The sequence below is a fragment of the Gavia stellata genome, chromosome 2 (genome assembly GCF_030936135.1).
Source record: "Gavia stellata isolate bGavSte3 chromosome 2, bGavSte3.hap2, whole genome shotgun sequence".
Classification (NCBI taxonomy): Eukaryota; Metazoa; Chordata; class Aves; order Gaviiformes; family Gaviidae; genus Gavia; species Gavia stellata.
Window position 1 is genome coordinate 11,589,853 of NC_082595.1, and position 72,089 is coordinate 11,661,941.

General features: G+C 41.6%; 2 protein-coding genes and 1 long non-coding RNA gene across 6 annotated transcripts; 1 reads left to right on the forward strand and 2 right to left on the reverse strand.

Annotated features, from left to right (window-relative positions):
• The first annotated feature begins 89 nt into the window (after positions 1 to 89).
• Positions 90 to 4,490, forward strand: LOC132319350 (uncharacterized). Its single transcript, XR_009484505.1, has 2 exons — positions 90 to 318; positions 3,913 to 4,490. It is a non-coding gene; the product is annotated as an uncharacterized LOC132319350 (long non-coding RNA).
• Positions 4,491 to 14,072: 9,582 nt separating this feature from the next.
• On the reverse strand, positions 14,073 to 20,981 carry MRPS10 (mitochondrial ribosomal protein S10). Its single transcript, XM_059835571.1, has 7 exons — positions 20,946 to 20,981; positions 18,000 to 18,058; positions 17,821 to 17,893; positions 16,470 to 16,609; positions 15,882 to 15,990; positions 14,685 to 14,774; positions 14,073 to 14,419 (listed from the first exon to the last, which is right to left on the reverse strand). Exons 1-7 carry the CDS (start codon positions 20,979 to 20,981, stop codon positions 14,333 to 14,335), a joined length of 594 nt encoding a protein of 197 aa, XP_059691554.1. The 3' UTR covers positions 14,073 to 14,332.
• Positions 20,982 to 24,834: 3,853 nt separating this feature from the next.
• TRERF1 (transcriptional regulating factor 1) lies at positions 24,835 to 45,005 on the reverse strand. Of its 4 annotated transcripts, none has more exons than XM_059834292.1 (14): positions 43,623 to 45,005; positions 42,971 to 43,017; positions 42,058 to 42,208; positions 40,928 to 41,116; positions 37,039 to 37,408; positions 36,384 to 36,444; positions 35,479 to 35,618; positions 34,657 to 34,760; positions 33,380 to 33,455; positions 28,419 to 28,507; positions 27,449 to 27,562; positions 26,510 to 26,698; positions 25,812 to 26,020; positions 24,835 to 25,156 (listed from the first exon to the last, which is right to left on the reverse strand). In XM_059834292.1, the coding sequence occupies exons 1-14, from the start codon at positions 45,003 to 45,005 to the stop codon at positions 24,835 to 24,837; spliced, it is 3,444 nt and encodes a 1,147-aa protein (XP_059690275.1). The 4 variants fall into 4 exon arrangements, with proteins under 4 accessions (XP_059690275.1, XP_059690267.1, XP_059690260.1 ...); XM_059834284.1 differs by having other exon boundaries at positions 25,812 to 26,076; positions 26,506 to 26,698; XM_059834277.1 differs by having other exon boundaries at positions 40,868 to 41,116.
• Between the last annotated feature and the right edge of the window lie 27,084 nt (positions 45,006 to 72,089).

The following is a 72,089-nucleotide window of genomic DNA, read 5'->3' on the forward strand; positions in this document are numbered from 1 at the left end:
TCTGAGCTTTAGTCACAAGAAGAAAATTTTTTTAATTCTTGCAGCATTATAGATTAATGCAATGTTACTTCTGATCTCTGTTTAGATACAGAAGCAGTAATAATCTAAATCCAATCTAACCTACCCAAGAGACTGATCCTCTGCAAATGGCATATTCATGTGGACACTACTTGAGCACCTTCCCGAACTGACCTATGATCTGCAGTGCTTTCCTAAAAGCTACTCGTTTCCTGGGAAAACCTCTGCGATAAGGCTAGGGGAGGAGGAAGAAGAGGCCCAACAGAAGTCCTTAATGTTCAGACTGCTTTAATCTAAAAGGTAAAATCAAAAGCTCCAAATGAAATCATGCTAAATTCTGGATCTTCTAACATCTTACTGCTGAATCTTACTGAATGCTGCTGTAAGGGTGACATTTAATGCTTTAGTGTGCACAAAGATACACAATTCCCCAGAAACCACCTTACATTATGTCAACTAAGAAACTAAATTAAAACTCAACTCTTTGCTTTAAAGTTCTTTATATTCTTTATATCCCCTGTTTCTGTATGACCTAGCAGAAACTCCTCTGACCTTTGGCAAGGAGGGGCTCCACAGTCCACTGATGCTTTCCCCCCTGTAAAGTATGCACAATAGATTCCAGTTTGTCTCCTGGAGAAAAGAGTACCCGAACTAAGTGAAAGCAAGATAATTCCGAATGGGATGGAGGCATGGAATACTTTTGGGGGAAATGGTTTAGCAGCTGGTGACTGTAGCTTCTAGGTAGTCTGTCTTGTCTTGTGGGCATCCATGGATTTGGCTGAAGCAAGTAAGCATTTTAACTGCACTTCAGTTACACAGAAGCCTCTGGGAGTTCCTCCTGTGTGTTGTTAATACCACTGTCTGCCCGTTCAGTAAAACCAGGCAAGTTGACCGACTTTGCAGATAAACCCTTCTGGTGTGGAGGAAGTTCTCTTAATCCAGATCATTCTACTGACCCGGTTTACCGAGTAGCCCCACAGCAGATAGACGTGAGCGGTAATCAGCTGTGGCCCAGCAATAGAAATGTCCTTAGTAGGCTCTGTCAAAGCCAACACATTGTGTAACAACACTGACTGAAATAAAGTTATTTCTGACTACCAGTTTTTTTTGTGGAGTTGGCAGCCATGCTCTGTAAGAGGAAGAATATTGTCAATCAATCCTACCTCTGTCAGAAGTGTGGAAAAGGAGGTTTATTTGTATGTTGCAGTAATTGCTGCTTATTGACTTCTACAGTTTGGCATTGGGAGGCAGCAGGAAGTGCAGGAATCTTTCTTCAGAGCTGAACCATGAGGGCTCAGGAGCTTTTTGGGGACTGAACTTGGGCACAACTGCTAAGGTAGTAAACAACTGGAAGCCTGTGCATTCATATATATTTGTTAAAACAGAAACCAAAAGGGGAAATTACAGGAAGTTGGTGGTAGTGGTAGTAAGGATATAGCTTGGATTTAAGTGTTGTTTGTACACTCTTTCAAAAATTCTGGCTATATTTCACACTACTTAGCTGAGTTTCGTTCTGCTTTTTAACGTTGCCTTATGAATTAAAAATGCATTAATCTTGTTCTTTTGTGATGCTCTGAATGCCAGCACTTGATTCTCTGATCATTTATTCATACTTATTTTGACAGTAACGGGGAAGTTTTTCTACCAGTTTACAAGATTTGGACCTGTAGCTTAGTATCTACTGTCACCCCATTTTCCTTCATCCTGACTTCAATTTAAGCCTTGAAACTGATTATACTTCTGGGACTGCTGCCCCCTTTCTGCTCAACTCCTTCCCCTCTCCTCCCCACACCTTGTGTGAGCAGGATCCTACTTGGGTAGCATTTGGTGTTCAGGATTAAACTGTTTGTGAACTACTTAAAACATTGTGGTGCCATTCACAAGCATGTCTTAGAAGACGTGGTCCCCAGGAGATGAACACCTCAGCTTCTCTGTGGTGAGGCACAGGCAGCAAAGCAGTACTGACCTTGATATCCCATGGGACTAGAACACATGTAGCCACCCAGTGTGGTATGATAATCCTTTTCTTAAAGTAGATCTCTCTTTCTCAGAGAACATATAGCAACAACTGATTTTTTTAATGTTTCCAACTTCCAGGCCAGATGCAACACATTTTTCCCAAGGCAGTCAAGAGGAGGAGAATGTAATGGAAGTCCTTTCTGTTTCGTATCAGGGGCCGTACAAGTAACAGCTACAGGTCAACCTCTGCATGTGTTGAAGCATTTCTTCCACGTTAGACAACTGCAGGCACGCCAACATAGGAGCTCAGTAACGTACCTGGCAGGCTTGGGCAGGGCTCAGCGCTGTGACACAGGCTTGCATAGATGGGCCCGTCTTAAGGCCGTGTTTTCCCCCCGAGATGCTGGAGTGGCACGGGAAGAACGCCATCCGAGGGGCACCGGCAGAGCCACCTCCGGCCCGCGGGCCCGAGCGCCCAGCCGACCCGAGCCCCTCGTGTCAGCGGTGAGCGCAGTACCCAGGGCTGGCTGGCGCTTCAGCAGCGGGAACGCGCTGTAACCCGGGCAGGCAGCTCAGCCGTCGGGCGCCGGTGGCCTTTCCGGGCCACTTCCCTTCCCTTCCCTCGCAGCGGGGGGCAGGCGGGTGGGTGCGCGCAGATCATCCCCGCGGGTGGGAGCAGCGGGCGCGGGGACCCTCGCTTCTGCCGGTGTCGGTGGGGGAGCGCCCGCCACCCGCGCTTGGCTGTCGGCCCGGGGCTTTACAGCCTGAACGAGCAGGGGGGAAAGGGAAACGCTGGGGGGGAGTGCTGAACCTGGTTCCCGGAGGCTCTCTCCACAGCTTTTCCACAACTCCGTTCTAAATGAAACGCAACTGCTAATCACTCCCTCCACTTACAAATTCTAAACCAAGTTGCTAGCTGAACTTGCATTTCTGAAGAAGTGAAATCAGTTAACTTACACTGGAGCTTCTAGCTGCTAGCATGGACCATACCACCAGCAATGTTCTTTTTACAGATTTCCTATGCACCAGCGTCTTTGATTCCGGCAATAATACTGGAAAGAAAATCAAGGCAAAAAGCTTGAATTACTTGTCATCTGTTCTGCTGACCTAATTCTGTCAGCAGCCACGATTAAACCCCGTCAGCAGAAGTCTGCTGATGCTACCTGTGCATCTTCAGCACTTTCATCTTCATGACACGTTCCAGAGATACGCGGTTTATAAAAGCCGCTTCCTTGATTTTAGAGAACTCTGCTAATCTGAACATAACGGATTCCTCGTTGCTAGCTCACTGCCCTCATTCTTTTGTCTCATTTCATTTATCAGTAAAGCACTCACTTTATGCTTTTTTTCATCCCTGGTTTTCTACTTTTGCCTTTTCCCTTGTGAGATACCATTTTTTCATTTTAGTGTGTGTTTTTAATTAGAATAAATGTATTGATCACACTCTTCCTATCCAAATGCACAAATGAAGAGCTAAACTTGCAATCATTTTGCCATACGTTACTTAGGCAGTGTAAGTTACACCATGGACTGTAGCACATAGCTTATAAAGTTGAATGCTGATTTATTTACTGTATGCTGTTTTGTGGCATATAATAAAAAGAAAGATACTGGCTTGAAGCAATGTGAAGGGTAAGAGAGGAGTTCATTTCTTCCTTCATCTGAGTCTATCCTTGCTTAATCTTCTCTGTTGCCTCCTGCTATGCATCAGCCCTGGTAACATTTCCTGGTAACAGCTGGCACCTATGCAAAGGCAAGTACCTTGATGTTGCCTTGATGTGCTATTTGCATAAATGTAGAGAATAACAAGAAATAATTACCAGTGAAAATAAAAAAGCAGAGCCATGACCAAATATAGTGTTTGGCAGCTGCTGACTTGAAACATAAAATTAAATTTTTATCACAACCCCCTCTAAACTTTCTGCTTGTTCACAGGCTACTTAACAAAACTGAAAGTTCTCTGCACAAGAACGTGAATGAGTACCTCTGGAGTGGCCATGTCAGCACGCCAGTTCAGCTGCAGGACTTGCAGGATGTGGCACGACTTTTTTGGTGAAAGAATGATGCTATTCTCTTCTAAAGAGTAACACAATCACCCTTTGAAGCTAATTGGAGTTGATGTGCTGGCCTACTGAAAGAGCAGAGCATGGCCATATTTAAGGCGAGAGATTTTTAAAACTTCTTTATCCCTCTTTCTCTAGCATTAATGAGCAACAAAAAGTTACTCGGGCAAGTATTTTTTACTTATGTATGCAAGTTGCTTGTTTGTTTATTCTTACACAAAACTAATTTAGCTAAGAACAGAACTGCTGGGTGCTTTTGTATTAAACATCTGTTCTCAAATAGCCATATTTAATCTAATATTCTTATTTTGCTGATGGAAACTAAGTTTAGAAACTGCTTTGCTGCTGTTTTTTGTTTGGGTTTTTTTTGCCAGTGTGAGCTGTATTTTGAGTGATGGTATTAAAAATCAAGCTGCAATTCTTTTCACAATAAAATGGCTGGTAAGTTTACTGACACTGTAATTCCTTAAACTGTAGTTACTATAATGTATTGTTACTGTAAAACCCACTGCAATGAACTTAGTATTCTTTAAAGAACTACCAAGCTTACGCACTGATATAGAATATGGAGAATAAGATAGCATCTTCAATGTCATGTCTCTTAAAATTTTCATCTGGTTTGGAGGGGGGAGCATTTTAGAAAGATCCAAGGTACACTAGCCATATAAGCTGCCTGAATCCATGTGTTGTCTATAGCAACATTAGCTTAACACACACACACCCCATTTATGTAGAAGCATATATAATACAGTAGATATAGCTTAACTGACAGCTTGGTAGACGTGCATTCCAGCTTGTATGCCAGAAATGGAAAACTGAATGTGAAAGAAGGGGATGAAGACATAGCCCTAAACCTTCTGTGGACACCCAGAAAAAGGGATATGTTCTTTTCAGCATTTCAAACTAGTTCTGCAGTACATCCGTGCCCAGTTTGTTGAAAATGGTTTGGAGAGAGTATAGAAGGCCAGGTTTTCCAACCCTTGATACCCTGCATTGGGACAAGTTATTGTTTGAAAGTGAAGTAAAGGTAGAGATTTGAATGAGATGCTGGAGAAAAGAGGAAGGAAATCTGTATTATGACTTTCTCTGCTTTTGGGTGGATGCCAACGTCAGTTTAAAATTGATCCTGTTTAAAATACTAGAATTCTTTTTTATCCCAAGTAGTTACTGAACTAATCTATGTTTTTATTTTTTTATGTTCCCTCTTGGATAATACAGAATGATTGTTTTGGTCTGAAAGTTTCATCACTGCATTTGATTTTTCATGGCAAACTAAACCTTCCGCTATTGACTTTCTTAGCAGCATGACCACCATACTCTGAAGTGGCTCTAGCCAGTTCTAGGTATCTGAAGTTGCTGTACATGTTTGGAGTCTTGTTGGTGTTAGTTATGATGTCACTGTGTCTCCATAATGTAGCTATTTTAACTTTCTCTGAGCAAAAGGTGAAACTTTTCTACTCTAATGGCTTAGGGAAAAAGCCCTCTGCATATTTTCATCAGTAACTAACATAAAAAAACCCCTATTATTTTGAACTGGAAACATATTCTAATACTGAAGTAAAGAAGAGTTAATATTTACATGGCAAGAGGGAATGAAAGATGAGCGGTAATAATGTGCTGATGTATGAAAGACCTTGCATCAGCAGATGTGATACACTGATTACGTGCTTTTTGATACTATCAAGTGGCATTTTATTTAAGTAGAAATAAGAAACCGTGTACTTTTTATCAATCATGTTTCTTGTAACTCAATAAATAGCATTTCCAAAGAAAGGTACTTTTTGTTAGGAGAACTAGGAATTTTAGATTTAACAGTGAGACAGTAACTTCTTTTTCAGAGGTACGCAAAATGCCGAATCCCACAATGCTGTCCTCTTACAGTACAAAAATATGTATAAAACAGTTACAGAGGAGAAACATTACATGTGCTGTGTGCACCCACCTAAACAAATGAATTACTTGTATTAAAAGGGTTTTTTTAATATTCTTAGTGTTTCCTATTTCTTCTCTGATTCCTGTATCTTAAAGAAACTGGGTCAGTTGAGGTACTGAGTACATATGGGCATACAGGGGTACACCCATTCCCTGGTGCACTGATACACTGTCATACACTCAACCTCTGAGTGCCTTAGTGATTTATCATGGTTGGCTTATGAATGAATGTCAGAAATGTAACTTTCACTTTTCACCACACAAATGGACAAGAATACTGGTTTTTTTGTGGAAAAAATACCCATTAACTTGAGCAAGCTAGTCAGAGGGAAACCTGAGGGTGAAATGTTTAAATAGTGGTGTACTAGGTTTGTGTGGCAAGGTTTTGGTAGCAGGGGGGCTGCAGGGGGGCTACAGGGCTGGCTTCTGTGAGAAGGTGCTAGAAGCTTCCCCTATGTCCAGTTCCCCAATAGAGCCAATGCCAGCCGGCTCCAAGACAAACCTGCTGCTGCCCAAGGCCGAGCCCATCAGCGATGGTGGTCGCACCTCTGGGATAACAGATTTAAGAAGGGGGGAAAAAAAACCCGGCGCAACTGCAGCTGAAGAGAGGAGTGAGAATATGTGAGAGGAACAACTCTGCAGACACCAAGGTCAGTGAAGAAGGAGGGGGAGGAGGTGCTCCAGGCACCGGAGCAGAGATTCCCCTGCAGCCCGTGGTGAAGACCGTGGTGAGGCAGGCTGTCCCCCTGCAGCCCATGGAGGTCCATGGCAGAGCAGATGTCCACCTGCAGCCTGTGGAGGACCCCACACTGGAGCAGGTGGATGCCCGAAGGAGGCTGTGACCCTGTGGGAAGCCTGCACTGGAGCAAGAGCAAGCTCCTGGCAGGACCTGTGGACCCATGGAGAGAGAAGAGCCCATGCTTGAGACACTGGCGGGGGGACCCACGCTGGAGCAGTCTGTTCCTGAAGGACTGCACCCTATGGAAAGCACCCATGCTGGAGCAGTTAATGAAGAACTGTAGCCCATGGGAAGGACTCCCAATGGAGAACTTCGTGGAGAACTGTCTCCTGTGGGAAGGACCACACACTGGAGCAAGAAAAGAGTGTGAGGAGGAAGGAGAGGCAGAAACATGTGATGAACTGACTGCAACCCCCATACTCCTGTGCCACTCAGGTGGAGAAGGTAGAGAAAATTGAGAGTGAAGCTGAGCCCATAAAGAAGGGAGGGGTGGGGGGAAGGTGGTTTTAAGATTTTATTTCTCATTTTCCTACTCTGATTTGATTGGTAATAAATTAAAATAATTTCCCCAAGTTGACTCTGTTTTGCCCGTGATGGTAATGGTGAGGGCTGTCTCTGTCCTTATCTCAACCCATGATCCTTTCATTATATTTTCTCTCCCCTGTCCAGCTGAGGAAGGGGAGTGATAGAACGGCTTTGGAGGGCACCTGGCATCCAGCCAGCATCAACTCACCACAAGGAGCAAGAAATGTCCCCAACTTTTATGATAGGAAAGATATTTTTAAAAGCCAGTTTTGCTATTTTTGTGGCTGCAAAAAACGTGGACACTAGAGGAAGGGTGGCATTTCGTAATGGTGCTTGCTAGGAAAAGCCACGATCAGCATGTGAGATTCTATTCCCAAATTACTAATTTGAAGGGACAAATACTAGACTCTGCCTGTTTTAGCGCAGTTTGATCTAAGACAACAGCAGACTTGAAGCTGTTTTAACTACCGCTTTAGATTAGACACAGAGCAAAACCTTCTCATGTCACAACTTCCTGGGTAAATGACTTTCCCTTGGACTTGCTGTATTTCCAGTGCTCCCTGGAATAACAGATAGATAGTAATTAATTTCCTGGCACATGAAATGCAGAGACTGGCAGGAAAGGCTTCTAAAGCAAGAAGCTTGCTGTATAGTCATATTAAAGCTAACATGACAATTAAGCTGTGGTGGTGGTATGATTAAGACTACCTGTAGAAACCAAAATTGAAGTAACATTCCAGGCATGGCTGATAAACCCTGCCATGTATAAGAAAGGGAAATAGATGCTCTAGAGCGTGTTGATGAAATACTGAGAATAAATTTGGACTGCATCTTTAAATATCTTACTAAATGATACAGAAATTACTGTTCACAAATATTTTTTGTACTGAAAGATATGGTCATATGGCAAATGAACCCTGGGTATCTTGGAAACGCAGGGTAATTTAGACTGTTCTTAAAATATCTTTAATCCGTAAGTAACAGGATTCTGCCACAACTGCCTTTGAGCGGAGCCTTCCTGACAATTTTTAAATGGTTAAATGGCTCAAAGAAAAGTAACTTAAGTGAATGCTTTGGATTTAGTTTTAGATTATTCTACAAACCTGAAAATTTTACAAACAGCTGTTATATATTATTTACATAATATATTGGTCTGTGTATTTTTTGACACCTAAAGTAGGCTGGCAGCTGTCAGTCACAAGGTATTTGTGGAAGGAAATACACCTCCAGCTTACCTAGCTGGAGGTGTAACCAAAGATTTTAAAGATTGAATGGACTCGAAAACTTGTCTATCTTCAGTGCCAATATTTAGCACAGCTCCTATTTAGATTGAGACAGTCTAACCACCGATGGAATTAAGAAGTTTCACTGTCGTATCTGGCAACTGCTTTCATGATACTTTTCTTAGTATTTGCTACCACCCTGTGAGTTTCTGTTAACAGCTTTATATGGCATCTATTTTTTACGACCCTTGGGAAAGTATTTTCTCATACTGGCAGATAATGCTAGACATCTACCTGTACAAGCTTGAGGATAGTCATAAAGCAGTCTTCTAACAGTGAGGAACTGTGCTCAGAAAAGCACCATTTTCTTTCTGTTAATACAGACAACAAAAAAAAGGGACAACAAAAAAAAGCTTCTATAAATACATTAACAACAAAAAGAGGGCCAAGGAGAATCTCCATCCTCTACTGGATGCGGCGGGGAACATTGTCACGAAGGATGAGGAAAAGGCTGAGGTACTTAATGCCTTCTTTGCCTCAGTCTTTAACAGCCACACCGGGTATCCTCAGGGTATCCGTCCCCCTGAGCTGGATGACAGGGATGGAGGGCAAAATAGGCTCCCCATGATCCAGGAGGAAGCAGTTAACGACCTGCTATGCCACCTGGACACTCATAAGTCTATGGGGCCTGATGGCATCCACCCAAGGGTGCTGAGGGAGCTGGCGGAGGAGCTTGCCAAGCCGCTCTCCATCATTTATCAACAGTCCTGGTCAACGGGGGAGGTCCCGGATGACTGGAGGCTTGCCAACGTGACGCCCATCTACAAGAAGGGTCGGAAGGATGATCCGGGGAACTACAGGCCTGTCAGCCTGACCTCGGTGCCGGGGAAGGTTATGGAGAGGCTCATCTTGAGGGCGCTCACGGGACACGTGCAGGATACCCAAGGGATCAGGCCAAGCCAGCACGGGTTCATGAAAGGCAGGTCCTGCTTGACCAACCTGATCTCCTTCTATGACCAGGTGACCCGCCTAGTGGATGAGGGGAAGGCTGTTGATGTTGTCTACCTGGACTTCAGCAAAGCCTTTGACACTGTTCCCCACAGTATTCTCCTAGAGAAGCTGGCGGCCTGTGGTTTAGACAGGTACACTCTTCGCTGGGTAAAAAACTGGCTGGACGGCCGAGCCCAGAGGGTTGTGGTGAATGGGGTGAAATCCAGCTGGCGGCCGGTCACAAGCGGAGTCCCCCAGGGCTCAGTTTTGGGACCGGTCTTGTTTAATGTCTTCATTGATGATCTGGATGAGGGGATAGAGTGCTCCCTCAGCAAGTTTGCAGACGACACCAAGTTGGGAGGGAGTGTTGATCTGCTTGAGGGTAGGAAGGCTCTGCAGAGGGATCTGGACAGGCTGGATCGATGGGCTGAGGCCAACCGGATGAAGTTCAATAAGGCCAAGTGCCGGGTTCTACACTTTGGCCACAACAACCCCAGGCAACGCTACAGGCTTGGGGACGAGTGGCTGGAAAGTTCCCCTGCAGAAAAGGACCTGGGGGTGTTGATCGACAGCCGGCTGAATATGAGCCAGCAGTGTGCCCAGGTGGCCAAGAAGGCCAACGGCATCCTGGCTTGTATCAGAAATGGTGTGGCCAGCAGGAGCAGGGAGGTGATTGTGCCCCTGTACTCGGCTCTGGTGAGGCCGTACCTTGAATACTGTGTTCAGTTTTGGGCCCCTCACTACAAGAAGGACATTGAGGTGCTGGAGCGTGTCCAGAGAAGGGCGACGAAGCTGGTGAGGGGTCTGGAACACAAGTCTTATGAGGAGCGGCTGAGGGAGCTGGGGTTGTTTAGCCTGGAGAAGAGGAGGCTGAGGGGAGACCTTATCGCTCTCTACAACTACCTGAAAGGGGGTTGCAGAGAGGTGGGTGTTGGTCTCTTCTCCCAAGTGACTAGTGACAGGACTAGAGGAAATGGCCTCAAGTTGCGACAGGGGAGGTTCAGGCTAGACATTAGGAAAAAGTTCTTTACTGAGAGAGTGGTGAAACACTGGAATAGGCTGCCCAGGGAGGTGGTAGAGTCACCCTCCCTGGAGGTATTCAAGGAGCGTGTGGATGTGGCATTGTGGGATGTAGCTTGATGGACATGGTGCTGTGTGGTGTTGGGTGGGTTGTGGCTTGTTATTGTTGTTGTGTGGCGTGGGTTTTGTGTGTTTTTTTTTTTTTGTGGGTTTTTTGGTGTTGTGTTTTGTTTTGTTTTGTTTTTTGCTGTTTTGGTTTTGTTTTTTTTTTTTTCCAGGTTGGACTCGATGATCTTACAGGTCTTTTCCAACCGTACTGATTCTGTGATTCTGTGAAATAATTTGGGTTGTCTGCCTTAGCCTTTAAATAAGGGGAAACTTTACCAAATATTTGCTCATCGGTCTGTGTTCTTGACTTTTCAGTTCTTTTCTATTAAAGATGTTCTGAAGTGCTCAGTGAGAGTATACCAGCAGGCTAGAACTGAATACAGCTACATGCAAAGGGGTAGAAGGAGCTTGATAGGATTCCAGACTAGAGGTGTCTATCCTTGAATGCCACACAAAGATTACAGGGAAACCTGAATTGGGGGGAGGGAAAGCAAAGGTAATTAGGTTGAAAGTTTATTGTTGCCTAAGTTCATATATAGTAAAACTCCATCTAGAAAGACAGAGCACTAGCTTAACAAAGCATTCTAAAATCTCCTCTGAACGACTGACTTGGGTTAACCTTGTCTGCTAGACGGGACTAATGAACTATCAGCCAGGGGTGAGAGCAGCAGTATTAAGAATCTGTGTCCTGATTATAGGGTGAGACTGCAGGCTACTGGATATTGAAAGTCAAGCTTTGCTACTGCATGCTGTCAAGTCTTTCAATCCATCTTTCCTTTACAAAAAAGGCAGTGATCTTGAACTGATCCTAAGGATTTGATTTAGTTCAGTTCCATGTCTGAAAACCTCTCCCTCTTTCCTTAAGGGGGAAGTGCTAGTTTACACATACAGTGATACTGACAGTGGTTTGACTCTTGCAGATTCAAACTGGAGTTCTAGGTAGGTAGGAACAGTTTGCTGTGATGCAGAGAACCCCCCATGTGGCATGTTGCCTTTATTTCAGGGCATGAAATTGGCGATTCTGGCAACTTTGCTGTATGAATGCAAAAATGGGCACTTCAGAGAGGTATCATTTAAGCTTTGGATGTCTTACTTGTAAGACCACAATACAGCATGCTCAAATACTGATGTTTATAAATGGTATGAAGCATGGCATTTTTATTAACTTCCTCTAAAATTCAACTAAAAATTTTCTGATTGAAAATGAGATGGTCAGTAGATAGAAAGATGACTTGAGACAAGATCTAAAGCAATGATTGGAGTGTTGCTGTTGGCACTTGCTAAGAAAGGTGGCAGAAAGCAAAACTGCAGAGACATGTGGTAAAAGAATGGGAAAAAAAGTAAAGAATGGAAATAGTTTATCCAACAAAATAGTTTACCCGAAGTTTTGTTAAGTGAGGATCAGGAACATGCTGTGAAAGTCAGAAGCCACATTAGTGGATGGAAAAAGATGATCAGAGTGTATTGCACAATTCCGGTGTTATGCAAATACGTAACTAGAGATAAAGACAAGGATGCTGTTATGCCTTAGGAAACCCCTAAACGTGAAGGGGAGGATAGAGGAAGCAGGGAAGGATCACAATTTTAAAAGGGATCAAGTTTCATACAGGGAAAAATACAGATGAGAAGTGTAGCCTACTGAGGTTAGTAGACAGCAGTGCTAGTAAATATTGGTCTGTAACAGTCAGACTCTGCATAGGTCATTCTGCTTTTCTGGGGTGGAGATGATCTGTGATGGCAGTTAGCTATGGCTCTGTCAACATAGTTAAGGTCCAGAGATCACTTTGTATGTTGGGGAAAGCCAGTGTACATTTAATGAGGCTTGAAGCAAGAAATTCGCTTAATATACCTTTCTCAAGATCAAGTATCCCTTCTGCCAGGGGGTTGCTTACATGGGTTAATACTTTCTGCATCTGTCTCCTAAGTCCGTTCCTATTTAGGTCTGATAACTACAAACTCTGAGCCAACTGAAAAGCCATGCTGACTGGCCATTTAGCCAAAAACTGCAGGCTGAGAGTGGAACACCAAAAGACAATGAAAGACAACCCCTTCATCTTACCATGCATCAAACCAAGATGTGGAAAGACTTAGGATTGAGCACAGTCACATTTTGATACTACATACAGCTTGAAGTTGGCAGGTGGCTTATGCAAAACTAAGGCATGGAAGCATGGCAAATTTGAAGAAAATGTAATACAGACTTGAAAGAAGCTGTTCCTCTGAAGCATCAGCTTTATTTAACCAGGTCAGCTCACAGTTTCTTCCTTCACGTTATATAGCGTCTGACATGACTTTTAAGAAATGCTATTATGACTGAATACTAGGAATGAGAGAAAGGAAGAATAGCTTGAAATTGAGGAAAGCAAACACCTTGAAGGGAGAACTAGGCAGTGTATCTTCCCATAAGGGCTTTGATTAACTTCCCCCTTTTTTTTTTTTGAGACATATTGTAGAAGATGCACAGGCAGCGTCCTTTCTATCATGAGCGATACCAGCTATATTGACTGTCTTGAAATATCTCTCCTAAAACAGCTTTGGGCCTCCCTACAGCTAGAAAATGCAGACAGTCTTCAAGCACAAGCTTGGTTTCCTGTCTTTCAGCTCTTCCCCATTAAGATTGTCCATTTCTGTCTGATAATAAACACTGGGCTTCTCTTCTTTTGTGATTGTATAAAGCTTTGAGTGCTCTTGATAAGTATGATCCAGCCTCTCTGGTTGTCTTGTCCCGTGACCCAGCTGGCTATTCTGTAAATTCGTTTCATAGCAGTCAAATCAAAGCCACTCCCACAGATTCCTGCAGCTATGTCCTTCTTGCTAACCTAGTAAAGGTAGAAGTGCTTAATGCAATCTGAAGGTAAAGTCAATGATGGTTTTGCACCTAGTATTATCTCCTTTGATTCACTGTGAACTAACCTTCAAAGCAGTTGAGCACTCTTTTGCTATTTGTATTGTTTTTCCCTCTAAGCATAAACAGTGTCCCGCTAGACTGAGTTTACAGAATAACCAACCCAGCCAGTTTAGAAAAAGGCTATGCCTTTCCCTGTAGTGAACTGAATCACTTAATGCATTGTTTGTCCTAACCACAATGTCATTTTCTAGTATCCATTTGCTTTGCAACATGGTTCTACAAGCACTTCATTTAAGTTAGAGACATAAGCCTGTGGAAGTCTCACATTTGTACTGCAATCACTGTATTCTTCTGTTAGCAAGCAGTTACTAAGACTGGAAATGAGGCTATTGGAACCATAAGAGCCTAGAGAAGTCCAAGATTGTGGTTTTTGACTTACTACAAGTTAATATGTAAGCTGTATGTACACCTGGGATTCAGTTACTTCAAAGGAGCTATAGCAAAAAATGTGTAACAATCTGGCATCCATAACATTAAACATTACACAAATGTGAAGTGGATTTTGCAAGTATTTCAGAATTCAGAAGCCATTTAGTATCAAAAAGAGATTGAGAATTTTCAAATATATACACACACTTACAAATATATATAAATAAAAATAAATTTTACTTTTCTACCAACATATAGATGACCACAGTTCTTGATCACAGAGTACAGTCAAACTTCTTCACTTTATAGGTGTTCAGTCGACACATACTGGAGTTATGATCAAGAGTAACTCGATGAAACAACAGTTTATGTAATTAACTTTATAAGAAAACTTTTATTTAACAGTAGACTGTCTCAGTAAATTAGGTTGATAAGAGCAACTGATTTCAGCACTAATGAAGCCAAGTACCTGGTGAGTTCATGACTTAACTTCAGTTTCTTCTACTTGAGGTAGTGTATCCCAAACTGGTTCCTGAATGTGTTCGGGTATTTTCTCTATTTTAGTCTAAAAGGAAAGTAAAGCAATCATTTATCATGCCAACTAGTTAACATCTAACTACCTTGCTTTATTTAGTCTGGTTTGAGATATTTATCAGATTAAAAATGCCACCTAGTGGCGTTTTCAAGCAATACAGCCTCTTATTTGGAAAAGTGTTCCTTCCAAACTACACGTTATTTCCTCTGCTGACTTTCTAAAGACTTCAGTAGTTATTGGTACTTGCACTAGGACTTAATCTCATAACAGTTAATAATGTGAGATGGAAACTTACCTTTTTTACTTCCATGGCAACCCCTTCGGGTAAGTTTCGTTGAACATACTCCAAGTAAACTGCAGCAGTACTGCCTGTTAGGTATTTCAACTAAAACAGAAGTAATGTTTTTTTAATGAACTACTATTATTAATACTTCAAAAAGAATACAAAAAAAATTTAGTTTGCCCTAGCTTCTCTAGTTCTTGCTATGGATCAAACATCTTACAGGAAGGCAGCTTCCGTAATATTGAACGGAGGCAGTTGAGCTGTACGCAACTCGCACGCAAGGATAAAACAGTTATTTCACTCCACAGAACTGTGCATACTGCCTGTGATAACGTGCATGGATTATGATGGAAGTGGCAGATCTTAACACTGCAAGTATCAGATGAAATTAATTACAGGTTATGCAAGAATGACCAGCTTTTGCATACTCTCAAAGTTCAAGCTTATTATAAATCCTGCAACTCCAGAATTCCATTGAATTCTTGATTTTCTAGCTTTTCCTGGATGGCAAAAATAGTGCTTATGGTCTGTGAGCAGCCATTTGTACTGCACTAATGTCTGAGGACTTAAAGCAAAGTCCCATTTTGCTAAGCACTGTGCAAATATACAGTAAGACACCCAGGAGCCACAAAATGCTGGCAGTAAACCTTTCTTCTAAGAAAGTCAACCACAGTTGCATTCTAAACCATACAGAAGTCATCAGCCACAGAGCTCGTGGTTTGTATATACTTCCTTTCTTGTATTTCCCCCACGCAGTTTTAGTTTGCCACATGACGTTGCATAGGGCAAAAGTATGTGTGTTCAAAAACATCAAACTCACAAACAGAACCCTGAGTGACTGGTAATAGCAATGATTTAACTGTATCTTCTTCCCTTCCTAAGAAAGCTCCTGTCTCACTGATTCTTGGAAACCAAAAGCATAAAACATATAAAGATAACCCTCAATTCTACTGTATTTTTTACTCATTCCTTCAGCTGTTAAGATAATGGTCAAAATCAGCCTTTTAATCCAAAAATTATGTAGGGTGTACATTCAGAATAACTTGTGTTACCTCTGATGTACCTAGGTGAGCTGTTTTCTGCTATTCCCTGCACTCTCCTCCCCAACCCAAGTAAACAGGAAGTTTGTGTTCACTCCTGAACTAACATCTATTACCATCTTTGAATTGTGCACCTAGAACATACTTTTTTTTTCTTCATCTTTCTTACCTCCAAACACATATAATGTGTTCTCATTTCATACTGAACTCTGTGCTTCTTGTAAATGTGTACAGATTTTAAAAGCGTCAATCGTTCTATCTTCTTTGGAGGTTTATGTCTGAACAAAGCACAAAAAGAAAATTTCATTTTATGGGAAGGATGCTAATACAAATTATCTGAAAGATTATGCTAAAATCCCTGTTCTTATTTGACATTTAGAAGATCTACAAGGAAGTATTAAACACTGGTAGAGTTTATTATTAACCCACATGGGCATGCTTAATACCCAGGTATTAACCAGCATTAGCTCAGGGAAGCTAGAGCACCGACAACTGGTTTTAAGAATACTGTCAATATCCTTCAAGCAGTTAAAATGCACTTCTTCTATGACAGTGCTGAGTGTAGAACTGCTGCTGCTTTCTCATTGCTGTGCTTACTTTTAAGAAGTGTTAGATTTATAATCTGAGAAAAAATGTTAGATTACACCTGTTGTTTCTTCCAAAAAAAAGAAAATGCTTCTAAGCACAGAACATGAATTACAGTAGATAACATAAGAAGCATCTGACACCACATCACCACTACAGATCAGTTACTTACACTTTTTCAACAGAGATGCCAAGTTCTTTAGCTGCAAGCACTGCAAAATATTCATAGCTGTCCAACACAGCTTTATCATGGCCTTTAACTAAAAGGGACAATCTCTTATACAGTGTTTCTGGCTCATCTGAAATAGACACCTGCATTTTTAAAGAAAGGACAAGAGTTACTACTCCATATTCTCCTTAATTAATGCATGCACTGCACTATTTTCTTAGCCTGTGTGCCCCATTTGTAGAAGAGGAAAAAAAAAACCCCACACACTGTTAGCTGCTTATTTTAGTTTATCTGCAAGAGGCTGACAGTATTACCTTGATTGACAGTTCTCACTTCTATCAGGGAAGGCAAAAGTGTGAAGAAATACCTAACTTCTGAACATTTAGGTAAAATTTCTCGATCAGAAAAGGGAATGCCAGATAAATATAAGGAGGACAACACTAGCAATGGCAAGAATGAAACTCATTGTTAAAGCAAGTCTGGAGAAGCAATGTTTGTATTTTAAACAGTGGTGTGAGAATACCTGTAATTCTCAGACTTCGCTTGGGTATGGACAGTAATTAGAGCATTATGGACAGTAACCAGAATTCTCAGTCGACTAAATCAGTTATAAGGCTACTTTAAACACAGTAGGCTACCCCAGGCATATTATCTCTTCTGTTTGTCCAGGTACAAGTTTATGATTTTCAGTTACAAATTTATGACTTTCAGTTAGAGCTTCAATTTCTGATGGCCTGGGCTCACTGATCATCTGAAAAGCTTTGATGTGTCCAGGAAGCACGGACTTTCCCACAGGTTTACTCCCAGACAGTTTAGCGCAATAAATCCAGCATGTACCAGACATGGCAAGAAGGCTGGGTATGCACTGTGGATCTAATACTGCCTATAAGATTTTGGGTTGCTTGCATGTATTATATAGATTGAACACGTGTTTCTGAAGTCCTAGTCAAAATCAAAGTATCTGGATTCTAAGGGCAAGATATCCACTGCAGGCCTTCATGAAATTCCCACCTCATCAGCCCCGCGCTCTCAGCTTCCAAGCCAGAAACAAAGGCCTTAGGCTGGCCATGCTGCTACAGGTGCTGAACTGAATGTGGCCAAAAGGCTGGTATTTTGTAGAGTTACAGCTGCACAGAGAAGGAGGAAAGTGACTAAGAGGCAACTGTGAGCTACAGAAATCTTGCTAAAAAAAAAAAATCTCATACCAATAATCCAAACTGTTTCTCTCTCTACAGCAAATTTGACATCATTAAGACAGAACTTAAAAAAGCTGCAATAAAGGAACTAAAATTTTTCTGTACACCCTCTTTATTACTAAGACAATATACAAAATACTGTTCTATAAAACACTTACCAAAGGATTAGTCTTAGGCTTCTGTGTATCAACATGGGATCCAGCCAGCCGTATTCCCATCAAGTTGGAGTTGCTATAAATGTGGTAATGGGGAAAGCATGAAATAAGTTGTTAAAGGTGGACGTTTTTTTAGAGAGTGTAGAGGAGAAGTGGAAAGAAGGAGGGCCTTTTATACTTACGGGAAAAAACGCTGCTTTTGCGTAATTCTGCTTGCATAATTGATAGGAAAAGCTGATCCCTGTACAAAACAAATAGGTTATGGGTTTTTTTCCCCCCAAACCAGAAAGTAGCCAGTTAGTACAGGTTTATTAAAGGTCACTTTTTTGTACACCAGAGCATAACGCATTCTTAGGTATTGATCTGCCAAACTAGAAAGTTTGCTCTACTGGAAAATGCAAGAAAATAGGAGCATGAAAACGTATTTTAGTATACAATAGCACCTAAAAAAAGGAACACATTAAGGGAACAATATAACAATATGCACTTATTAACAATGCACCTGAATAGCAATCACAAAGCATTTTTTAGCAGAAAAATGTATTTTGTATGGCATGAGATACCATTTCTGTATATAAGTTATTTTCTCTTTAGTTTTACTTTATAGTACAATATATATTAGTTTTGTCAAGTGACAAGCCTAAGTAGGACTTGCTGTTGTAAAAGCAATTGAAAACAGTATCCTATAAATGCAAAAATTCAACCTCTGAATTTAACCGGAAATTTCCCATTTTTTCAGGAAAAACTTCCTTGTGATTCTGAACACTTGTTCTTTTGAAGAGAACATTTAAATAGAAATAATTCTAACAAATAATGAACAGTATTTAAAAGATAATACGATTTTTCTGTGTTAAAAAGGGAATACAACTGTTAATCAAGATGTAACATTACTGTCTTTCCTACTAGAATAATCGCTCCCTTCTGAACATTATGTGGCTTCTAGCTTCCTTCCACTAATTCTCAGTTTGGCAAAGTTACAGACTATTTGAGGGAGGGAAAAAAAAAAAGGAACCAGAACTCTCACTTGCTTAAGAGAAACTCAGGGCTGCAGCAGAATGCTGAAGCAACATTAGCTACTTATCCAGCCCCTCAATACTCTTATTTAACAGGTGCTGGAGTCATAGCTTTAGGAGTGGAGTCATAGCTTTAAGAGAGAATACAGATGCCCCAACACATCAGTTATGTAGGTGACTGTATAACCAAAACATCAGAAAACAGAGTTGACACTTTCCCAAGTAATCTTAGTTTGCCCACGGATATGCATAACTAACTATATGATGCTATTAGGTCTCTAACCTTCTCCAGTATGCATTATATATTAATTACAGATCAGCAGTGAATGAAGCTGTTTTCTGCCTCATTCACTATTTATTACAAATTCTTTATTACAAATTCTGCATCCAGTAAGGAAGATGACTGCAAGAAGAGGCAGTAGAGTTTCCTGTTTACAAAGCTGACTGTTGTTTGGAGAGCACGCCTGAATGTCTCTCATTAAGCAAGCCTTTCAAATCCAGATGTTCACAGATCAGCACTGCTGTTACATTCTTAAGTGCGTGACACAATAAGCAACCTTAGGAGCACTGAATATTTGCCACTGTAGTTCAAAGTTCATGTTGGGAACTACTTGAGCCTTAATACCTAAAAATAAAGAAATACATCTCATAAAATTATCTTGATCTTTGCACCTCAATTCTCCATCATTGAAGTCAGAATACTGCCTCCCTCTCATTCAGCGCCAATATGAAGTACACTAACATCATCGCCTGACATCACTTCAGGAAGCAGACAGGCCCATAAGCATAAAATTCAGTGCAGGGCTTTAACTGTCTGTGCAAGTAAACAGCACAGAACCTGACCCCTGATGACAAACATAAGACTAGTGACTGGAATTGTAACTAAAAGTTGTATCTGGTTTTGGGGTTTTGTGAGTATGCAGTCTCTGCTATATATTCTTTTATTCTAACTGCTTGACCTTGTAATATGGATTTATTCTCTGCACGTAAAGATGTACACTTACAGCATATTGTGTTATCTGGTTTTGAATACAAAAATTTCAGTTGTTGTGTAATAAAGATTAATAAACAAAACACGATGAAACAGTAGAGTTCTATCCCACATACTAAGCTCTGCAGCTTTTACAATATTCTATAATTGTGCATATTATTCCCGCCACATGCCATCTCCTTTTGTTACTAATTATGCAGGTACACATTGACTCAAAAGTTTTGTAAAATAAAATTAAAGGTGCTCTGTGGAACTTCTGACAAAACGATACGCTGAGTACCCCAGGTAGCAAAGAGGGCATTCAGCAGGCAGTAAAGTATATTTTAACAGCTTCAGGTAGGCGGAAAAGACACTCGGACTGCAACATAACAGAATTCAACTTCCTGAGTGAACCAAGACCTTTCACAAAACAAAATTACTTCTCTCCTAATGCAAAATAGCCTTCATTTTGTTTGGCTGAGGGATTCTGAAGTACTCAGGAGAAGAGAGATGTCTGGAATGTGAGTAAGTCCAGAACACAGCACATACAAAAAAGAATTTAGGGCTTCAGAAAATGAATAGGAAATCCCCAACATCAAATTTTCTCAACTTGAGAGAAAGCAATCACTCTTTAGCAGTCACACCCAGCAGAAAACATAGGCAGTGTAAAAAGTTTTCCTATTTTTTTACGTTATAACTTCAAAATTTGAAACTTTAAGACTAGAAACAAGCTTGGCACATGATCTCCAAATCCAGGTCACCTACTCTTCATCACCCCTTACACCCAGAGTAACCGCCGCAAAAACAGAACTCCAGAAAACAGTTCTGAGGACCTGCTACGCCGATGACGGCGGGGAGAGACACAGCCCCACACTGTAAAGCCCCAACCCTCCCACAGCCAAAAGGAAGCCACTTGGGATCTCCCCAGCCCGCGGGAGCCCACCGAGGAGGGCAGGCCGGCTCCAATACAGCTGGCACCGGGGACGTAATCCCGGGGTTTGCACAGCGCCGAGCACCGGCCCTCAGCCGTGAGGCTGAGCCTGGGCGGGGGGCACTGCTCCAGCTCCCTTTTCCCTCCGCCGAAGGAAAGGAAGAGGAGGAGGAGAATAGAGCTCGCCCGTCCCCTCTCCCGCCACACACCCCACCTGACAGAGCCGCCGCCATAGCCACGCCGCCGCCATCTTGCCTCCGCCCCCCGACCCGCCGACCATAGCGCGCGGCCCGGAAGGAGAAGAGCGGCCTCATCTACCACCGCCTCCCCGCCCCCGCCGAAGGCCCAGGCGACCGAAGAGCGCCCCTGCCGCTATGGCGGAGCAAACACTCCCGCTGAGGGAGAGGCACTGCGGCACCGTTGGGCAGGGCCGCGCTCGGGGGTGGGGAGCCGCGGTGGGAGCTCGTATGGCGCCGTACGGCGCCATACGAGCTCCCACCGCGGCTCCCCACCCCCGTCCCCGCTTCCCCCTGAGCGGTGCCTCAGAGAAGGACCCGCGCTGTAACGGCTCTCCTCACCTCCGCGCGCGCCCGAACCGTTTCCCGCCAACGGCCGCCCCCGTTCCCCTCACACACACTCTCCGGGAAAACGCTCCCCTGTCCTCCACAGCCGGAGGGAAGAAAGCAGGAATCGCTCATTTCTCCGACCCCGAGGCAGGACAGGTGATATTCATTCGGGTTTTTGTACTGAAGGTGAGGGGTAAAGGAGGCTTCTTCAGCTTTCTCCCCCTTTCTGAGAACGCTTTTTACCACAACTCGTTCTTACCGAGAATACTCGTGTCCACCCTGCTGTACTGAGGTGAATACATGAAATATTTGTTCTGTTTTTTTTGCCTGGAACAATTACACATGAACTTAGTTTTCAGCATTCTCCCCCTCTTCAGAACACTTCAAAAAAAAAAAAGGTATTCAGCCTGTAAGCAAAACCCAGACAATCATATAAATCCCTTTCTTTTTACACATATAAATAGCAGTTAATATTAGAACACAGGTTCTGATCAATACCAAATATTTAAGGGGAGGAGGGATAAAATACTAATTCATGCCACTAAGCCACCCTGATACACACATCCCAGCAGGTAGTAACCTAAAATTAAGCTGTGTGCAAGTCAAATGCTAATAGCAGGAACCTGAAACCAGCATAAATCACAAATGTATATTTTTTTATTTTGTTACTTCCTCTGCCACCTAAAATTACAGTCTGCTTTTTACACTAAAGCACCTAAAATATTTACAACCATCTTCTAATAAAATAACAGTTAAATATTGAAAATAAGATTTTTCTCATAAAATATGTTTTCTATATGTACAGGTTTTATCAAAGAGGACTAAGTTCAATAGTGAACAGTTTTCTGTCATCAACGATCAGCAAGAAAACAACTTTTCCGAAATAAAACTATGTCCAACTTACGTACAAATAGGCAGAACAGCATCTGTTTAACATCAGCCAATGCAACACTTAATAATGAAGTCAATGTTTGAGGCCTAAATTGCTTAAGAAATGTGCATTTCTTTTTTTCCTTTATGAATAACTTCTTTGGTTATCGTTCTATTATCATCTTGGCCATACAATAAAACAGCACCCGATTGTTACAGAACCAGGCATATGTATGTGTATATGTATTTATATATACTAGGTTTAGCACAGATACCTGTCCCATTGTTGCTAGAAAAGTTCCACTGTAGATTCTTTAATATAGACCTGCTCTTCAGAATCAAGCCCACAAGTTTCTACTGTATTTCACTCTGTTCTTTAAGAAGAACTCTCACTGACTTCAGTTATCACTTTGCTTAAACACTCAAATTTTTTCCCACCATTAACAGGGGAATCTGAAAACATGTTTCCATTTTCCAGTGTAGCAGCCTTTCTCAGAAAGGTCCTTACAAGTTTGGAAGAGGAAGAGGAGTCTCTGCCAGGTTGTTTCAACACAGGCTCCTAAAAGCCAACACAAGTTACCCCTCACAAAAGCGTTTTCAAACCGCTAAGACTCGCACAGTCTACAAAATTTACTATCAGTGGATCTAGTTGGCAGCACACAGCTGAACACCCAGTCTCTTGAACCTGGGTTGCATGGTCCCTGTAAAAGTAACATGTCACAGCATGGACAGGAACTGCTGGAAAGTGTGCTGCCTGGCAGTTTGGGGAAGAAAAGAAGGCTGCTGCCTGAGCTCACAGGTACAGTAATTGACAACATGATCCCTTATGCAGCAGAGGGAGTGAAATTCCACCCACTGGTCAAGACCAACTAAAAAAACCCCCCTCTGGAACAACCCCAAAAAACACTGAAACAAACCACGTACACCCGAACTTCACTAACCTGAAAAACTGAGAAGTGATTTCCATTCTCCTGAAGGGTTGTTCTTTTGTATCAGAACATTCGACCCGAAGTAGAAACTTCAGGTCATTTGGCTTCATGTATTTGGCTTTGACAGAGAAACCACCTCTCTGCCAATGACTCCCACTGGTTTTGAACTTCTGTGGTCCGGTACGCCTATACAAAAGTGCCATGGTTTACCCTCATTTTGCATAGTTATACAAGGAGGAAAGACAGTAGTAAGATCCACCATCTCTCAGATTCTGCTTAAGATGTTAGGAATGCGGCAAAAAAACCCCAACAAAACAAAACGCAACCCATAAAAAAACCCCAAACAACCCTGAAATCTGGAAGATCTGAAATCAGTCTTACAAAACATTTTATAAAGTTAGCAATACTCTTCTACTGTGCAAAATTCACAAGAAAAATCAGTGCTGCAACCTGTGAAAGCTCTAAAATCAGTATTCATATTCTGTAATTAAAGGTCCACTCAACCTAACTCCAAGTCTTCCTTAATTCTTTAATTCTGGAGGGTAGAATTCTTTTGAGATCCTGTTTACTCAGAGAACCAAATCTAAATTTATATAAATGGTGTCAGACATCCAGCATGTAGATCTGAACTGAAGGGAGGAGAAACAGTAATTAAACAGCAATGTCAACTCACCTGTGGAGTATGTTTTACTAAATAAACAATATTTGAATTTGATGTTATGAGGAGGACTGAAAATGGCACAAGAATAACATTTGATGCCTGCAAGTAATAACTAACATGTGCTCCATCTCTGTTCCACGGGCAAGAATGTCTCCCTGTATTTGCCTGGTGAGAGCGCAAGCTCCTGCATTGCTCGAGCATACACTCTCCTAAAACCACCGAGATGGCCATTCAACAGTGAGATTTATTGTCACAGCAAAATATATTTCCAGTGCAATCTGATTACCAAGGTGGTTTTCCTGATTCAGAGTTCCCATCAGATGATGTGAACCACAGTACAATCATCTTCTTTCTTCAACCCTTGAATTAGGTTGTTTTTAAAGTCAGCAGATCAAAACCTTGCTAAAATGGAAGCTCTAAAATGTACAGTGTAACCAATGCTTTTACAAACTACCTAACATGTATGCATTGAGGCAAGACAGAACTGAAAAAGTACTGTGATACTACAGATGATACAGTCACTCCTGCAATTATTTCACAGTTAAGTCAGATTTTTTTTTCCTCCACCTCTCTTAAAATGACAGCACAAAGACAAAGAATGTAATCATCTCCTTAACAGAAATGACATTTAGTCTCTAGAAGATGCTGGAAGTGATCCAGTACAGGCAAAAAAAAAAGTTCCATCAGAAGTGTGTGAAGATCATTCTTGTAATTGGGCTAAAATGAAACTTGGAAGAGTTAAAGACTCAGGATCCTACCGGGATCATCTGGAGGGAAGCGACAGCAGACCCATGAACTTCTGTAATTAGTGGCCTTGGAAGTTATCAGCAAAATAAGCTCAGATAGAAACACCTTATAAGAATATTTGTACCAATTATTTATTTTTTTCCCCAAAACACAAATTAATAAAAAAAGAGAAAAAAGCAGATTTCTTTTTTTTTTTCCCTAGACCTGGATAAAAGAATCATCATTTTCAACAGGTAGTTTACAATCAGTGGGGAATAAACGAGCAGTCCAGGTTTCCTGATTGATCCATTCAGGGTGTGCTCAGTAGCTGTCTTTATCAAACAACTTTATTTACAACTCAGCATCATCCTGCAGTAGATCTGCATCTTCATCATCCAATAAAAGGTCAGCATCCATGACTTCATTCTCTTCCATGACATCGCCCAGTTCCTGAACAACATCATCGTCAATGTCACCAACATTTTCAACATGTTTAACCAAACTCATGTGATCCAGAGGGATCAAACTATGCCCAACCGGCCCAGTAGTTCTCGCAATAGTGGCTGCCATTTCTGCTGCCACAGCAGCTTTCTGAGCCTTCTGCCTTTGCTGTTCTTCTTGTTGTCTGTGAGTCTTCATATGAGCATTGCGGCTTTTGATTTTGAAAAATACCCTAAATTTTAAAGGGAAAAAAAAAATTAGATAAAAATGCATTGCTTTTGATGAAGTGAGCCAAAAAAGACTCAACAACCTATCAGTACATTTGCTTCCCTGTCCTGAAATAGAAGTCAGTGAAGTCTGCAATGCCATGGTGAGAATTTCAGGGACAGACTACCAGATTTATACATTCTGACAGTATCAAAATGGCCTACTCCGACTCTGCCGGAGGTATTTTGTAGCTCCCACAGTTGCTTCAGTATCTATGCACATCCTAATTCTCCCGGTACTTAGTTTCACAACAATCTTGTACAACAAGGAAAAAGTCAAAGAATGCCACGTTAGGATAGACAAACTCAAGCACAGAAACACAGAGAAAGCTGCCCACTGTCACATGCAAGTCTGTGATGAAGCAGGAAGCTGGACTGTCAGATGTAGAAATTCTAGCAGGTAAATGGATTCAGGAAAATTGGAGTAAATACTGCAGGGAAAGCATCCAAAACATCATGCAAACCAATCTCTGAAGGTTTTGGTAAGAGGACATGTCACCTAAGGGGAAACTGTTCTTTTGAGACCATCAGAGCAAAATAAAGAGTTTGTAGCAACACTATTCATCTGGAATATAAATAGGCAAATGTGATGCGATAGTGCAGACAGTCATATTCACTTACTTGCCACACTCCTTACAAGGAAAAATTGTTGTTGGGTCAGTCTCACCGCTTGTTGTGCTGTGGGCAGGTGAACTCTTAATGGAGCAGTATCCGCTCTGCGTACCAGATTTCTGCTTAGTGCCTGGAACGGTGCATCGTGTTTTTGTCACCTGATTCGTACCTCCATGAACGCGAGCATGGCCATTTAGTGCTTGTCGGGAACTGAACACCTGATGGGGAGTAGGGGGGAGGAAATAAAAAAAAATAAAACCCAAGAAATACTGCACTGGAACAGGAACTGCAGAAAGAAGTACACTGAATGCATATTATAATAGAACAACTGTACACATCTAATATGCAGTCTACTTGGTCAAATCCTGCTTGCCCTCAGCTATATCCCACTAGAGTTAAAGAAACTTAGTCATAATAAAACAAACCAGTGAGCTATCCTATTATTACAGTTGTATAACGAAATGGTAATCAGAGCTGTTACCATATAGTATTTCTAATTGATATAACATTTCAGGATTCAATTTTATGTACAGATCAGCATATTGCCTGTATTTTGTGAGGTGGGAATTAAAAGCAGACAAAATAATTTGTCCAAAGATATTCAGGAGATATCACTGGCCAGGAACAGTCTAAAACCCTGGTTTCCAAAAATCACAACTCACTAGTATACAACCCCCCCTGCTATTAAAGATACCGAACACACGTACAGCACCACAGTTTGGCATTTCACAGATGAAGGAGGATGAAGAAAGTGAAAGGCTCTGAAGGGCAGGCAGATCTATAGGTCCAACAAGAGGGATAGCTGGTGGGTCAGGAGACTTCTGCATTTCCCTTTCTTCCCTTCTGTCTTCTTCAATCTCCTCATCTTCCTCTAACACTTCCTCTTCTCCACTTGTCTGAAATAGACAGCGCATTTAAGAAATACTAGAAATACGGTCAAAGACAGACAGTACTGGATAGTAGGACACAGACAGTACTGGAACAGCATACTGCTTAGTTAAGTCTGCTTCCAGGTTTCAGTATTTTTTCCCATCCTGAATGAACTTCTGGTCTTGCTGGAACTACCACCCCTTAACAGACAAGCTACAGCTCATGAAGCTTCACTGCAGTGCCCAAAACACCCTCCATCTGTACAAGCTGTGGCTCCAAAAATGTACAGATGCCAAGGTGCAGCTGTTAGAATGGCAATGTACACTATATTTGTAGTCAAATGACTTATTTAAAAAAACCAAAACCCCTCGTCTCTTAAGACTACTCAAACTACTGGTAATACAGACCTTGCACACAAAGAATTGCATTGCCAGTCTGTGTAAGTGGTAGTTGTACTAGAGTATTAGAGCAGCCTTTAGGAGCAAGCACAGGAATAATTTACAGAGGTTTACCTGCTTCATCAGTAGCAAAAGCTGTAATTGCTAGACTAGAGTTAGATAATGCACTAGTCAAAACACTTTTATCCCATTACAGTCCAGGAACACAAAATCTTGCTGTAGCTGAGGTCACAGAATACTCATACAGAACGTAATTTAGAATTACTGAATTATTTCGGTTGGAAGAGACCTATGTCATCTAATTCAACCTCATCCTCAAAACAGGACAAACATAAAAATTATAGTGTGTTACACCTCCTCATATTCTTCTAGACTTACCAGGCATTCCTCTCTTTTTTTCTCTAAACGTGTTCTGTGTTTACGTCCCAAACGCAAGATTTTCTTCCAGGTATAGTAGTATTCCACACATTGTGCAACCGTCTTAGACTTAACCTGTAGTTAAGTAATTGCAGAAATAGTCCAGTCTCAATTTTTTGCTTTCATTCAACACAATTTTAATATATTCCAAGAGGCAAGCTTTATTTCTCAAACATTCAAATGGAGAGGGAAAAAAAAAAGACAGTTTGACTACAATAGGAATACTTCTGTAGAGTAATTTTTTTTAGTTATTGTTTTTCAGTCAAATTTGTGTTGACTATTTCAGCTTCAGTACATTCCTCGGGGATTCTCTAGACTCTAGTCAGAAAATGACTGAAAATATACTTTTGTAGCTCAAGTGTACAATACCACCGAGAAATTAAGGATTTAAGACTTGGAATTAAGACTTGGTTCCCATAAACCCAAATGTTTCTCAACATTTGAGCAAGCAAGTAAGGTATTCTGCCCTGAGATGTACACACCTTGTCTTTTCTGCGTTGTGGCAGAAGATGAAAATTAACCCCAAAAACGTTCTCTCTTTATTAACAGGTTGCAACCATTGCTGGCACAAGGCTCAATGCCAGTGACTCAGGTACCTTTTAACAACCTGCCAGAGAACAAGATGATAGCAGAGCACCATACTTGTCCCACACACAGAATGCCATGACTTGAATTCCAGGCGTGGAAACTTTTTACTTATAATAACAAGAGGAACAGATTTTTTTTTTTTACTTTTTTTTTTGATGTTTCTTACTGGTGCTGCAGTTGCATGCATAGCTACACCAAATGGAATGTACCAGTCCTAACAGCGTTCTTGTAACCACTGCTGGCTCTATGCCTGCAATAAGCTTGTCTGGCACTGGAGGGAAAATGAAGGGGAACAGACTGCAGCAAATGGAAAAAACAATTGACAGAACAGAAATAACCTTACCATTTTCTGTACAAATATGAAATCTTTGCTGTAGGTGGACAATGCTTCTTTGAACAGCCTCCTTTCTTGATGCGTCCATTTGTCAGAGCCTTAAAAAAAAAGAGTGAATTCATTACAAGTGATAAAAACCTATCACCTTTATGTTGGTGTAGTAGCTGAAGCAAACTCAGGAAACCTCAAGCACATGCTAGTGATTGCTGCTACCCAAATAGAAGTAATGGCTGTGCTGACTCAGACCTCGAGTCCATCTCACCCATATTCAGTCTCCAGCAGTGGTCACAGGCAGTTGCCTAGGAAACAGTAAGATCAGGGCAAGCAAATACAATGCCTCTCCCTAATTTTTCCCTAACCTCTGACCGCTTTCGGCACAGGGGATTTCCTGAGTCTGTTGCAATTTGCGTATTTAGTAACTATGCTTCAAGTGCTGACCCACTCTTCCTTTCAACCGATTAAACTTCTTGCACCCAGAACATCCTTTGCCAAGGAGTTTCACAGATCAGTAGACTCTCCGCACGAAAAGCCACCTCCTTTTCTTTGTTTCCTGACTCCCAGTAGCTTCACTGGATGACCCTTCGTCCTTCAATCCTGACCATCATCTCCATGCTATTCAGTATTGCATGTCCTTTCTCTCACTCTCACACCTTTGGTACTGTCCCTCTCTGAACCTTTTCCAGTACTAAAACATTCCTATAGAGATGAAGGGACCAGAAAGGCACATAATAGTCAACATATAAGCAATCCACAGACTTGCACAGTGGCATCACTGTGTTCTCTATCCTCTTAACATTTGACTTGTGTTTTTTTCAGCTGTTGTAAAATACAGAGCTGATGCTTTCATAGAACTAGCTTTATAATCCCAAGGTCTCACTCTAATTGAGAAGTGTCACCACATAGCTAGCTCATAATTTTGTATGTAAAGCTTGTATTCCTTATTCCCCTATATGCCACTTTACATTCAGCTACACAGAAGTTCATCTATCATTTTGTTCTTCAGACAGTAACTCTTACAAGGTCCTTTTGCAGCTCTTCACTTGCATGGCTTGAGGTAAGACACTTAAATCCTCTGTGATAGAGACCACAAGTAGATAGAGATTGTAGCAATGCGCAATATGTGCAAAGTTCTTTCTGATCATTTAACCGAAGCTGTATATAAAATTTCAAATAGTTATTCTGTGTTGCTTCACCAGCCTAACTGCCTATGAAAATATGAAATCAACATTTAAATTGAAATTAATTTGTGCTTCCTCAGTATTAGTCAAACAGAAAGAACACAGGATTGCTCTGCTGCATCAGTGTCCTGGTTGTAAGAGTGGGCAGCATTACATACATTAAAGGAAAAATATGCAGGAAGCCATAAAGCAGATGCCTTTGAAAGGACTTACACTATGAGAAGATTCTACTTCATTCTGTCTGAGAGTTTCTGAAACAGCTATAACTTTTATCAAAAGAAATCCCTAATATTCCTATCAATGTTACCATTCTCCATAGAAATGCTTGCCTCTGCACTGAATTCAATTAACTTGAGCTTGGCACCATGTATGGCATTGAACTCTACAGGTTACTGTAAAAAATAGATTTTTTTTTTTTTTTTATTAACTGCAAATGTTTTGGGTTTCAGTTTCAACTCCCAGGCTCACAAGCTTAGAGCAGGTATCTCACCGTTCCATCATATGCTGAAAACTACAAAATTAACTTTTCTGCAACCTGTTTTCTGCAGGCTTTTCCAGTACTGGATATAAGCACGCATTAGTTATTTCCACAGAGATTTACACTAAAGCTCTCTTAAGTGTCAGAGAAAGGCACTGGCTTGAAGCCATGAGTTTTATTTATTCTGTTATCACCCAAAGATCTTTTCGCTGACATGCTGCCTTGCCATCTTTCCCACCCTGAACCAGCATCATTCCCTTCTTACACAACTTGCCAGTCATTTGCATTTGCCCTCCCTCTGGGCAGGGGTAAATGCACTGATTCAGTCCAGAAGCCCCCCCTACTATGCCAAAGTATAACTTTAAAAAGCATGACAACACCAAAGGAGAGATTTTAGTTTTCAGCAAACCTCTCTAGTCATGCTCTCCTGCCTCTACCCCACCCGCCTGGAAAATAAGAAAAGAAAAAAAATAGTTCATGGAATGATTTTTTTATTGTACACCTAGGGAGGATTTGGGCCTTACAGAGTTTCCCAATAGCTGTGGTATTAGCAGAGACCCTTACAAGATTATGCGGGTTAATTGGAAGTAACCTAATTAATAGAATAAATCCTGTGTAGGAAAAGAAACAGAAGAAAAGCTGTTTTTAACTCTGGTTGCTGGGAAACCGCTTTTGCTCTTGTTAGCTTGAGGGAGATATAGAGAACGTGTATATAGAGAGATATCTGCAATGCAGCAAGAAAGAATTTTGGACTTTAGAATACAGATCAAATTTTAAAGCTGATCTTTATGTTTAGACATTTATTCTACATTTTGTTTTATCTGCCATATTGTTTTTGCACTGATTAACTGACAATAAATATCTTCTGCAAATTGGGACTTTGGGCCCAATCTGCAGGTTTCAAGGGGGCTACACCTACAACCAGGGAGCCTCCCTTGAGAGGTGGCTCAAATCCGTTACCTACCACATATGCTGGGTCTGATCCATATGCTATCACAGTATGTACAAGAAGTTTTCAGACTGCCTGAAGCACATTATTTCTGAGATCATCTCTTCTGCAGTTCTTACTGCAGGAGAACTTCAGACGTGAGAAATTCCACTGTTCAAATGAAAACAATTCAAGTGTTTTCAACAACGCTCCTCTTGTATGAGATATGTGTTACCTTTCTCTTCCCTAAAACACCATCCTGACAGATGGCAAAGCATTAGGACAGAGATTAGGGTGTTCTTCCAAGCAGCCCTGGGTCAGCATGCCCAGCTTTCCTGGCACACAACAGAAAAGCCTCAAGTTTTACAACTTGCTTCCCCACAAGCCAACAGGTTTCAAAGGTGAGCTACTGGCTTGTACCTTCATTCGAGGGCAATGCTAAGGATGAGTTTGGATATTTATGGTTTGTGGTATCAGTTAATTCTCACAAGTCAGCGCCATGCTCTGTTTTGGTCTATTCTACCTTTAAATGTGGCAGTGCCTGAGAGCTGTGATTTCTGAGCAGATTTCAGAGCAGAAAGTCCAAAGAGTTAACCCAAACAAATGCCACCTGAAGTTATATTAAGCTATTCATGCACTAGGTTGTGAGAAATTCCCATATGCCTTGAGTGGCTGATTATCAACCATAAATAAACTATTATTCAAGAGCTGCTTCATGGTGCTAGAGCATGGCTGTCAATGTAAGTTGCAATCACATGTTGCATTCAAGAGCATGAGTAATTAATGCTTTGTCTTGTTATTTTATGGTACTTAAACCCAGACTGGTGAGATTTTGTTTCATGCTGTGATAAGCAGAATCAAACTTCCTTTCCTGCTTAAGAAGTAGAGATACACTGATGTCCACAGGTCTCAGCGCTAGTTAACAAGGATTAGCATCATCTCATGTGAAAGACTAAACTAAACAGTCTCTCCTGGCTCCTCCCTGGATCACAAAAAACACTTTCTGAAACTACTTTGAAGTTGCTTCAGTAAAGACTGTTCCTCCTCCTCTGCCACACAGGCAGAAATTTCTTATCTGCTCTACTAAATTAGATCGCTCACTGAGGATGAGGCTGCTGGGATATCTCCTCATCTTCCTGCTCTCATGCCCTGGACTGTCTCACACATACGATTTGGTGTCATCTCTTCAGACAAGAGACCCTGGTCAAATTTCCTGGCTGACATCCTCCTTCGCCATCCACCCCCATGTCCACCCTTTGGACTGCAACAGACCTGTTAACAAAGGCACTAGGCATCTCCCCCAGCCACGACTGAAAACCTGATCACATTTATTCACTCTTATTATCAGCTGCCATCAAACATGTTTCTGTTCTTGTTCTCTGGCCAAGGGGTTAAGGAGTTGCTTTGCAAAAGAGTCCTTGTTACTTGGGAATCTTTCCAGTGAGCTGCTACAGCCAGGAAGTAGCTTGCTTCTATACTTACGTGCCACAATGACTACAACTGGAAACAAGTATGTGACCCTGGACATTGTGATTGACTGACTGACTTCACCATCAGAAGATTCTTGGCTTGTTTCCTACTGAGTCTAAACTGGAGATAAGTTCTTAAATCTCTTATGTAAAACCCTATTCTGTGTGTCCAAGCAGTTGTTAGCCACTACGAAGCATTACGTAATAACATGGAGGGCTGCAGAGGAGAGACATTTGCCACCTATGCTTAGGTAACATAACTTAAGTCCAATGGCTTAACACCACCTTGTGTATTTCACAGGGCATTTCTGCTTCATCACCAAAATGCAGTTCTTGCTGTGTTTGTTAAAGAAGTCACTATCCCAGACCTTTTTTTTTTTTTTTTTTTTTTTTACTAGATCCATGCAAAGAGAAACTCTGTATTCAGTACTAAGACACTAGTCAGAGTTACAGCACTGCCTCTTTGGAAGGATGCTCATGATTACCATATTCATTTATCATGCACCATCACCTCAGAAAAGGAAGACATGACGACAGACATTTACATACCAGAAAATGAAGACCTTACTACTAGTAAATTATAATCTACAAACAGCAGCAATTTTAAAAGGAGATCAACAAATTAAAATTTAGTTTAAAAGAGGAAAAAAATTACTCAAGGCAGTTTTAAATCTGTAGAACCCTACACAGCAACATGGATGCAAATTTTCTGTACATCGTCAGTCAGGTGAAAAACTGCCAAACTTGTAACAAAAGGCTGTGGAAGTACCACTCAGCACTGCCCACATCACCTCTCTATTAGAGGCTGCCATCCCTGCAGCAGACAGCAGAGAGTGCAGCGTGATCCCATGCTCCAGCCTGGGATGCCAGCCTTGGACTCTAAAACCAGCAGATATGGAGATCACAAGCAAACCTACCGGCGTAGTGGTAATTGGCCAAAGGATGACACTTCAACCTCACTGGCTTTCTCAACAGCAGCTTCTCAAGAGCAACCTAAATGAAAAAGCAGGGAAAAACAGAATTAGCAAATGCAGTCAGCTGCTGCATACAACTGCATTTAGAAGATTATCTGGTACGAGGATATGAATTAATTTTCTCTCTTTTTTCTTTTCTGTCATACAAAATCACATCAAATTACTCCACGGCCCATTAACACTGTACCTCACAGAAAAGCACCTAATGCACACCTGTCCTGCCTTAATTAGCACAAATGTGGCTATTACTTAGCAACTTCCAGCTCTTCCCTCCCTTCTGCTTGCCACATACAAATACATTTATAGTGTTTGATTTGATAGTGTTAATTAATACTAATGTTTAATGGTTGGTTTGATAGCATTAATATTTATAGCATGAAGTCTTTCAGAATATCTGTTTAGGTCAACATCTGTCAGGAATGACAGCAAGTATAGTTAAATCCTCCTTTGGATCAGGGAGACACATGATTTGTGGATCCCTAAAATTTTTCCTGTGATAATGCAGACCCCCCTGTATAGCAAATTGCACACCCTGACAGTCTTCAGTCACCTGTCTCAGACCCCTCACATACAGCTAACAGAGCCTAAGGTAACTAAAAAACACTGTATTAGACAATCCTGTGAAATTCATTCCAGCCCTGTGTTCTGTTGCACTCTGTTTTAAATTGGCTTTCCAGGAACTGGTGCAGGGCCTTGTCTTTCCCTAACACTGGGCAAAATGGATGTTTTGCCCTAGTTAATAACATTCCCATCACTAAACTAATGCAAATATTTGAAATGCATTATTTATATGAGAACTGTGTGCAATTACCTCACAGTTCTGCACAAATAAGTAGATGTGATTGCTGCTACAAAAAAGGGTTTTTATAAGGGCTAGAAGAGGACTAAGCTCTCTGTGACCAAATATAAAGCTTGTGAAATATCAGGGCTGCAGCAAGCACCGGGAGACATTCAAAGCCCCAAGGCTATAAACTAAGTAATCTTATCTATATGAAATATACAGTAAGCCTTCAGAGAGGCACTGCTTTGAAATTTAAATTTATTAAAGAATGAAAGGGAAAAGTCATTCCCCCCAAAAATGTTACAGGATGTTTAAAGCATCACTGCTAATCAATCAGAAGTCTCTTTTTTTATATAACCATATCTAAATCCATTTAATAAAGCATGCTAATTTATCTGCATAAGAGGATCATATCTCCCCTTTCAGCTTCTTATCTTACCATAATATCTCCTTTCGCCTCAAAGAGAGAGTGCAAAGCATATTCTGAGTTAGTTCCTCCACCAGGTAACACGCTGGAACAGCTCATATTTAAAAGGTCTTCCACTGTCAGAAACAAGTCAACATTTTACTGCTCATACAGTAGCCTGTCAGTCAAACATCCAGAGCCAAGGATGCCACTTAAAGACAATGTAGTTCAGGGCAACAGCTTTCATACTCTCCCTTCCCAGCACCTCATCTCCTGGTTTTAGGATCACTCACTGAGGAGGGGATGTCACGGGATTTGCAGAGTGCATCCTTGGGATGGAACACGCTACTGCAGAGCCAGAGATTGGGCTGTGAGGCAGTGGCTTGCACAGGCCAGTGATGTTGCTGTGCCAAGAAGGCTCCAGCCAGGGTAGAGAAACAGAAATGAATCGTGCTGGAAGCAGGAACCGGTAGAAGCTCAGGACTGGTAGAAGCCACTGAGCCCATCACATTTCCTCTCAGTTATGGTCACAGAACAGGCCCAGGAGCCGTCAGCTGCCTCTCCTCTGTGATCTCTGCCCTTACCAGGCAGTTCAGTACCCAAAAAACCACTTCCCAGCAACGATCTTTCCCCCTTGGCTACCAGGAAACAGAGCATCCAGACTTCACTTTAAATGCCACTATATAATGTTGTTGCTTTAAATCTGTAACATACAGTTCCGGTCTCTTGCTCTGCATTCTCAGTAATTAATTCTCTCTTGAACATTGTGTACAGTATACACATGAGAAATCAACATGAATTTCTTCAGCAGGCACAGGGTGACGTATGAACTTCTAAAATGGCAAACCATTGTACCTCTTTGTTGGAAGACTTTGTTTTCCAGTTCTGGCCATGGTTTCCAAACCAAAGTAGCCTTGTGCACATCTTTCTCCATTAGCAATCTGTCCTGCAGCTCAGGAATATCAGCCTGGAACCTGGACCCAATATTGATTCGTCTATAAAGACAAATAAATAAATAAGTAAGTATTCAACTACACAATGTGCAGAAGAAGCAGAAGTCACATTAGCATTCACTTGGTTTCCAACAAAACTTTTATTACACTGGAGTGGCAGGAAATTGTGTCAGACTGCTTTACACAATGCTTTACTCTCAGTGGGGTAAGTACTTTAAATATTAGAGAGAACTGATCTCTCGGGGGAACCCAAAATTTCAATACACAATTTAAACGGAGACATCATACCTTACGGACAACCCAAGCTAGCCTACATGCGTGCTGACTAGCAAAGAGGCTAGATGCCAGAAACAATGACTTTCTGTTCCATAGACAATGGCACTCTTCAGCAGAGAGCAGAAAGAGACATGACTGCTGAGGAACAATCCTGTTTGCAGACTGCCCTGGGGAACCTACCAGGTAACACCTCTCCAAAGCTCCACAGTTAATATATACGAAAGCAAGAGTACTGGATCAGCATGTTCTCCTCTCGGCCCTCTTCCCAGCCATCGCTAACCCTTTTTTCACCTTCAGTGGCTCCCACCAAGCCTCTCCTAGCATTTTTGAGCTATGACATCTACATCTCCCCACAGCCACTTAGCTCCCAATGCCCTCAGCCACCAACCAGAGCAACCTTAAACGCATCCACCCTAACATGATTTCAGGCAGTTGAACACTACCTGCCCAGTTCAAAACACTTCAGGCCAAACACTCTAGGCTAGAGCCAGTCTCTAAAAGCAGTGACATAAACAATATTGTTTTTCTTACGGTTCAACAGTCTGTTCTCCAGGCCCAGGCGTCACTGGAATGACACTTCCATCAATACTATCTGAAACAGAGATTGGAGTTTGAATTTAAAAGGGTATTTTGGTAACAACTGTATCGCTGCTGATGCTCCACCTCATGGGCTGCATTGCCACCTTCCTATTAACATTACTTCAGTCTATTAAGCAAAAATTACCCTTTATCAATATTTAGACAGAAACAGTCTAAATTGTTATAGGTAACAAATGTCCTAACTTGCAGAGGTTTCTACTGCCCTGATCATTTATGATTAGACACCTTTTCTTGTGAAGCAATGAACAACAAATACTTAAAATGAACCCCATGTCTCAAACCAGGTCTTTTCCCTCCACTTCAGAAGGCCCAGATGTAACAAGAGGCATACTGGTCCTTTCTTGAGGCAGACCACATTGACAGATCACAGCCTTACTCGCTGGTTAGGCTCCTCTATTCACTTTATGCTTTAAACACCACCTCTACAAAATCCAAGGCAAAAACCCTGATAAAGATGGACTTTTCCTGTGAAGTAAAAAAACCAGCCATGCATGTGAGCACACGTAAAAATCACCGATGTGGTAACACCAGAAGAGAGGACAGTAGTATTTACTACATACTGCCACTCTGTAAACGTAACACTTACTAGACCGACACAGGAGCACTCGTGGAGTAGGTGTCAGTGGAGTAAGTGGCAGCTGAGTATGTGAGGTGCTATGAGATGATGTAATAACACTGCTGAAGAGACCAGACCCTTGCCGAACTGGACTAAGCATCGGTGGTGGAGTGTATGGGGGGAGTTCATGTGTCCGGTCTAGCAGATGATCTCCGAGAACACGGGGAGAGCGAAGCTGACTCTGGTACAGGGTGGCACCGGAGTGGGACATGCTGAAGTTGAAGGAAGGAGGAGGTATGAACAGAGGTTCAGGTCTGTGCCGATACTTCTTCTTGTCCTGCAATGGTTTGAAGTTTTCTTCCAATTTTACAGCACTTTGATGAGGTTTTTTGCTAATTTCCTAAATGAAAACAGACAGAACTTTAGTATTTAGGAATGCTTAAATGTGGTTTGCACACAATCCCCTACAGCTTAGGGCAACAGCCACACAAAAGCTGTTACCACCAGCCAGTTATTCAGGTACCACCATAATAAGCCTGGTCAGTACAGTATCTGGTGCTACACAGAAATCTCAGGGGAGTGAGAAAAACCAGGACAAATTACCCTCACCTCCCTCAGCAAGCCCTCTGGGTCAAGGTAGGGCTGAGCCACAGGCACAGACATGGAGAGGCTGCTGCCAGCTTTTGAAGGTGCAGGGAATGGCTCTCCCAGGCCATCAGTCTCCCACACCCTTCTTCAGCTCCACCCGAACACCCTGTGCACTTCTCTTTGCACTGAACACACACAGGCTGTTAGGAGTTCCTTCATTAACCAGTCACAGTTTATTAGAAACTTTACATGAGATGTTTTCCAATGCATTTATTTTGTTTGACTAGGAAGGACACATGAGCTCAGTGAAGTTAGTGCAGTACTCAGCAGCAGGAAAGGAAGAAAAATGTAATAAATTCAAATTCTTTGCCTCTTATCACTACATTCCCATCAGCTTGAGTACAGTCCAGCTGCAACAAATCTTGAGCTTAACCCTCTCCTCTTTCCTTGGAGGAAAAAGGGTAGTAGATGACCATTTGGGAAATTCACACACTGTAACATGCCTAGAAATCTAGAATTTTTATGTTAAAAATTATTTAACAATAAAACCCTAGAGTCCACAGAAGCAGAAGGCACAGAATTTGCGCAAACTTGGAATCTGGATTTCTGGGGGGTGGGGGTGAGGTGGGAAGAAACAGGTTCTCAGGTTGTGCTTTAAGAACACACAAAAGCTGATATATGAACACAGTATTAAATATACTGCTTTCAGGTGTTCAGATTGTAGATCTTCTTTAGGATAAACTTCGAAAGCAGATGAAAATTTTTGACAGATAGGGTTACCCCAGAATGTCTGCATCATGTGGTAATTTCTACTACTAAATAAAGTAAATGACTACAATGGATGTTTAGACAACATACATCTTTACACCATGGGTGGTTCTTGAGAATCACATTCACCCAATAAAAATCATGTTAAAGGAGCATTAGCACTGTCACCCTTTATCCCTTATGCTAATACGTTCCAGCTTGTGGAAATGTTTTTGATTACAGGGGTCCTGTCCTCTCTGTTAGATCATGGCTGTATCCTCTCCAACAGCTGTTGACATTTTTTCTCTCCATAAAAAATAAGTTTTGGAAGAGTTTTCCTTTTGCATGAAAAACGCAGCTTTACAGAGACTTTTGTTGATAATAGACATTCAGAACAGTGAAAGGGTGAGGGTTACCTGTAACTATAGACAGTCCATCACGATGGCAAACATTTAGTGTTCAAAAAGGAAAAAGGGGAGAAAACCCGAAACTCAAGGGAAAAAAACAAACAAACAAACCAAAACCTAAAAAACCCAAAACCCAGAAGGCCAGGTCCAAGTCTTTGATTAAGGGCTCATTTTGTTCTGCTCTTTAAATGTGAAAGAGCTGGTAGTCCTTTCTCACCAGTGTAAAGCAAACCAACCAAGACAACATCTTAGAAGTCCTACACACCTCCATCTCCTACACTGCTTCACCTACAGTATACCTTAGCCTCAGTGTGGTTATGCCAACACGACTTTCAAGAAAGATCACACTGAATATTAAAGGAGATCGTGATGTCCATGGGCTCTCAATGCAGAATCACCCCAATACTTTTCTGAAGCTCCATGAACTGATTCCCATTATCCAAGACTGAATGCATCCTTGTGGGCCCTGCTGCCACACCTTGCTAGATCCACTCTGAGCAGATCCTGATGGACCTCACTTGACTGCTAGCTTCAGCTCACCATCCTGTAGCCTTGCTCAATATTTAGTTTCCTTCTGCTGTTTGATTATACTTGAGCTTTGTGGGAGCTCTTCTGGACAGCTCAAAGCACAGTATAAATAAATGCAACACAGATCCAGTTCTTTGGTATTAAAAAAAAAGTCTTCAATGGCACAATCTCTTTACAGGAGAAGAGGGAACGGTAGATCTTTTGATCTTTGAATGTTTCCAGTGCTACTGCTTATATAAGAGACAGGATGCAGAGAGGAAACTGCTCGAGTTTAGTTTGCTTGGGCAATAACAAAGACTGCAAGCATGATTTTGAGTGAATGAATGCGCATTTAGCCAAACGCTTGCAGATTTAATCACAGTCACTTTACATACATTGCAGAAATACACAAGCCCAAGCCACCTACTCTGATGTCTCTAGAGAAGATCTCCCACTCAGAGCTCAAGGATTCAGAAAAGACTGTCCCTTTTCTCTCCAGAAACTAGAAATAGAAAAGAAAAATTGTACTGCTGAGTTACAAGCTAAGTATTGTGAGATGCTGGCTTCCACAGTAAAGGGGAAGTTAATGTGTAAAACCTCTGTCTGAAAGGAAGAGAGTAAAAGATTTTAAATATATATAAAATTAAGGTGTAAGTGAGTGAAGGGTCAGGAGGGGGGTGATAAATACACAAATATTATAAGGAGTCACTCATGATGGTATATGCTGTCCCCTTGTTTGGCCATCAGCCTCACGAGGAGAAGGAAAAAAATAAAAGTTACAGGAGTATTTCTCTGCATTAAACAGATAATACCATACAGTACTTATACTCCCCAGTGATCTCTTATCATGGCGCAGTCTGCAAGCACAGATTTGAAGGAACGAGCAGCATCTATTCCTACATTGGGATGTGAAATAAATACTGCTTGCTCCAGGACTCTTTCAGGAAAACAATAAAGAGCATTCTCACATCTCATTCAAGCACTCATCAATTCCTCATGCTGCCTGACAATTTCAGTTTTATGAGCAAAATGGAAGCACTAAGCATAGCAATTTTTCCCACACCAGAATTCCCAGTGATTAACCCTTAGATCTGATGCATGCAGAGAGAAAGGGAAAAATGACTTCACTGCAAAACTCTGAGTCAGCAAGCTTCGTATTGGCTTAGAGCACACACTGTAAGCACTGCACAGAGCCCTCCTATCTTCAGCTGAAATAAGACGCACATATATCTAACTTTAAAAAAACAGGAAGAAATAAAACTGCTGAATTTAAGCAATAACATAAAAACAAAGCAGCCTGAAAAGGAAAAAACAAAAACAGTAAAAAGATACTAAATCCCTTTGTTCTAGTGGGATAAAAGAATATCGCATTCCAATTTCAAATTATTTTTTTTCAACTGAGGTCTTGATTCCCCAGCAAAGGGAAAATTAGTATTTTCAGATGACTGAGGAAGAAATGCTATGATGCTACAAGGCCTTTTTTGTTTATTAGATATCATTAAGATTCCAGAAAATATTTTAAAATACAGATGTTTTAGAAAGTAGCAGCACTATAAGCAAAGGGATTTAACAAGCACAGCACAGTTAGTGGCAAGAAATGCAGCACTCACAGAGGATGAGCAGGGGTTGGCCACTTTTGGACTGCACGGTGGAGAGTAAGTCATCTTCACGAGAACGGGCATCTCATCATCTGACACAGAGTTGGCAGGCTTGTCTTTGACTGTGGCAGTGCTGGCAGAGGGCTGCGTGCTGGGCTCGGGTGACAGAAGCTTTACAGGGACAGACACTGGCATGACGATGGGCGCAAGGCTATCCACCTCTTTAGGCTGCAGCTGCTGTGGTGGTTTCTCTCCTTCATCCTGTACAGACAATTAAAGGCTTTCAGCCCGAGTGAGGGAGGGCTACTTCTGGATTGATACACTACGCAATGTATGCACCGTGGCTAAAAAGAAGTGGCCAGGGTTACAAAACACACAACGGCACTGCTTCTTGGACTCTTCATTTGCCCAGAACAAGGTTGGCAGATCGCTTATGACTCCTACATAGGATTCAGCTTTGGTGATAAATAACCACATTAAGCACCTTTACAAGGTAACTTGCAGGAGGGGAGATAAACATGTGCTCTTTTTATCACTATAAAGACAGAATTCTCCATCACCCACCTAAAAACAAAGACACAGATGATATAACTCTGGTAGCTCTTTGCCTTCCTGTGGTATTCCCCGTTAGAACGGAATTTCTAAAGTATCAGTACAGAGAAAGATTGACTGATGGGGCAAGTTATTTTTATGCAGAACAATTCAAACCCACATTTTTGGTTTGGTATTTGTTGATACCTATAGAACTAAAACACTTGGGAAGAAAGCTGTCAAAGATTCAACAATCCTGCTCCTTCAATTAAAGCCTGGGAAGGCTTCCAATAAACATCCCTTAGTCATCCAAGTAGCCCAAATGGAAATGAGGAAGACTTGATGTTCCTGGTATTTCTAATATAACAAACAAACATGAGGGAAAAAAATTTAGATGCCCCTGACACAACTTTGTAGGGTGTTTTTGTAATGTGCAGAGAAACAGAGAGGGACAAACGCTGTTCTGTCCTCCACCACTGCCTCTGCCTTTAAAGTAAGACTTCTGGCCCACAAACTAGCAGAATCCTGTGCATTTCAACTTACACAGGGTATGACATAACAAAACAGTGCTGAGAAGAACAAGTTTTGACAGCAAAGCAAAGCATGGCAAAGCAAGCAAACACCAACACAGAAAGGAGAGAGCCAAATATTGAAGTAAAATGAACTGCTACCTGTTTGAAGTTAGGAGATGCTCTTACTCCTCCGTGTGACCTCATGTGACCATTTAGAGCAGGCAAACTCTTAAACTCCTTCAAGCATACTGAACACATTAATTTGTTCTTCGCGTCAGCTCTCTCAGGAAGTGTTTCTCTGTTCTGGCCACTATTTTTATTTTCATTTTTTTAGCATGGAACAGAAGAACAGACATTAGTTTGGCATGTTCCTTTTGTTGCAGAGGAAGCTTTTTAGTCAAGGAAGTCAGTAAAATTTTACAGCTAGATAGTTATGAAGCCACAAGTAAGCACAGGGTGAGTGCTGTGGAATACACAGGCAATAACCTAGATCAGCTGCTCCCAAGATGGGGAGAAGGAAGGTTTTGAATAGGACGTGCTCATTAAAACATGGCCCTCGGTATGGAAAAGTCTGACAACCCAGGAGGTCTATCATTAGAGACCTACATTTCCCCACTCATGATAGCAGTTAAACAAGTACTTGGACACAATGCACCTACTTATGGTAGACAACTGTGCTGGAGGACACCTCAGCCCTTCAGAGGTGAGACCTTAAGAAAAACAGAAGATCCCTGCTGCCAAAGATATTATTCCAAGCCACGCATGGTCCTTTCTCTTACAAATATAACACTGAGAGCAAACTGCTCCCTGGATTTTGCTTTTTCTTTGGTTCCTTCCCCCCCCCCCTTTTTTTTTTTTTAAAGACAAAGCATTTATTTGCTTTTATTGCTGGGGGGGGAGGGTGGAAATCACACAAACTTAAATTCAGAAAGCACAAAACTAAAGATGTTTCTAGAAGAGCAACAGCTATTACCTACCCAGAGCGCGTTCCCCTTCCTCTAAACTGCAGCACTCCTTTTTAATTTAAATATGAGAAGTACAAAGACAAAAAAAAATAATCTTTTAAAAATACCTTTGTTCTGGGGACAGCGGCTGCAGTCTGCCATCTGACAGTTGCACCTGCTATCAAAGGAGAAGAGGAGAAAAGAGGGGAAAAAAGATTTTTTCAGGAAATATTAATGCATAAATGAAGGTCCTCACAGTATTATGTTTGCATATGATTTTACTAATATTAAAAGACTCTGAGTTGAGAGCCTTACACGTCTCTAGCAAATCAGTGCCTCTGTGAGCTTGGCTAGTGCAAGTTTTCTTACACTCACCTGCTGTTTAAAGCCTTTGCTCTGACCCAGAAGTATTACTGTTGGAAACAGGGAGTTGACTAACTCTTTCTAAACAATTGAGCCCTCAGGTGTTGAAAAATTAGCAAGAGCACTTTGTTATAACTGGGTCCCTCCTCCCCAGAAACTGACATAGAACTTCCCAAAGCCTCTCCGAGGGAAGCAGCAGCCCCGCAGCACTGGTAGCTCTGTGCGGCCGCCAGCCTGGCCAGAAGCCAACCCAGCAATGTGGGCAGAAGTCTGTTAAGGCAGTTCCCCAAAACATCCCAGCAACGCCCACTGCTCACATCCTAAACTTCTGGCTCTCCTGCAACCGTTTTGTTTCCACACCTTGCTACTCTTTTGCAAAGAAAGTTTGGCTGAGCACGGATCTAAAATATTACCTACCTGAGGCCACACGGCACTGGGAGAGTCTTGCTGAGAGCTTTTGTTGTTCAGATGAACTCCCGAGGCTGGCAAAAGAGTTCGATGAGGGACAGCATTACCTACAGAATTCATCTCCTGCTGTGCAGGATCCTCCGCGGTCTCTGGTGGAGTGAGGCCAATGTGGGAGTTCAGAGACGGCGCTCTGCTCTCACTCACGTATTGCTTCTGCTGATCTTGCTGCTGTTGCTGCTGCAGTAAACTCTGCGGGTACAAGTGCCTATACTGTTCATGGGGATCTTGGTAGCAATACTGAGGCACTGCTCCCAACTGGATAAGCTGCACAGGATGACTTGGATCCTGAGAGTACTGGTGTGGTTCATGCATAGTCTTTGGATCAGGTTCCCTGTGATATGGAGGAAGCGGCAATTGCATCTGTTGCTGCTGTTGCTGTAACTGCTGCATGACAGGTTGTGTTTGGTAATACTGAGCTATTTGCATTGGACACTGCCGCTGCTGCTGCTGCCGAGTTGGCTGTTGCTGCTGGATCTCCTGTATCGAGAGCCGCTGATGTCCCTGCTGCGGCTGAGTGTAGTATTGAGTCTGCTGCAAGTGCTGCATCTGTTGCGGTAAGAGCTGCTGGGACTGCATTTGTTGAACGTGCGTCTGTCCTTGCTGAAACGCAGAATGCATCTGCATTTGTGATAAATGCTGCTGGTAGTCGTAGTACAACTGTTGGTGCTGCATGACTTGCATTTGTTGCTTTTGCTGTGTGCTTGCAAAATTCTGGTGTGTTTGCTGTGGCAGTGGTTGATACCTTTGCACACTGGAAGTTACAGGCTGTTGCTCAACCGCTGGCTTCTGGGACAGCAGCTGCCTGAGCGCACTGTCACCAGAATTATCCACCATCGAAGACTCGGTGTGCAAAACCTGAGCCATGTTGTTGACTTGAATTCTCAGATTTTGGTTAGCAAATACTTGTGTAAAGGAGTCCAATTTATGCAGGACCCCACTGGTAATTTTCTGCGACCGATTTTCACTGGCTTGAGAGTAAGAATATTGATATCCATCGTGGGACTCCCCCTGCCCGAGGGGGCTCCACATTGCGCTTTGATTATTCAAATTGTTCCTCACTGGGACATGGTTTCCTGAGCCAGAATGTGTCCAACTGTTTTGTCTAGATGTATCCATTGACCCAAGACTTTTTGAACCTACAGGCAAAGCTATACTGTCTCTTGAATCTTGGGGAAACTGGGGGGAAAGAGGGGATGCCTGGGGAGCATCCATAACAGATGGCCCATAGCTATGATTTAGAGATGGAAGGGAGTTCATTTGGTGTTGTTGGTAGTACAAGTTCTCATTGCTGTTGGCAGTATGGTTAGTTTTATACAATTGCTGGTCCCCCATTTTTGGTCACTTCTGTTCCAAACTTACAGGCACACGAACCATTGAAATCTCTATGAACCCTGAGATAGCTGAGTGAAGGGAAGGGAGGGGAGGGGAAAAGAAACTAGAATTACTTATAATTCAGCATGTCCATGTGCATCACAAGGACTAAGATTTCCTCCAGTCTGTCAGTAATTCCAATCCCAGACTCGACGTTGCTTCACATCTTCAATAAATGGACCACAGCGCAAATCCTACACAGATCAATAAGCTCAGTGTGTCAGGCACCTGTGGAGTAAAGGAAAGACAAGGTAAGTGCTGTCTCTCTGCATAAACTGTTACTGTTATTGCCTCAAAGGAAACTGTAAGATCTCCTAGTTTGAAATACATAATCAGATGCTAAATTGTAGCAGCTGGGCTATTCCAGAGCAGTTAGATTACTTCATCTCATCCCATTATCCTGCCTCTTCTCTAGTGCTCTGATAAAATCATTCTGCCAAATCAATAAAGGCTTATTCTTCAAAACTGTTTTTTCCCCTAAAGTATATGAACATTCAAGCTGGCCACATACTGCACTCTCATGATTAGTTTTAGCCAGACAGTTGACTATCAAGCCAAGTCACCTTCCTAGTGTACAGCCTTCTTGTCAGAAGCAACATGACCATTTTATAACACAAAAATCAAGTACTGCAGGCACCATGGGTGCCTCCACAAAGGCCTGAAAAGGCAGGTAAAAGAAAAACATGGCTTTGAACAAAGCTGACCATACTCAGATATCAGCATCTAAAAGGACATACAGAAAAGTTAATTGCAATCTGGGTTTTGCACAGAGCCTTCCACAGCTTCTCACAACTTCGAGGGCATCTAAAGGAGGTGTCCACTGGTAGTACGAAAATAGAGTGTCACTGAAGAATAAGATGCAACACTAATGCTCATTGCTATGACAAAATTAAAAAAAATAAATCAAAATCACGAGTATAGTTACCCAACTGCATCTGCACACATAGATTTGTTTGCTACATCTATGTGGAATCTGATTAATGCTAAGACCAAACCAGTCCATGGAAGTCTTTTCTGATCACTCACATCGGGAGTGCTGAACTTCTGTTCTACTCTCTCACCCTTCCTTCTTCGCTTTGCATTATTTTAACAGACTAATTTATACCGAATGCAACCTTTTATCATTTTTACTGTATAAACTGTAATTCAAAGTAATGCTTTACAGATGTCTGTACTGTTTTCGATGAATAAAACAAAATACATGGGCACATTGTAGGGTTCTTTTATTATTCCACAGTATGAAGTCTACAATCACACACATGCACAGAGGTACAATATGCCTATGCACACATAAATACGTTTTAACATAAAAGTTGATTCTGAACTTTAACAAAAGCACAAAAATATTAGACCACCACCTTAACTCTGCCTCCTTCACATCTGCCTTTCTAAAAGCAATGCTTTCCAAAGACTCCTGTGTACTGATGTCCTTACCTTTTTAAACTTAGGAGATTCCTTGATCTAGATGGATAAATGTGAAGTCACTGATGGAGAAAATTTTAACCACTGCCAGATGCATATTAACGAGGTTGCTAGCAACAGCAAATAAGGGTAATACATAGCTGCAGGCAGAAAAAAACCTTTTCCGTTCTAGCATAATGTATGACAGAAAACCATAGCTCCCAATGAAGAGGGTTTTCAGTGTGTATACAGCTTTTGTGTAAACCATCTGCAGCCATTAGCATGTAACATTTTCACGTGACAAATAATGGCTGAGAATAATTGCAAGTTTATTTCCCCTTTCCAGAAATACACATTGCTTCATAGTGTCTCTGAACATACTCCCTTCCAGATCTTTATAGATGCACAATTAAAAAATACATAGGAGTCAACAATGAACGGCCGGGCTGCCAACGAGATTTTTCAGCCACAACCCAACTTCAAAGACTTCCTATTAAAAATTATGAAGGGAAACTAAAGAAAGCCTCCACAAAACATTCAAAGGGCATAAAAATAAACAGTGTGATATTTCACACTGAAAGGCCATCAACTTCTAGAGGAAGAGAGGGATCCTACACAGGAATATGCATCTCCTCTTATGCCTGCCAAGTTCAGAAAGCTCAGCCGAGATGCTCTGAACACATCTTGCCATGAAAACAGTGCACTATTGGATCTGTCGATACACCTTTTGTATAGGAGGTGTGTCCCATTTCACCTATTAACATTGTTGTAATTTACACCAAGTTCCTTGGGTTTGGCCCTTCTTTTTAACGTTTGAAGTGACAAGTATTAATCAAAGGACAAGAACTAATAGTGATACAAACCAGTGAGCGAGAATAAATGTATTCAGGAGACAATTAAAAGACCGCAAGAATTTCAGGAATAAGGACAGTAAGAGCACTTATTCTTAAGGCAGCAAACAACATGATTTTGGTATAAAAATGAATCAGGAGGCCAGCCAGGCCCCGACCCCCTACTCTTCCCAAAGGCAGGAGCACCACGGTGGCAGATGCTACCGCCTGTACAAGCAGCCACATCTAGTTTTGCAGTCACCAGAAAAAATGTCAGCCCTTGGGCGTGCACCAAATTCCACTTACTGAACCCTTTCACCTGGGGGTTACCTGTCACAGTTCCGAAGGTACTGGAAAACAGTCAAGAAGGTTTTGTATCTGAGGCATTTGCACAAACCTCCCTCTTCCCCTCTCTCAGAAGGAAGAAAAAAAAGGAACAAAAAAAAGCTCACAGAAATTTCCTCTCCAGCAGCTCCAGCATCCTCAACTCACCTCTGGTTTGGGAGGGGGGACATACTGCTGTCTGTTAGGTAGATTACAGAGTTATCACAGTTACACAGAAACATTTGTAAAAATCTGAAAAAATTATAATGGAGTATGATATTAAAATACGAACCAAGTCACAAAAGGACTGGAAAGTTCAGTCACTATGAGAATCATATTTGAAAAAATTTGCACTGTTTTCAAACACCCATTCCCTGCCTTCCTTCCCCCCCCCCGCCCAAAAAAAAAAAAAAGATAGATTAAAACATTCCTTTCAAAAGCAACACTGATCTGGAGGGAGAAAAGTGCAAATGTTTAAAAAGCATTGTTATTCTACCTTCAGGTAACATAGAAAAAAAACCAGATAGGCACATTGATAAAAGCATAATCAGTAATAAACCAGTCCCTTAAGATACCAGGCTTTTTTTAGTACTTGAACAGGCTTAAATTCAAGGGCTTGATGCTGTATACACTGAGCATTTGCAATCAGCTTTAACAAAATGCTAACAGTATACATCTCTTGTAGGATTAAAATCTAACAGAGTATTTCAGTGCTGTACACAACATCATTAAGGCTTTAGGGGCACCAAAGTTAGTCTCTGGACAACTGAGAAGCCATTGACAGCGTATTGAATGATTTCTGTTTCTTTCAACGACAGGAAGAAAAGGGTGATTTTTCTCCTCTTTGTTTAGCACTAGTGCCTAAACACCCATCACTGCAATTTATCACAACAACTAACTACTACATGGTTAAATCAAGCAACTAAAAGCAGCACGAGTTTTAAAGCAACAATGGTTCTGCAGTTCCGTGTTTCTTCTTTTCCCAACAGTCATTTATGCTACTTAACCTATTACATTTCTGACATTACAGATATATCCCAATTACGCAATCATTACAAAGAAACAAAAACAAATGCAAAAGGACAGAAACATTTCTGTAGACTGCCTAGAGAATGAAATACTCTACTTAAGCTTATGGATGGGATCTGGACTCAAATTAATGGGAATTCAATTGATTTCAACAGAGACAAAGATTTCGCTCCAACTCTTTTCTCATCATGTCAGTGTGGTCCCCCGCAACTTGCACAGCTCCATTCTCCAGACTGAAAAACAGGGACATGCCAAGCTGGCTGAAACACCTTTACACACTCCGACTGTCTCCCTCTTCAAACACAAGCAGCTGTAAGGCAATACAAGTAGTAGTCTCTGCTGGAAGCATGCCATAACTTAATTCTGGTAAACATGAAATAGAAGAATTTTCCAAGATTATCAGTCTTCAGTAAAGGTGGCCTGATTTTTCCTCCTTCATAAACTGTATCACTGGAGAGTCATAAGAACTTAGAGAAGACGATAGGTAGTGAAATATCAAGGAGATCGTAGTTATATAAAAAAACCTCACTCCTAGCTCGCTCACACACCACAGAAGCTGAAACCTGCAGAATTTTTAAACTCTAGTAAACAACAGATCAAGCCACAGTCACACTATCGAACTGCCCGAATCCACATGAATTTCAGAGGAAAACGTCCACTCCAAATAAGTCGGTGGATGAAAGTTCAGCTGGAGGTGGGCTGCAAAACCAGGACTGAATGCCAGCCAGTGCCAGTTTCAGAACGGAGTTAATGGAGAGGGATGACAAAAGACTGTAGGAGAGCAGATGGTGAAGGAAGCCAACTCATTAAGGGTCCATAAAGTTACTACAGCACTGATCTAAGCCGTCTCAGTTGGTTGCATGGCTGTATATCAAAAGGGAATCAGATCCTATGGTTTGTTCAACTTATTTCACAAGTTTTTCAGCTGTCACTTTAAGCAAAAATCTACATGCTTTTAGCGATTAATTACTAGTTAGCCTGAAAAAAAGACTGGATAAGATGGCAGATCCAAAAAGACCTCCACGTTCAACCAGCTTCTACAGGACAGAGCACTTGCAGCTACTCACAAGCAACAGTGTCAGCAGATGCTCATCTGCTGGGGCACCATGCCTCCTCATGTTCCTCCCTCCAGGATGGTAACACATCAGTTAAAGCAAGTTTAACTACCACTCTTAGCAATCTAAACTGACTTTTATAACACTTAACTCAAGACATGCCTGCTTACAGAAATGTGTCATTGATATGTGTTCTCCTAACACTGCAGACGTGTTTTAACTGTGCCTTACCGCCCTTCAGTCACACAGGCTGAGACAGGGCTTTCTCAAGTGGCTGTCTTTTTGCTATTGGAATATAGGTTTTATTTTTAACTGTGGGTAAGATAAAATCCAAAACCAGTAGTTCTCTGTTCCCTTCCTTCCTTTCAATTTTTTTCCCCCCACTTAGCCTCAATAGAAACAAAACAGGATTTATCTTACTCAATTTTTAGCCTTTTTTATGAGAATGTTTTTATTGGCCTGTTTTGTTATTCAGAACTGTGAGAACTACTGCTAAGCTATTCCTAAATAAAGACAGCCATCATTCACATCATCTTGCTCTCTGATTTCCTTTAGGACAGACACAGGAATACATAGCAGTTCCTTCCCTGGTAGCCTCTGTGCTGCTAACACTGATGCTACCAGCAGCCCCCACTGCACAGGCTGACTATAATCCAGCCTTAAGCAATAGCACAGACAGGCATGACTTTCAGATGGGCACTACCGACATGCAACCACCACTGAGAACCCACTGAGAAGAGTGGCTTTAAAAACCAAGAGAGCACTACGTAAAAATGGAGGCACCTGCATTACTCAAACCCAGCTCTCAGGAGCGAAGTTGGCACCACCCCTACATCTTCAGATGTGACGACTGTGGTAATGCTGGATGGCTGAGAAGCACAGCATTGGGAGAGGAAGAGTGGCATATTTCAGAGACCCCTGGGCTTTTGCCAGCTGTTCAGATACCAGGTTTGCCTCTGTAACTCTTTGTGTAGCCACAGTTCAGGCCCCAGCTCCCATTTTTTTTTGGCACAGGAAATAAGCACATGAAAAAAACAGCACAGTACCGAAACAGAATGAATAACTTCTAACACCAAGCAAGGTAGTTAGGTGAGCTAGCAGAGAGAAAAGGGGAAAGAGAGGTGAAGAGATAAGAACTCAAGATCTACTTTTTTTTTTTTAAAAAAATATCTGTAGAAACCCTGAAGATATCTGACATAGCAATACAGAGAGGCAGAGACTGAAAACAAGGGTCAAAAGGTATCAGGATCATGGCTATTTTGATTAGAACAAACACCGAAATAGCAATATGGATTTCAAGAACCGACAATAATTTTCTATAGCTATCTCAAGGACAAATGCTTATAGGGCTGAAAATCTTTTCATCCCAATCCTGGATACAACTGCTGGTATGTTTTCTACTGCACTTCCATTTTGGCTTTCTTTGAATGGCAGAGATCTCAAATCAGCGCCCATATCTGCGTACAAACCCCAAGGTTGGCGTTATTAGGCAAAACCACCAACAACAAAAAACCCACTTCAGTATACGAGAACATAAGCAAATAAAATAATTGCAAAAGTGAAAAGAGGATGGAAAGGAAGCAAAATATTTAGTATACTGATTTTATAGCAAGCATAGTAAGAAAGCTATATACTTTTAAAATGGAAGGAGAAAAACAGATTAGCTGCTTTTTAATATTAATGTTGGTAATTCTTCAACAGTTGCACAAATCTCTCAAAAATTATCATTCCCTTTGCAGCTGATCTCCTTCTGCAGTGCAGTTGGAAAGGCTGCTGAGTCTCATGTGGCTGCTCATTTAAGCTGTTCCCATTTCCACTCTTAAGAGAGACTAGAATGTCCTAATTCGGTTTAATAAAGAACACATTCGACTTGGGGGAGGGGAGAGCAACGACAGCATTGGGAGGGGAAGCAAGCAATTTCTCCACTTCAATGAAGTTTGTTTTTAAAAAAAAAGGGGGGGGGGGCAGGCAGCAAAAAAACAACAGCAAAAACAACAGTTGATCATCTCAGGAAAGTCTCTAGAAAAGGGGGAGGAGAAAGGAAGACAAACAAGCAGAAACATTTTCCTCTCCTTTTGATCTAAGTAGAAAACATATTCTGAGGCACTGGTAATTTAATGAAAACTTTTTTCCCAAAACTAGCAGAATTCTGGTTATTCAAGAAGAGGAGGCTGATTTCTAAATAAAGCCATTAATTCAATTTAGTTTAAGGGAGATACATTTCCATGAGTCCTGAAGAAACGAAGAAGGTTGCTTCAACAAATCTGATTATCTTTGCTGTCAGTGAATTGGCATTACAGTTCCGAGGTACTTCGAAGGGTTCAGAGAACTACGACTGAAGCAGGTATCACATTACCTCATAAAAATGGCAAATATAAAATGATGTGATCTCTTCACAATACTGATTAAAAGTAAAAATAAAATACAAACCTTGACTAAGGCCAGAAGGGCACTTGAATTGCATATTCCATCACTAAACGACTAAAAAGCATACAGAAGACAGCATTAATTAAAGGGGCTGATCACCTGTGATAAACAATGATTTTTTTGATATTCACCAACACATTACTGCATATTTGATCAAGGCTGAAGCTGTCTATGAAATTTGATTTGAAATCTTCTCAGCCAGTCTGGGTTTACTGACTGCTTAGATGAAATAAATTGTAGTACCTTCTGCTGAATCCTATATCAAGGGCAATGCTCTCAAATGCTTCCTGGGAAATAAACACATCCTATTATCAAAACTGCCCTCAATTTCATATGTTAGTTTACTTCTATTACTGAACTGAGTGACTTGTTTTTCCCAGCAAGATCCTAGCTCTTCAGATGTTACAAGACCCCAGCACGAAGATCTTAGGACAGAGAGGTTAGACCTTGCCCACTTATTGTGTGTGGCTATGTTACAACCTCTGGTCACTGCTGTTGATTTGGGGGAGGAGGGGAAATTTTTATGCCTTTCCAGTCAAACATCAATCCATCAGCTATTGTTGTGACCACAGCTGTGATAACCATACAATTTTAGTATAAGGTGAGCATCCTTGTAACGCACTTAACTAGTTTCTTCCTGACCTCTACAGTGTTTATGCTCTGAAGCTTGTAATGTGATTGCCTTTTTCTGTAACTGTAAATGCTATGAAACAGCCAGAGAACATATGCTAGGATTTGCAGAAACAGGCAAGAAGGAAACATCCTGAGACAGATAAACAATTAATAAAAAAACCAAACAGCCAGAAGTAGTAGTACGTGGAAAATAGCATATGGCTCAGCTTTCAGTAGGGAGGGAACAGCTATTTTGAGCCCAGTGTCTCCTCCGGAGGAGACAGTTTTCAGAAATGCAGCTGCAGGACCCTCTGAAAAGTGAATCCCCCTAAAATGCATCATGTTGGTACCTAGCAATGGAGCCAAGTAAAATCCAATGGCTATGCAGAACTGACCACCATGGCTGCTGCTTTTTTTTTTTTTTTTAATTAAGGTAATGTCCATTTTGCTTGCATGAGACAATATAGCCAAGGTAGTGCTTTAAGAAAGATTTAAATGTGTGAGGATCTCCTGTGTCATACATACTGTGGTACATAAAATAATGTTTTACAGGACACAAAGCCAACACACAACTAGTCATATTTGAGAAGTCCATCCATCAATAAAGCCACGAAGACTCAGAAGCCCAAATTTTTGAAAACAGTCAAAAAGCATTGAGCCTCATTAAACAAGACAGCCTCATGGAAAGTGGACATACAATGCTGCAACATTACCTGATTTTTGAGGCTCCTGTATCTTGCTGTGCTGTCTTTGCCATAACATTTCATGCTGCTTTCATTCTGTGATCTCAAGGTGAGGTATCTAAACATAAAGCAAAAGAATGGAAATCAGTTTTTCCCCACACATGATTATCTTATAAAATATCACCAGCTTGCCCCAAACCTGCAAAATGAGCTTCCTATTGTAACACAACCAAATACTAACTTCTATTCAATATAGTATCTCCATGCTACTCTGTTCTTCAAGTCACTATTGCAGAGGACATCTATCAGCACTGTAACTCCCTTAAAGGACAACCAGGAATCTCTTTCCCGTATCAATAGTGAGAGACTGCTTCATTGTCAAATCTCTGGGAATGATATATCCACGGTCCTTCAAATTACAGACTGAACTACGAGTAAATTCATCTTTTCTTCTTACTCAGCTTGGTGCCTACTGCAAAATGAGGAATGGGTTATTTTGATGGACTAAAAAAAAGATTGTGCCTCTACTGCAGAGACTGTAAAGATTTCATGGCATCTTACACCACTTTGACAGACTCCAAAGACAGGCTGGGTGCTCTCATGGAGAGGAGATTCGCGGGCCCAGAGGTTGCAACCTACATGACAAGCGTCACACAAACAAGAGAAGGTACAGCAATCAGGAAGGGAGGGATTAATGAAAGTCAAAGGTTTGGGAGATACAATCAGGTTGTCACCCAGTGCAGAAGATATCTAGACAAGGCATCTTAAATTATTTAAATGAAAACAACACATTTGTTTTTGTAGGTGCTGCTGCCAAGCCGACTTTTAGGGAAGGCCCTGAACACCCGAGGGTGTAAGAGAGCTGGCTGACATCGCGAGGCTGCTCTCCATAATCTTTGAGAAGTTGTGGAGATTGAGGGACATCCCAGAAGACTGGAATAAGGCTAATGTCACCCCCATCTACAAGAAGGCTTAATGGAGGATCCAGGAAATTACAGGCCCAGTCTTACTTCAGTCCCTGCAAAAGTTATGGAACGAATCCTACTGGGGGCTATCACAAGTCAAATGAAGCACATGATTGGGAAAAGGCAGCATGGATTCACCAAGGGCAAACTGTGCTTGACAAACTTGATCACCTTCTACGACAAAGTAACCTGCTCAGTTGATGTGGGGCAAGCAGTGGACATTGTCTACCTGGATTTCTCCAAGTCTTCGAATACAGTTTCCCACAGCCTCCTCCTAGAGACGCTGATGTGTTATGGCCTAGACACATCTTCTGTGCAGCGGGTGGGGAACTGCCCGACAGGCCGCACCCAGAGGGTGGTGGTAAATAGCTCCTTTTCAAACTGGCAACCTGTCACAAGTGGGGTACCCCAGAGATCGATACTAGGCCCAACGCTGTTTAGTATCTTCATAAGTGATCTGGATGATGGGATCAAGTATACTCTCATGAAGTTTGCCAATGATACCAAACTGAATGAATGGAGAAGCAGACACTTTGGAAGGGAGAGCCACCCTGTGGGAAGACCTGGGTAGGCTGGAAGAGTGGGCTAACAAGAACCTTATGAAGTTCAACAAAGACAAATGTAAGGTCTTACACCTGGGAAAACATAATCTAGGAGTGCAGCACAGGCTGGGATCTACCTGCCTGGGGAGCAGCTCTGTGGAAAGGGACCTGGGTGTCCTGGTGGACAACAAGCTCAATATGAGTGAACAGTGAGCTGCTGCGGCAAAGAAAGCCAACAGGATGCTGTGTTGCATCAACACGAACATCACCAGCAGAGATAAAGAAGTCATTATCCCACTCTACTCAGCGCTTGTCAGGCCACACCTGGAATATTGTGTTCAGTTTTCGCCCCCGCTATGCAAAAAAGATGCGGACAGGCTGGAGAGGGTCCAGAGAAGGGCCACAAAGATGATCAAAGGACTAGGAGGCCTGTCATATGAGGAGAGGCTGAGAGAACTGGGTTTGTTCAGCCTTGAGAAAAGAAGTCTTAGGGGAGACCTTATCACCATGTTCCAGTATTTAAAGGGTAGCTACAAAGACGACAGAGTCTCCCTTTTTACAAGGAGTCATATGGAAAAGATGAGGGCTAATGGGTACAAGTTACTCTTGGGGAGATTCCAATTGGACAGAAGAGGAAAATTTTTCACAATGAGAACCATCAGCCATCAGAATAATCCCCCCAGGGAAGTGGTGGATCCCCCAACATTGGACACTTTTAAGATTCGGCTGGACAGGGTGCTGTCATCTTGTCTAGACTGTGCTTTTGCCAAGAAAAGTTGGACCAGGTGATCCTTGAGGTCCCTTCCAACCTGGTATTCTATGAAACAAGCCTGGAAGCTTAAGGTGCAATTCACAGCTCACTGATGTCAATGGGAAACCTCTTCATTCGCACTGAGCCCTGCCAGGTTTTGGAAAATCATTCCAGACTTAAGAAGAAACTGTATAAACAACAGCTTGTGGGAGAAGGGCACGGATAACCTCAGTGACATCAATCAGCATTTTCTTCCTCTCACCTTCACGCTAGATTCACTTGTTTAAATTAGTCTTTAAAAATCTCTGATAATAGGTCCCAAGCACTGTGACATTATTACATACAGCAAGAAGCTGCCCCCCAAGTCCAGCAGTTCCTTGCACAGAACAAGTGCCCTCCCGTAGCCCACCAGCAAGGGGGTGGAGACAAACCCAAGCAGCTCCCTTGCCCTGCCCAACGCCAGCCTCTGCTTCCCCCTTCACCTTCCTCCAAGCCCACAGGAAATAGGCACGTCCACAGCACAATCTGGACACCAACCCACTCCATCAAAACATGCGCCGCAGAAGATCGCGAGCTCCTTACAAAGCCTGACCTGCCCAAAATATCTTTCTTCAACAGAACACCTCAGCTGATGGTAAATGCTGGTAGCATCGCACAAGGACACACGTATTTTTTTGGATCCAAGTGAGTTTTTGCTTACAACATTATTGCATTGAGTCCCAGTAACTAAAACCTGCGCACGTCCGTGTCTTGCTATAACTGTGAGCCGAAATGCTACGAACGTCCCCAAAACCAAACCATTCATTACCTGCTTGCATCCTATCTGCTGATGGCTTTTCTCAGCAAATCCCATGAATTTGCCTCTTCGTTGAAACAAGACAGGTTTTAATAAGCCCACATGCACTTAATGCTTTATTTAACTTTTTTACACTGGTATTTAACACCTTTAGGTCTGAAATACGCATATTGAATCTTCTAGATGACTGACAGGTATATACCATTGCTTTGTGTTTGTAACAGGAAATATTCAGAGACACAGGGAAAACCTGAGGTTAACGTCAGTGGAGCCAAAAGAGAAAATGTTTTTTTTTTGCCCCAGTTTAACACAGCTGTTTAGAACCTGCCAAGATGTTTAAATTTCATTAAATAACTGCTATATCATGAGCAGTGACCAAAGTCACAGTATATAGTTTTGCTTTCTTTTTCATTTATCCATCTGCTCTGGAACAACAAACGCTAGTATTAAACCTAAAAATGCCAAAGTATTCTGCAGACAAACCCTCCCTGGCAGCTTCCTACAGAGGCCAGGCCGATGGACAGTGGGAAAAGCAACAACAAGAATGCCCAGGAAAACCCTTTCCTGTTTTTCTTACTTGTTTTGGCTGCTTTTCCCACTATATCACCTTCATCATCAGAACTACCATACCACCCATATGCAGTTGTATGTAAATTAACAGATACATGCAAAGCTATCATACATAATACCATATTTAAAGAATAAAACTTAGGCATTTTAGAGCCAGAAGTAGTGAACTGATGGCTGATAAATACTGAAAACAGTCCCAATGTAATTAACGCAGGACCAAACACTGCAAAAGTACATAAAATTCACAAATGAGGTTTTAATTCCTTTCATTAAGTTTTAATCAGCATCTCATTTTTTGAGGTTTAGATTAAAAAGCAATCTAACTTTATATTCCTTTGCTCCCATCCCAGCCCCCAGATTTTGCATATAACCGAAGCACAGTAAGGAAAAACTGAGAAGTGAAGCCTACAGCAACATTTACAAATTAAGAGCTAAGTCAGAGATCAGCTATCCCATACACACAATATGAATTTTTGTTCTCCTCTCTTCATTAGGATTGATGACACTGCTGGAAAATAAGGAGCACATAATACCTTTTATGGGAACGTAAAGCACAGACGAATTAGCGGAGAGAGAATGCAGCTAAATCAATTCCTCATCTCAAGATAGTAATGGAGGCAATTTCTTGAACTTTACTATGCTTGTAACGTATTGATCAGCAAAGCTTCACACTGAAAGTTAAACTAGGTATTTTTCCAGGGATAAAATGGAGGATGACAGTAAAACTCTAGGCAACACACCAAAGAACGGGGATCTTCTCCAGCCACATTACAGTCCAGAAACGCAAAGTTTCCACCTACCTGCAAGTTACTACAACACATGAGAGGAAGACTTCTACATGAAGGCTGAATTAGCCCTGCAGGAGCCTTCACAGAGCAGATTTAAGGAGAAGCAGAAAGACATAGTGCTGCTCTAGGAGCGATCCAGTACGGGTTACTCTGCCTGTGGCATGAGGCTGCAGCAGCAGCTTCGGGGCAGCATTTTTGTTGCAACACTTCAGCTCCCCTTGGCTGCAGGTTGCCATAAAGAGTCATTTCCCAGAAGTCTTTCAGCCTCCGCTGTGACTACATCATGCTCCAAGATGCTGATCCGCTCCCCGAACTTCTGCTACTGCTCTGAGGCCTAACAGCAGGTTAGAATGAGGAGAACCTTTGTCTGGCCAATGAAGATGCCCCACTCAACCACCATGAAAAGCAGTGACACCAAGGAAGACCACATATGTGCTCCATGGGCTGGTCAAGTGTGCCTGGCACAGGCCACGTGCTTCCAAGGACAACACTACAGCTGCACAGCAGATTTGAGATATTAAAAAGAACAATACAGATCAAAGACGAGGATACACATATCCTCTACTGAAGTAAAGTGAAATGTTGGACATACACCCTTCTAGAATAGCTATATTTACTTTAATGGGATGGACTTTTGTATCATTTGACATTAAGAACTTAACTGAAGTGTTAAAATTTGGCACTCATCAACAGAGCATCCAAAATGTGATTCTGAGAGAATACAAAAAAAAAAAAGAAAAGGTCATTTGGGATTTCTCTTCTCCTGCCCAGTGGCCGCCTTTCTACCTAACCACACACAAACACCAGCTAATAACCTTCCCATGAAATGAATAAACCTCACCTACTTTAAATCAATGAAACACAAGAGTCTTCTCCACTGTATTTATCATTATTTCTATTACAACAATGGTGACAAAGAGCGTCCTGTTATCTAAATTGGTTGGTCATGATTAAACAGTATTTCATTATTTTTGGAGCAGAAAAGGAGAAAGTAAGCCACCTTAAGATACGAAACATAAGAACTACAGAGTACGTGTATTAAACAAGCAATACCAGCAAAGACTGTCATATCAAGTGGCAAAACAAGCAACAAAAAAGTTGAAAGTACCAAAACTATTATAATCAATCATGTACCATTAATTTGGTTCACTTACACTACACATCATAAACAACATCAGAGCACACTCTCTCCCCACATGGTAGAAGTCCTCTCTTAACCATCAACTCCATGATTTTGTTGCCCCTCCCTGGTCCATGTTCAGCGTCCTGGTTGCACCTTATTTCTTAGAGAAACTCTAGAAATTCAAATTCCCTTCTTAGGGCAGGATTCTTCATGCATGCAAGATTATTTTTATATGCTTATTTCTACATCTTTGAAATGCTTCAGGAATATTGTATTACATTTATTTCCACAGTAAATCTCTTAGACAAATGACACCTCTTACAGATGAGATGCTATGGTACAGACAGATTACGAATTCCCAAATCTATTAGTTTTACACATGTAGGGTCCAACGCTTCAGACAACAGATACTGTACAACACTAGATTATGTTTAAAGCGGTTTTGACTCAAGCTACTGGTCAGATGCCTACCAGTCACACAAAGCAAACAGGTCCTCACTCTAGAAGAGACCACCACAGATGTAACTGGTGATGCCTGCCTTGAGCGGCCGCACCATGTGGCTGCTCTGTGGCACTAGCCAGAATACAATCCAGTTCCCTCAGGCAGGGCTCAGCTTGTCCTATCCAGAAGACACTCTTTCTTCCAATTCCTTCCATCTTTCATTACATAACTTCAAACAATCGCAGCAAATGAATGGGGGATCCCACACAGCCTCCCTCTAAAAGAGTCTCATTTATTGTCACAGCAAATCCATCATGTGCACCAAGCTGGACAGCTGTTTTGTAGGAGGGAAAAAAAATAAATGCAGTTTACAGTTTTCTCATAAAGTGCATTTACATAAAACAAGGCTAAAATGAAGTTACAGAAGCATACTTTCATTCTGGCATTTAATCTGAAAGAGGCTGGCTTAATATCTTATCTGTGTGGTGTCGCTTAAAAAGGATATTCCATCACCTGGTATTGTCTAAAAGCTGGAATGGTTCTTCTGTCAGTCTAATACGGCCTCTACACAGACCAGTCAAGTTGAATTAAGTAAAATTATGGCAGTCACCTGTCACCCGCCGAGGGAAGGCACACTAGCAGGACACTCCTCTGAGTTGGAGAGGTATTTGCCAAAAGCAGAACCTCAGATTCACTCTGACAGTCCTGTCTCCATCCCCACCTTGTATGCAAGCGTGTTTGGGTAGGCAGAGGTTTGCCTGCCCATTCCTACAACTCCTGTGCTCATCTGATTCTTTCCTTTCTTTTCTTTCCCTAAGCCAGTCCTTTCTCCAAAACTGAGTCCCTTTCCACGATGCATTTTCTGCATCTCTGTCATGCCAGGCGTCACTCCTCCAGTACCGAGCTAGTCTCCTCTCCTCTGCTTCTACTCAACTCTCTTCCTACAGGTCCACGACCTATACCTCCTGCCACACAACCATTTCTTGTTCTCTCCTTATTGAATTTGGATAGCATCCTGGCTGGCAGTACAAGCTTAACAGCCCCAGAGCTGCCCGAGAAACCATCATCTTTCCCTTCACAGCTCTCACATGCTCGTTTCACGCTCATCTCCTGGGAAGGACAGTGGACACTCACTCTCCATCCCCTTCTTCATAACATTAATAATTTTTGTGGGTCTCTTCCATGTCAAGTACTTTCCAGACCAGACTCTTTGTCAGCCCATACTTCAGATTTTCCTTCTTCAACATTTTGTAGACTGGGGGAGGTGAGATGGAAGACAGGGAGGGCCAGAACTGCACATGATATTGAAGACAGGGGAGCACCACACATTTAGGCAGCAGCACATTTATGCTTTCTGTTTTGTTTTCTGTTCCTTTACTAATGAGTACTGACACTTGTTTTACTAATCATTACACTGCCATTTTTACAGGATGACCACAAAGTCTTATTCCAGAGCAGTAACACCTGGTGCAGAATTCATCGGGGCATACGCCCCACTGTGACCCCACCTCCTCCTCCCGCACACATTGCTTTCATTTATCTACAAGCAATTTCCTCTGGCACTTTATCATCCAATCATTCAGTACAAGGAGTTCTCCTGCAACACATTTCAGCCAGCCCTTCTTTTCGTTATTCTTAATACTGTAAGCCTACACTCTTGCAAAATTTCAGTTCCTTATTTTAAACTATGAGGTGACTGAAACTGTTCAAACAAAATCATTGCCAAAAATGATGTCAATAAACATCCCTACTTCCTTGAAAAACCCTCAGCTATTCTTTCCCTTCGCAAAATTAGTGGAAAACAACCACACTCCTAAATGAAATTCCCCAATCACTCAAAAAAAAAAATCTTGAAGCAGGCACTCCCCGTAATGAGCTTTAGCCCTAATTGTTCAGAGTGGCAGAGTTGAGAAGACTTCACAGCAAGCTCTTCTGTCAAGATCCTGACAATCTAATGCTTGGACCTTTCATGTCATGCTAACATGCCATCCCTGCCCTGAGAAGATGGAGCAGGAGCTCCGCACCTCAGGAAACAGCACTGCCAGGCCAAAAAAAACCCCACCCCAAACAAATAAGCAGACAAACCTAAAAGTCTAACAGCTACTGCTTGGCTCCAGATCCTCCGTGCAGAAGGTAGGAGGAAACAAAAAAACCATCCCACCTCTCTGCAGACAGACTCCTATGCAGTGCCAAGAATATTTTGAAAGACTTAAGATGTATAATAACTTTTCGACTGAATATTCATTTCTGAATTGAAAGGAAACATCTTAAGGGCGAGTGGGCGTAAGGAACGATTCCTCCTCGGCACTGCCGCGCTATTTATTAAAGGCTGTGAATACCCACAAGAATTCAGCTTTGGCCTTCACACTGTACACTAACAAGCTTAGTTTACTGACATTCACAGAGCATATGGAGCTCTGCTTCAAATGATCCCTTTGAAAGGGACAATTAAATCAGACAACTGGAGATTGAACAACCAACATAGCTAATTAAATTCTTAAGTCCTGTTTGTATATGTATCCAAATCTTTCTCACCATTCTTGCTGAGAAGGGGAATGGGTTGGCTTGGGAGGTCAAGGGAACAAAAGGATGCCTTTTTTTTCCCGCTCCCCTCCATAGTTACAGATCTGTTTGGAACAAAACTTGAGACATGAAATCAATGCAGTCAGTGGTGGAATTCATCTTATTGTGACAGAAATATTCCATTTTCTCTAGCTTATATTTTAAATTGCTTTCTGATATACCAAGTTACTATTTTTTTAGCCCCTTTGGTTCCTTACATAATTAAATGCCACACCATTCAGCTTTTACAATTACTTCTACCATTTTCAGAGGAACATTGACACTGAGCAGCTTTCTCAAATTTCTGTGAAGAATTTATTCCCCACAAGTATTAGCTCCACTGAGTATTTTCTTCTTCATTACATTCAAAGCTCTTAGCCATCCCTATGGAAATCTTTTCCCTTGTACAGACTTTTCTGTAGAGTAGGTAGTATTTGCCGATCCTCAGTTTCCTTTCCCAGTATTCCACATAACCAGAAGTAACACAGAAAAGGGGAAAGGATGATGCTTTTTAATACCATGGTGCCTTCAGCTTGCAAGCAAGGGAGATGGCTAGGCACAACTTATGGACACATTTTTGTAAGAAATTCAGATTTTGCATTTAATACTTGCAAAAATAACAACAATGCTCCCCAAAGGTCTCCTAGCTAAGCTATGAACATTTTGCCCAATTACCCTACAGGTACAGATAACACAGTCTCTGAAGCTTTGAAAACTGGCTTCTACGATTTCTTTTAGAAGACTGCCTAAATTTTGGAGCATGCATATACCCAGCCCCTCTAACTTTGCTTTCAAGGTATAGCCCACACTAAACGCAGGTCCAGCAGCACAACACTCCCTCAAATTTTGCCAACTTGTGACAAAGCACACAGGACACCTTACAAAGTACTTTATTAATATAGAAGTGACAATGTAAACGCATATCATTCTGCAAGGAGCAAGTTCATCCTGCTTAACACTTACCTGAGAGAAATATAAACAGAGAAACACAGATTTAGGTAATGTCTCCTTTCCCAGGTAGGCTAAGAAGAATTACTTGGCCAGTGGTTTTTGGGGTTTTTTTGGTTTAGTTTGGGTTTTGTTTGGTTGTTTGGTTTTTTTTTTAAATTTTGTGGACAACTGAGGGGAAAAAAAAAAGAAAAAAAAAGAAAAAAGGACCTTAAGGAAAGAGCCTTTTAAATAAATTAATGGCTAAAGCTTTATTTCTGACAAAATTGCCAGCTTGTTTCTTAGCAGAACAATAGGAAGGAGTTTCCAGAGAACACCTAACAAGCACCAGGAAGAAAGCCTTCTCTATAGCAGACACAGTACAACACCATAGGATCTTCTCCTGGGAATGAATTAAGTAGGAAACACTTTGAAGAAGGTGATAAACTTGCTTGTCATCTATGGCTCTACCTTACGTACCAGTTGACCAAGTCATCCTTCAGAATTACTGGAATGTTACCAAGCATCACACTTCTAACTGAAAGCAATGTATGTCTGATCATTTCATACATTTTCAGCTCTATCACAGATACATCTTGAATTACTGTCACAGACAGTTCAAGAATGAAAAGGCTCTGCCTGCATTTCCCCATGACCCAACTGGTATGCTGGCATGGTGCTTCGCACGAAGGTGAAGGAACTGGGGGCTCTGCAACAGGGAGCCCAAGGATCACCTCTCATTTAAAGTCCCAATTTTGTCTGAAGTCACTGTGACCTGAATCTAGCATGAATTATGCATAATAGCCCTCCAAGCAAGTGGATCTGTGCCAACAGAACCTCATAAAAGTTTTGGTTGCTAGGAGGTAGCACTGGACATATTCTAAAGTCCTGTTTACTCGAGCTGTTGAGGTTCCTCTCTGGAATAACCTTCCACAGTCTGCTCACCGTTTTCTCTTTCTCTTCTTGAGACACCAGACTTCTGCTAAAATCTGTGATTTCCCATCTGCTGTCATCTAGAGAAGCCTCTATGAATTATGTCTCCGAATAGTCTGCAAAAGACCTCCAACATCTTCAGAACGAGCTCCTATCTTTAAACAAACTAGATAACACCCCTAGCATAAATTCTACCCAGATAAGTTATGCATTCAAACACAGTGTTGTTCAGATGCCCACATATCAAGTTCTGAGTCTCAAACTCCACAAGCCAACAAAGCAGACAGAACCTCAGTACCACTTTATAGAGCTTGCCTTAGCTTTTCAGCATGCTCGCTCTTCTCTAGAAGACTGTTATCTCAAATGGATACATAATATTTTTACATCAACATTTTTCATCGTTTTATGTGGATATTAAGTTTCAGAGTGTGCTATCTGGAAATCTAGGCTGCTCCAGATCAAGCTTTTAAAAACTTACTCTGTAATTCTCCTACCAGTTTGTAGGAGATGCATTTTTATCCTCTGATTTAGAAAGGCATTAAAGGATTTTCCATGGTTATCTTAGCTAAGGTTGGACTTACCAGAGTATTTATTTATTGTATTGTTTATATGTACTGTGAGCCACCCAATGAGGAAATGGAGAAACAAAAACAAAAACAACTTCCTCCGTTAGACCACATAATTTCTGACACCATTTCTACTTAGAGATCAGCTCAGTTCTGTTTGTTTTATGGAGGACGAGAGTAAGCAAACACAGACTTCAGTTTTTCATCATTTACTGAACCTATGGCGTACAAGGCCTAGACTCAAGCCCTAGACTCAAGCTGAAATGCTAATTAGAGACACAAAGAAAAGGTGATGTTATTTCAATAATTAGTAAGCAAGCAATTCTCAGAACAGTGTTATCTGATTTATCACAGGATTCTGGAAAGAAGATGGTGGTGCTGACACACTCGTGGTTTCCCTTCGGTTCACTTTTCACTTACAGCAGATCCAAGCCTCTCTGGAGTATCTACTCGAGAGATCTGACTGGAAAAGTAATTTGCAACTCAGAGCAGGATGGATGCTAACCTCCCCACTGATGCATCCTTGGGAACTGCCCAAGGAACAGTGCCTACAAGCAACGTGACCAGAGGATTGAAAAGTAATTCTCCAGGTATTTTTAGTTCCGACTGTGGACTTCTTCATGACTGAAATATGCCACCGATAACGCCATTTCTAACAGCCCTCATCACCACAAACACCAGCAAAAATAACTCGGGGCTGTAAAAAGAGAATGAGGAGGGATTCTGAGTTGATTTAATAAACACAATTAAAACAGGAGGTAAACACAACTACAGCAGAAATGAAAGGTGAGAGATATTGCAAACATGCTGAGCAAGTCAGAAGCAAAAGCAGCTCATGCAATACCAGCCAAACCTGAGCAGGCAGTGCTTCAACCTCTCTCACCCAGAGTCAGCAGCTAAAGATCTCCCCAAAGCTTCAACATAGCCAGACACAAGGGAAGGTAGAGCGTGCAGCCTAACAGGAGCACAAGTCTCCAAAAACCCCTCCCATGATGAAAAATATTCCCACTCAGAAAGCATAGCGGCACACTTAAGTGAAGGCTGGTGTCACTACTATGTGGCCTGAAGAGATGCTAAGCCTTGCCCTTGTTTCCCTGCACTTAGCTCCCATGGCACACTAGCATTTGTGGTAAGGAAACACCATTATTCCTCTTGGTCAAACCTCACGGTCTTTAACTTAGGTGCAGGCTGCAAAACTTTCTCTTTAGAGTGGTGGGGTGGTTGGTGGGGGGTGCTTGTTTGTTTGTGGTTTGGTTGAGGAGTTTTTTAGCATCGATGCAAGTCACACAAGAAAGGCATCTCTTAGAAATTATTGGAATAATGAGTTGAATAGTTGTACATAAATGGATACAATGCTACTGAAAAGAAAAAAGATAGAATTCTCTTTAAAAAAATGTGTGCAGGCAGCATGCACTGCACTGTGCTGTCTGGTAGTCAGGACTCACCAACAGCACGGCTGACAGCAGGCATACAGTGACTGAACCCAGCACAGCGCTGGGGCGCTCCAAAACAGCCTTCCCCCAAGACTGCATCCAATGGAGGAAAGCATCAACCTGCATGAGCGTAAGGTAAGTGTTCAAATAGCAGTCTCATCTGACAAAGATCTCAAGCAGAGACCTCATTGGGAGGGCTACAATATTATTAAAGGATTTTCTCCAATGTATGTACAACCTTCTATTTGTTCCTTTATCTTGCAGTGGAGAATTCTTATTACCATGCTTCAGTTAAAAAACAATACGAAGGACGGATAATATATGATGAAGGAACTGCATATATGATTTAAAGTTGCCTCCAAATACCTAATGTACAAACATTTGTTATCCTTCAGATGCCAAGAATCAGGCCAGAACAACAGTAATGTGATTTTGGCTTGTGCAAAACAATGCTTTCCTTTTTAATAAGCAATGGCCCTACCTAAAAAAAAAATACTTTTTTTTTTTTAAAATCAAATTGTCCTTATGGAATATTCAGAGACAAGCCTTCTAGATAAGAAGTAACTGCATGAGACAAAAGATAATTGAAAGAAAGAGTACTGTTTTCTGCCATGTTCTTAGCATTCCTGGACTGCAAATTCAAGCTACAGAAAAAAGTCGAGTATCAGATGCTGTACCAGATTAATGTAAGAATATGAATGTCTCAAGATCATCTTTGAAAAGTGAAGAGTTGCAGCAAGCCTACATTTTTTAATTTTATTTTTTAAATATTGAGATCCTTGCTATAGATTTGATTTTTATTTTAGCTTTCCTACAGGGCATTGGCCTGGAAGACACCCATCTTACAGAAAAACCTTAAGGTATTCTTTACCTCACCTTCCCCTGCATTAATATCTCTGGTAATGCAGGACTCGGGTTAAGCGTACATGGTCCCATAATGTCCTCCTGGTATATTTTCCAGTAATCCCTATCTATCTCAAAAACTGAGTTTTACCCAGGTCTAAATTCGATAGTGGACTGAAATTCCTTTGCACACTGAAAGTTTCAGTTGTGATCTCATTAACTCCAGGCACTGAGTTCTGCAAGGCTGAAATGGTCTGAATGGACAATCTGTAACGCCCTGTTCCTTTGAGACCTCCAGCGCTTGCCAGAAAGAGGGATGGTATAAAGTCATCTTCCATCACAGGGCAACCTATGGTTGAACTGAAATCTTTTGACACTTTCTGAAGCCCTGCAAGTCTGAGCCATCGTTCCCCAGAGACCTTCTCTTGAGCCAGCCCACTGACACACAGATAAGATAACGGTCCTTTCTCAAATACTATTACAGTGGTTTTGCACAACGCAAACAACCGTTGGAAACAGAGTACTGCCAGTCTGGTGTGCCTTACTTCTAGCCAGCTCCAGCCTTCTTTTTTTGTCCCTGGTGTACCAGCAGAAGCCACAACCCAGAGGCTGCTTTTCCATTCAGATGCCTTTTGGAGTGCTGTCCTTCCAGATGTGACCTATTGCAGGCCACAAATACATCAAGAGCTGCTGATGAATGGAGACAATCTTTCTGTGCTCATGTAAGAGGAAAAACATCTCTCTGGTACTCTTTGTGCACAATTAAATGCAGGCAGTGCCGAGGCAGCTGGTGATGCCTCTCTATGTTCACCAGCAAAGCAGGGTACAATTACAGACCATGATCCTAGAGATCCAACTGATAAATGATTATATCCTTATTTTCAATAGATATGCCCGTTCCTGTCAGGAGAACCTGAAGATGAGATGCTGATGATTTATTCACTAGTCTGAACTATCAAGTTTTGAACTGAAAAATATTTCTTATAGTAAAACATACATTACTAGTAATTTTCTCTGGACAACATAGGACTAATTAAGACATGAAATCCTGAGATGAGTAGACCTTATACCTCTCTAATTCGAGGCTTCTGATGAGTTTGTTGAGGAAGATGAGATTTAGGAATGCTCATAGGTCTGCATCCTTTTCAAAGTGCAAAGAATAGTGTGTGCAGTTTGTGCAACTTCTCCACTGGTAACAGATGTATAGCTTCACTCTGTAATCTGTGGTTGATCACTATTTTTACTACTTTAGGGGATTACACAATCCATTTAACTGGGGGGAAAATGGTAGCGTAACTTTGCGGACATGACTTCACTGGTCTGCTGTCCAAGGTATAGATCTTTCACACAAGCAAGAGACTGGCACATTTTATATGTCCCCTAACCCTAACCCTAACCCTAACATAGGGCACCAAGTCAGCAAGAAGTTTCTGGTTCATATTACCTGAACATTTTCAGATACCTTAAATCACCATCACCTACTTCTTCCAGATCTCACTTCTATTTCTCAGCTTCTTATAGGCTCTTAACAACAAGATGATGCTCAATAAAAATAAAATCTTTAGCAAGACAGTAGCCTCATTTGTATTTTCATTTTAGCCATATCCTCAAAAGGGCAAACAGCCTCCTGGGTATCCGGTTAATATCAGAAAGAACTTGCTCTGGACTTTAGAATGTCACAATTTCCAGTGGGTTCATGTCTTTTGGAAAGTCCTAAACTGAAAGACTTTAGATAAGATAGAAAATCCTGACATAATTCAGGCCTTTGACTCCACTCCCACACCTAAAGGACCATCATAGATGGCCAGTTATGGCCTCACATGGCTCTTAGCATCTGCTTTGTTTCTAATCAGCAGGGGAAAGGAAAGATGGTCATAGCTCCTACTCCTAAATCGGGTAAAGTAGTAAGAAAAGAGTTCTCCCCTTCCCCGTCGGGTGCTTTAAAAAAAATGAAAAATCATCCATGTGAATCCAGTAACTTGCCAAATGATTCATGACTGTCATATCTGAACAAAAAAGTACCATGTCAATAAACAAAATCAGAAAATTAAAATTATAACTGCAGATGATTAGAGCTAAGCACATGAGTATTACGAATTCTGAATCTTAAGAATGGATGACATACTCGCTGCATCTCCTTAACATTGGGAGAAAAAAAAAAGTTAAATCTATTTAGTGGCATAGCACCAGCCTTTGCAAAGTGGGTAAAAATAACATTCATCACAAGAGGCAGGAATCCAACACATTAGATAATCTGTGATGAGAACTCTATGAATAAAGCAGATAATATCAAATTAGCTAACTACAAAAACAACGAAACAGCTGTTTACAGATAAAAAAATACTTGCTTATGTGTTTCCAAATTAACAGCCAACTGGAATTACACATATTTGCTGTTTTAAAATAAGCAAAGAACCAGATACACAAAGAGATCTGGATTTACGCACCCTCTCAGACACACTGGGCTTTAACATTCACAGCGTACTGAACAAAACACCCCACCTCTTTTCTCTTGATTTGATGTTATATTTGGCACAAAACTTTGATGTTCAGAAAGAGATTTGGCTAGACAACAGATGGACTATTCCATTAAAACACAAATGGCAAAATGTGCCCACCTTCCCAGTCAAAAACAGCAAACCACTTCTCAGTAACATCTGCCTGCAGATCACAAGATGCTCACACGGATGCTTTCCCACAAAATACCTTTTCCTTACTCCTATCTAAAAGTGTTCTTCTCCATAAGTAAAATCAGTAACAAAACAAACAAAAAAGGCAAAAAACCAGCCTCAGGTATTCTTCCTAGGACTGTTCACTTGCCCAGAAAAGCATACAGAAACACTAGCATCATCAGAGGTAGGCACACCTGCAGAAGGCTATAAATGTCAAACAGAGGTCTGGAGCACTTGGTTCAGCAAGAAGTGACTATTTCAAGTTAAGTGTAACTAGAGGAAGAGAAACTTAGTTCACTTTATAAAAAAAAAAATGTGGTAATATCAAAAAAAAAAGAGAAAGAGAAAAACCAGAGGGTACATTAATTATAATGGTTCTGTGGTTCTCCTGTATTTCAATTAGAAACCACTTTATTTACAGCTCTTGGCTCAGCAGCAGGCAACCCAATGAGAACATTTTTCATGGTGCAATTTCTAATGCAAATAAAAGTAAAGGTAACCCTGGAGTGGTTTGCTAACTTACATAATGAGACAGGAAACAAATGGTACAAGTGAATAACGATCATGTCAAATGCATTCAGAAAGACCACACAAGTCAAATCCTTTGACAAGTACATTTACCTCAAAGAACTATCTAAATTAGCTCTTTTTTCCGTAAATATATAAACACTTTTCCTAAGATTTAATTTTAATAGCAATTTAAATCTGCATTCCATCAAAATATGAAGTTAAACCCATTCTCTCCACCCTCAAAACCAGGAAGCGACCACTAGAGATAGAAATCTGTCTTTTCTGCTCAGCAAGTCCACATTTACTGATTTCGGACAGAGTGCAGAAGAGCCCTAAGAGGCAACGCTGGGGCCTGCCCCCTCTGCACTACTTGCAGCTAGAGCAGCCTACCGGAGGCGAACGGGAAGAGTGGAGAAGGTAAGCAGGAAAATCCACGTGTGGGATAAACTAGTGTACACAAGCAGGTGACATGCAATTAAGGTCTCCCAATAACATCTTCCTGAAACCAGGGCAGGTGCATCAAGGACTTGCCTTGCGTGTTTGAGCAGCAAACCCCTCAAATTTGCCACCAAATTCAGTTTGGTGACAGGGTTAAGGTGCAGCCCCACACAGACGGCGCCATACACTCCTCAGATGACAACAGCACAGGTTGGAGTTACACCACCCGCATTCTTCTTCCCCTCAGTTTATAGTTTGCAGCCATAAACTGTTAACTCCAGTAATAAACAGCAGACCTGCTTGTTCAGTAAAAGGGCTCAGACAGACTTGCACCACATTATTTCTCCCAACCTTTCCCTATGAGGATGGCCTCGTACAGACTATGCTTCCACCAGCCAGCTACTAGCCCTGTCCAAGTTGTTACGCTTTTACTCAAAAATGTAATATCATAATGAAAAAAATCCTACAGCAATTTTTCATTTCATTTTTAAAATGGAAACAAAATAAATTTTGTCTGCTTTAACAGCACGTTTCCAAATCGTGCCAGATACAAAATTTTCCATCTTTTCAAATTCACGAGGTTGCGTCAAACACTCGCATGCTCTCTCAAACGCTCTTCTCCTCTCTGGCTTGTCAGTTCACTTAGGAAAGAAATAACTACTTGGGCTTCCGTTTGGTAGAATGTTTTGAAGCAGTTTCTAACATCATAGAAAATGCCTATCAACAGCTGTTAGCAGCACAGGAGGGATCTGTCTGTATACAGATGCTCATATGCTAGCAAGCACTTCACTGAAAGGATTATGTGACGCATGTTACTTTCTGCAACCCATTTGACTACGGGTAGTTTCAGTTTGTATTTTGCTCTTAACAATGAGGAGATTCAGCAGCTGATCTTGTATCTCTATCAATTCACAAAGGCCTACTACATTTAGAAAAGCAAGAAATGCAGGTATATATATTTCTTTAAGATGTAGGCATTCCTTCAAGGCTGTAAAAAGTACTTTGCACTAGGCAAACTATTTAAACAGGACTTGAGAACTATGCCTTCATTATCGCCCTCCAAAGATGTCCTACTTGACAACTGTGGGTGCAACTGATACCACCGCCAACTTGGTTGGCTCATCTCTCTAGGGTTCCTATGCAGCCAATAAATAAAAGAGGAAAAAAAAGGAAAACTAAAGTTTCCAGAAAAGAAAGCGACCCAGAGCACTGAAATTCAGTTCCTGCTGAGCTGCCCTAAAGAAAAGACCCTCTGTCTCTACAGATTGCAGAGGGCCCCAATGAAGTCAGGAGCCTAATGAAATTAGCCAATTGGGTCAGAAGCCTAAAACTTAGGACAACTCAGAACATCCCGTTATTGATACTGCTGTCTTTTGCAGTTTGTATCATAAACTGCAACAGCAATAAGTTCAGTTAAACCTTCTTTATAACTAACCAGTATCAGCTTTTTAGGGACCAGACGTCATTTGGTTTATAGACAGGCTACGACGCATTGCTAATGAAGACAAGGTTACAATACAAGAAAGCAGGATGCGACAAGGCAGGTGCAGTGGTACAAAACACAGAGGAGGGAAAACTTTCTGCAAGGCAAACATCAGAGATCCAACACTTTTCTGCTGTTATGCCGGAGAATCATGAGAGAGCCACCTCTGGAACTGTATTTAACACTAAAACACACCAAACCCACCCACCCAGCTGAAAACCCCCCAGACACGTCGAGCTGCCCACCCACACCAAACCACCTGAATTAGAACGACCGCTGAACGTACCGAAGTGCCACGTGCGCTATTAGACCACCAGGGTAGCAAAAGCTGAATGGCACG

What these genes read in the sequence shown, in the direction of transcription:
- MRPS10 (XM_059835571.1), bottom strand. Translation starts at nt 20,981, where the DNA reads ATGGCGGCGGCGTGGCTATGGCGGCGGCTCTGTCAG. An exon ending in TATGGCGGCGGCTCTGTCAG is followed by an intron (nt 18,059 to 20,945) that starts GTGGGGTGTGTG and finishes TGTTTTGTACAG; the next exon opens with GGATCAGCTTTTCCTATCAA. An exon ending in CACATTATATGTGTTTGGAG is followed by an intron (nt 14,775 to 15,881) that starts GTAAGAAAGATG and finishes CTTCTGTTTTAG; the next exon opens with TTGAAATACCTAACAGGCAG.
- TRERF1 (XM_059834284.1), bottom strand. Translation starts at nt 45,005, where the DNA reads ATGGGGGACCAGCAATTGTATAAAACTAACCATACTGCCAACAGCAAT. An exon ending in GGCCAATTACCACTACGCCG is followed by an intron (nt 28,508 to 33,379) that starts GTAGGTTTGCTT and finishes TTTTTTTTTAAG; the next exon opens with GCTCTGACAAATGGACGCAT. An exon ending in GCCAAACTGTGGTGCTGTAC is followed by an intron (nt 26,077 to 26,505) that starts GTGTGTTCGGTA and finishes TTCCTGTTCCAG; the next exon opens with TGCAGTATTTCTTGGGTTTT.